This window comes from Saccopteryx bilineata, chromosome 1 (genome assembly GCF_036850765.1).
Source record: "Saccopteryx bilineata isolate mSacBil1 chromosome 1, mSacBil1_pri_phased_curated, whole genome shotgun sequence".
Classification (NCBI taxonomy): Eukaryota; Metazoa; Chordata; class Mammalia; order Chiroptera; family Emballonuridae; genus Saccopteryx; species Saccopteryx bilineata.
This window is the reverse complement of record NC_089490.1, coordinates 53,187,448-53,259,536: the sequence shown is the minus strand read 5'-3', so window position 1 is coordinate 53,259,536 and position 72,089 is coordinate 53,187,448. Positions and strand designations below refer to the sequence as shown.

At 36.9% G+C, this 72,089-nt stretch overlaps 1 protein-coding gene across 1 annotated transcript; it reads left to right on the top strand.

The window, feature by feature from the left end:
- The first annotated feature begins 33,454 nt into the window (after nucleotides 1–33,454).
- ELOVL4 (ELOVL fatty acid elongase 4) lies at nucleotides 33,455–66,904 on the top strand. Its single transcript, XM_066253976.1, has 6 exons — nucleotides 33,455–33,942; nucleotides 55,402–55,589; nucleotides 57,233–57,313; nucleotides 60,191–60,362; nucleotides 61,354–61,481; nucleotides 64,858–66,904. The coding sequence occupies exons 1-6, from the start codon at nucleotides 33,843–33,845 to the stop codon at nucleotides 65,128–65,130; spliced, it is 942 nt and encodes a 313-aa protein (XP_066110073.1). The 5' UTR covers nucleotides 33,455–33,842; the 3' UTR covers nucleotides 65,131–66,904.
- Nucleotides 66,905–72,089: the final 5,185 nt, after the last annotated feature.

The following is a 72,089-nucleotide window of genomic DNA, read 5'->3' as shown; positions in this document are numbered from 1 at the left end:
TCTTTCATTGGTGGTCATTGAGAGGAGCATAGTTCCCATTGAAATACTGATCAGTTTGTTGATTTAAATTTACTTGTTCTTTATTTTAAATATTGTATTTGTCCCGTTTTGTTTTTTTACTTTAAAATAAGATATGTGCAGTGTGCATAGGGATTTGTCCATAGTTTTTTTTATAGTCTGGCCCTCCAACGGTCTGAGGGACAGTGAACTGGCCCACTGTGTAAAAAGTTTGGGGACCCCTGATCTAAAGAATAAAAAATACAATGTCTGCAATTAAAAATACATTGGATAAAACTATCATCAGATTAGATAATGGAGAACTAAAGATCAAAAACTTGAAAACAGTGAAATGAAACACAAAAATAAAAAGACTCACACGAAAAATAAACCAGACATCTATGAGCTACAGGACAACTTAAAGTGGACTAATGTAAATGTAATTGAAATCTTCAAAGGAAAGAAGGAAGATCTGAAATACGTATTTGTAGAAAAACATGGTAAAAAAATTATCCATTTTGGTAAAAGCTGTAAGCCAACAGATTGAAGAAATACCACAAACCCCAAACACAACAAACTTTATAAAAATTTCGCCTAGGTGCATAATTAAATTGCTCAAAACTAGTAATAATGAGAAAAAATCCTAAAAGCACCCAGAGAAAAAAAGACACATTACATAATAAGGAACCATCATAAGGATGACAGCAGAAACAATGTGAGTCTGGAAGCCATGGAGAAATATCTTTAAATTACTTACAGAAAAAAAAAGTTATCAACTTTGTCTTGCACACTTTGTAAAAAGTATCTTTCACTATGAAGGAAAAATAAGTATGGTTTCAGACATACAAAAACACGCCTGACCTGTGGTGGCATAGTGGATGAAGCATTGGCCTGGAGTTCTGGGGTTGTCGATTCGAAACCCTCGGCTTGCCTGCTTGGGGCACATACAACAAGTAACCAGTGAACAACTATGGTGAAACAACTGTGAGATGATGCTTCTCGCTGCCTCCTCTTCTCTCTGTAAAGTCAGTGTATAAAATCGTAAAAAACAACAAAACGGAAAGACTTCATTATAAATAGACTTACACTATAAGAACTCTTACAGAAAGTTCCTCGAACAGAAAATTCTGAATCTACCTAGAAGAGTAAAGAACACCTAAAAGAGTAAAGAACACCATAACTGATTAAAGTAAAAATAATAGTAATAGGGTACTGTCAGACTCATAAAATATACAGAAGTAAAACATATGACAATAATGACACTAAGAGCAGGCAGGGGTAATTGCAAGTTTATGGTTTAAGGTATTTCTACTGTATGTAAAGTGGTATGTTACTTGTGTTAAGTGAAAAATGCATTCTATAACCCTCCATGGTCTATTATTATAGCCACTAGCCATAAGTAGATCTCAGGCACTGGAAATATTACTAGTTGAAAAGCAAATGTACTATCAGTGTAAAATTCACATCAGATTTCAAAAACATAGTATGAAAAATAACATGAAATTTACCATTAATACTTTAATACTATTACAAGTTAAAATAATAATAATTCAGGTATATTAGATTAAATAAATAATTATATAAAAATTAATTTCACCTGCTCCTTTTAACTTCTTTCTAATGTGGCTATTAGAAAAATAATGCATTACATAGTGGCTCACATTTTATATCTTATATCTTAGATAGTGTTGCTATTAACTGTAAGGCAACCCTAAAAAGCAAAATCAAAACTAAACAAACAATAAAGAAAACGAATAAAAACAAAAATTAGGCCCTGGTTGGTTTGCTCAGTGGTAGAGCGTTGGCCTGGTTTGTGGATGTCCCGTGTTTGATTCCTGGCCAGGGCACACAGGAGAAGCACCCATCTGCTTCTCCACCCTTCTCTCTCTTCCTTCTTTCTATTTCTCTCCTCCTTTCCCACAGCCAATGCTCCATTGGAGCAAAGTTGGCCCTGGTGCGAGTATGGCACCATGGCCTCCACCTCAGGCACTAGAATGGCTCTGGTTGCAACAGAGCAATACTCCAGATGGGCAGAGCATCGCCCCCTAGTGGGCATGCCAAGTGGATCCCGGTAGGACCATGTGGGAGTCTGTCTCTCTGCCTTCTTGCTTCTCATTCAGAAAAATACAATATATATATATAGCTAATTATTAAAAAAGAAAAATTAAAATATTCAGTGAATCCAAAATGAAGCAGAAAATTATGGAGGAAAAAAGAACATGAGGAAAACAGAAAAAAAAAAGAAAATAATATTTTTAAATCCAACTATACCAATAAACACATTAATTGTAGCTGATCAAAACATTCCCTGAAAAAGATAGTAATTTTCATATTGAAGAAAGAAAAAGAAATACCAACTATCTGCTGCCTACAAGAAACCCACTTAAATATGAAGACAAATAAAAGTAAAAGGAAATAAAAAGATATATCATGTTAACACTACTAAATGCAGAATGAGAAAGACCAAATTTGTAAGAGATCTATGAAAACAGACTTCAGAGTTTTTGATCATTTAGGTAAATTGTCTTTCATCTTTGATCTAGGAATTTTGGATATTTTTTTAATGTATTCTCAGACATAGATCCAGATTAAAAAGTTGTCAGAAGTAAGTACATCTGCTGGGAATCTAGATGAAATGCTTTAAAGTCCAGTCCCAGATTCTAAGTCACAAGTTTTTAGACAACTGTGAAATTTCTCTCCAATGATCAAGAGTAGTTTTTGACACAGTGGATAGAATGCAAATCTATTAAAACAGACTTAGTTCCAAGGGCCCCAGTAGCTGCCTAAAACCATGAATTATATTGAACCCTATGTATAGGTACAACACTTTTGCCTATACATACAGACTTACGATAAAGTTTAATTTGCAAATTAGGCACAGTAAGAGATTAACAACAGTAACTAATAATAAAATACAACAATTAGAACAATTTAATAAAAGTTATGTGAATGTGGTTTCTCTTTCTCAGTAGTGTACTCACCCTTCTTTTAAAACACGTAATGAGAAGTGAGGTGATGATGTAAGCACTGGGATTCAGTGTTAGGCTACTCTTGACCCGACAATATGGTAGAAGGAGGATCATCTGCTTGGGGTGATCCTGGATCATTGAACTATGACAATGTTGATGGTTCAATGTCTGGAGCAGGTGGAGTCCATGGCTGAACCTTTCCGTGGTCAATAACTGAGGAAATTTAGTATTTTGGGGCCTTGGTTGACTGCGGGTAACTGAAACCGCAGAAAGTGAAACCACTGATAGAGGGGAACTACTGTAGTTAACTGCAGCAGCATCCTCCATCTGTGGGTATATAAACCTACACCTCGCTCCGAAGGGCCCGTGAAAATGCGAGTGTTGTGCAAGTTTTCCCAAGACCTCACCAGCTTGTAGGCACATTCAGAGCCACCTAAACACTACTAAGATTTCAGAACCTGTTGCGCCCTATCTGCGTAATGCTGGTCCTCTGCCTCTGAACTGTTTTCTTTGGCGTTTCGGAGAGTCACAGTGGGCTTCTTACTTGTGATCAGAAACAAATCTAGCCTCAGCGAATATATATATTTCCTCTTGAAGGATCATCACTGCTCTTCCAAACGCGGTTCCTCCAACCATCTCATTTTCCCACAAACTCTGTTGCTGCTTCACTGAGCACAAAGGTCTTTGCTAACTCTGCTGGGTTCTTAAAAGTTCACAGTTTGTAAGCCTTGGTAATATGTAGCAAATTGGGTTTACCTTTCTCTCCTTGATAATTTTCAACCTGAGAAGTAAAAAACAATGCAGTGTGTGTGTGTGTGCCTTCCTGTTTTATAGAGTGCACAGTGAATGCTCTAATTAGGTTTTAGCCTTCACTTTGCTTAGGATCCAGGCATGAATGTATGGGCCTGGGCTTGGAACAAAGCTATCCCCAGAACTTCTTTTCTCCTCTGATGATGACAAAGGATTTGTTACTGGGGAGCTCACTGCACCTCCCTCCTTCCAGGCTCAGAATGAGTTCTCTCCCTGGACACTCTAGCTTCCCTTCAACTTGACTTCTGTCAGACTATCTCATAATTTACCCCAATTGCTTAGTAACCCAAATAGGAGACAAAGTTCAAGTTCTTTCCCAATGTTTTTTCAGGCCCCAGGAAATTAGGCGGGCTTCAGAAATTCTCAGACATGCTTAAACAAGCCTGAACCTGCAGGAATTGCAGCCCAAATTCAAGCTGAAACTTTGATATCTGGATGCACAAGAAAATCTTCAAATGAACTCAGCAGTGACAGACCTTCAAATCACAAAAAGTCATCCCACCTTAGCAATAAAGGCAGCTGGCAGTGACAGAGGCCATGAGGTGGCAGCAAAAACAATAGAAAGGCCACCAAAGGGAGCACAGAAACCAATCACCACACAGCATGTGCTGCCAAGAGCAGGAAGGAATTTGGGCTTTCAATTGTTCTGCTGAAATTTCTCCATGATATTCCTCAAACGGAGGCTACAGGCTACTTGTTAATATATAAGTATATAGACTGGAAGGATATACATAACATTAAAATAGTTTCTATTTTGGATAGTGGAATTGTGCTTTTTCTAAATAAAATTTAGTTTTTATACTTCCTGACTTTATTTTCACAATTAAAAGACAAGAAATAAAAGTGAAGGTTGCCTGTGAGCCTAACCTAAGATCTTCAGCACAGCAACAGCTGTTGTTTAAATCAAGAATTAATCATTAATTCTTTCTAATTTCTTGTTTAGTTTGTGAATGTATACGTTAAAAGCATGACACAGGAATAGCAGCGGTTCAGTTCAGAAATTCAAAAGTACAGGAACCATTATATTTACTTATAATCTACAAATCACTTGAAATCCAAGTCCATGCCCCATTCTTATAGGCTGGTGGGAAATCCAGTAATAATTGGGGTCCTACCTACTGAAGGCTGTACCTTGTGTCTTGAGTATAACTAAGACTTTGGAGGGCCTCAGTCATCAATCATTTGCTTACACTGGTTACTGCTGAAGTGCCAGGATATTTCCAAAGGATCTCCTGCTTTGGTCCACACACAGTAAGGCTTTAGTGTCTATGCTGAAACTATCAGTAAGGCTAATAGTATCCATGTTGAAGGTGAGCCTTCTGAGTGCCCCCTGAAAGAAGCCAGATCCTCTGGGGGTCTTGCCACCTTTTGCCTCCAATACAAGGAAATACTAAGGGACTAATCACCTGCTTGGAATAAATAATCCCCCCCCTGCAAAAAAAATCCATCAACATTAATTTTTAGAGAACTTTTATAACTAAAGCACAAACAGTTAACTTGGTAACACAGATCTGTGACAATAAGCAGTATTCTGAAATTCTAAAATAATTTCTGCAGACTAAATATAAGACATAAAATGGTTAAAGGATCTAACATCTATCTATCTATCTATCTATCTACTATCTATCATCTATCTATCTATCAATCTATCATCTATCTATCATCTTATCTTACCTAAAATTATCTTTTGCCTTGGCTAGATAGCTCAGTTGGTTAGAGCATCATCTCAAAGCACAGAGGTTGCGGGTTTAATCCCCGGTCAGGGTACAGACAGGAATAGACTGATGTTCCTGTCTGTCTCCCTCGCTTGCCTGATCAGGGCACATATGAGAAACAACTATGAGTTGATGCCTTCTGCTCCTTTCCTCCTGCTTTTCTCTCTCTTTCCTCTCTCTCTCTAAAATCAACAAATAATAAAATATTTTTAAAAAATAAAGAAAATTATCTTTTCATTGTGTTTCCCATGAGGGGCCTGAATTAACTTGTTATGTGAATACGTAAAGTAGCTCAAGACCTTTCTTCAGTCAGTTGAGAAAAACATTTTGAACATTATTTTATTATAATACTTTGGGTCCTGAAATTTCTTTCTTATATTATTAAACGGGCATCAGTTAGTGATAGAAGCAATATCCTAACACTTTCACATTGTTCTTTATTTTAAAGCTTCTTTAGGTTCTCACTCACTCAAGAATATGCAGATGTGGTGAGGTGTTCATCTGGGGATAAAGTCACCCACCCACAGCCTCTTTCACAACCACGTGTGTGCATAGGTCTAATGAGAGTTCTGCTTGCACCATGGGCATCCAGGATGGTGACTATGGCACCTGTCAGAAGCTCACTCCCTGCTTTATCTGATAGAGCAAGATTGCACAGGGAGTGTCCAGCAGCCAGACCAGTCCTGTCAGACTGGAACCCACAGATGTCTCAGGGGTGAAGAAGAGCTATGAGATCCCTTTCCTCTAAAATCAGTCTACGTAAAAAGGCTAAGAGACTCAATCCTTTTCAACTCTGTCGATGAATGCAGGAAGGAGAGACAAATGGAAGAAAAAGTGGAATTGGTAAAATGGTAATGTTTATTTTGACAATATAAGTATCCTCTAGAAAACAAGTCATTGGTTTTTTAAAAATGGAAGAAGAGCCCTGGCCAGATGGCTTGGTTGGTTAGAGCATCATCCCCGTACACAAAGGTTGTGAGTTTGGTTCCCGGTCAGGGCACATACAGTGAACAGATGAATGGTTCTGTCTGTTCCTCACCCCCCAAATCAATAAAAAGCTAAAAAAAAGTTTTTTTAAATAAAAGAAATGAAAGAAAAATAGAAACTCCAAGGAAAAAATATAACACTTATATTAGTAAGTGAAATTAACTAGGTTAAAAATGTTTCTCTGGAATAGTACTTTAATATTTAATAGTTGGTGATTTAGAATTCTGAATTGTAGTAATTTGTGAAAGAAATACAAGGGTAGGCAAAAGTAGGTTTACAGTAGTGAGTATATGAGACAATTTATTCTTGTATTATTTATTATTATTTATCATTTCATTTTTTATTTGTATTACAGCTATAAACCCACTTTTGCCTACCCCATGTATATCTTACTATATAATCAATAAACCCGTTTCCAGTATGTTAATAGTAACAGTAGCAATCATTCAAAATTTCCTGAAGGAATATTAAGAGTAAAACAAAAAATGATAAAGTTTTATATTTGTCAGTAACTTTACAATTTTTAAAGTGCTTTCACTGGAGTGGTTTCATTTGCTCCTCATATCAGTTTATGAGATAGGCAGCACTTTTAAAAAAATCATTTTGCAGGTAAGAGATTGAAGTTAACTTGCCTTGGATTAATGTCTGGGAAATAACAACACTAAGACTAGAAACCTATATCTATTTATGTTTCCCAGTTCATTTTTATTCTGGATAGAATGATCACTTATAACTCTATAGTCCTGGTCACCAAATATAGCCATTAATTTCCAGAGTTGAGTGAAGCTTGCTCATGGATAGGTATAATTCCCTGTACTTATCCATATTGGATTGGTATTTTTTGTGTTTATTCCTTTTCTTGTGCTGTTAAAATAATATAAGAATCAGCCTTAATAAACAATTCAGCTCACAACTTTCTTTTGGGTTCTCCAAGAGCCTTAGTTCTCAGTCATAGTTTAGCTGGCAGATGGCTGAGTGTACCATTTGAAATCACCACTTCCACCTACTCCACCCTTTGACCCAGTTTCTGCCAAAAGTTGGCACCATAGCTATTGTATTGCATATGTTGCTGAAGCTTTGAATTTACTGAAGACTGTCTCAGCAATTTTCAACCAGGCTATTTAACTCACTCTGAAAGAGCAGAAATAAAAAGACATATACAGTGCAGGGTGGGACAAAAGTAGGTTTACAGTTGTAAGTATGCAAAATACAGAATTTATACTTGTATTATTATTGTTTATTAATTATTGTATTATTTGCCGTATGAACAACTGTAAACATACTTTTGCCCCACCCTGTATGCAAAGACCTCGTCAGGTTCATTCTCTTCCTTACCCAGTTCCTAGATCCATCCCTTTCCGGCCAGGCCCAGGAGTAAACATGCAGATGGGTTAGGCTGGAGACTCTTCTGGGTCACACGGACCTTGAGAGAGGGGCATAGAAGTGTTGTCAGCTCTGAAGGATCCCCAGCAGCCATGGAAGCTCCACATGTTGATGCTGTTCCACAGAGATTACACTGCCTCACTTTCAACTTTCTGATTATGCTGGGTCCCCTTCATGACTGGAAGTTCCACCCCTAACATTTGATAGCTCCAGGGCAAGAGTATAAATAGAGGCCCAAGTACTATATGTCAAATATTTAAAGGCTATAGTTCAGGCTAACAAGCTGTAAAATGAAATATATCCTCTCCTCCTACTACAACAGTATGTTTATAATAATAAAGTTGAAAGACATATTTAAAACTAAGGCTGTTTGTTACTGAGAGTTGGCAACTTGCCAATATAAAAGGAAAATTTAATTACCACTTTACATTCCAGTTGATGGGCCAGTAATGTTTGAATGAGTAATAACAAACTATATAATTTATAAATTACTTATAAATTGATTCATTCCGTGACTTTATTTTTCTTACTTTTATTAGAGAAGGACCACTTATTACATTGCTCTAGTTAAGATTTTTACATACTTTGTGCTTTATTGACAGCAAAGAGCTAAGGAACTAAAAATTAATTGTAACTGTATTCAAAGAGTACAAAATTTGAATATATTTTCATCAAAAATTAAGATAAATATATTTAAAAAAAGTTATTTTCTTCTAAAATATTCAAACTACATATTAAAGTCAAAATACAAATTCAAATTAATGCAGATGAAATTTTAATAAAAATCATTTAAATAAAATTGAATCTTAAAATTGTTTTGAAAAACAATTAACTCTTATTAGACATTCTAATAAAAATTAAACTTCACAATTTTAGCATTGAATTATGCTAATATAAAGAATAAGTGTCACACTTTATATTTATTATGTCTAGATCAGCAATGCCTAAGAGAAATAGTGCAAGCCACAAACATCACTTCTAATTTTATTACATTAAAAGTTTCTACATTAAAAAAATTAAAAAGTAAATATTTTAAAAATTGTTAAAATATTTTTAATAACACATTTTATTTGATCCAACAGATTAAAATATTGTTTTAACATGTAACCAATATAACAATAATTAATGAGGTCTTTTGCTTTTTTTCCCATACTAAGTCTTCAAAATTTAGTGTGTAGTTACACTTACACTTAATAGCACGTCTCAATTAGAGTAGCTACATTTCATGTGCCCAATAGCTACATGTAGCTAAGGCTACCATATTAAATAATGAGTATTTCTTGGTTGCCATATAGACTGTTACAAATACCACATTAATTAGCACCTTCATAGGAAGACTTTAAAACATTAATTAATTTGTCTTTCTCTGACCTAAGGACTTCTACCACTCCAGTCCTCTGAAGCAGCATCCGTCTCCAGGGTAGGGAGTCGCACAATCCACAAACCTTCATTGGTGCTGGTGCCCTTTGTTTCAAAAGACATAAGACAGGAGGTTTGGAGAACTTCTTAAGTTCTCCACGGGGATTGAATGGGGTTAGGAACAAGAGTGGATGTTTAGATTTATACAATAGATCACTCTGTACAGCGCTAAGCACCAGAGAATGAGCTAACAGAGATCCAGGTGTTTGTTAATAAATTTATTTGTTGGTGCATTTATGAAAATTGGGGCTCTGGGGAGAGGTTGTTCTTGTCTAGTATGATGAAGGTACCGGATAGAGCAGACCTCCACCTAGGCAAGCTTCCCAGGAGCACATCAGAATAGAAAGGGACAGAGACAGGCCCGGGTGCTTAGGACTGTTAATCCTGAGGATCCCACTTGTCTCAGAGAGTTAAGAGTTATTGAAGTATTTGACATGCGGATACTCACTGATATATATTTTCCTCTATTTTATGCTTCTTGAAGCATTGGCTTCACTATCAATATTAAACTTGATGAAAGCAAGAATAGAAGAGAAAAATACCTTTTAACAGATGCATAACAAAGAATGACTCAGATCCAACCTTCCTCTCCAACCACCAAGCTCTCTCTTACACACACATATACAAACAACTCCAGAAGAAAAAGCATTGTATTGCTTTTATGTCTTTGTATTTAAAAATATATGGTATAACATGAACTACAAGTGAAAGTTTGTTACAGTGGTAAGATAGAATGCTCCAATTATAGGAAATTTACAACCTCCTTATAAATAACTGCTCACTCAGGTTCCAGGTCTTGTTTTAGTCTCCGTTGGAACAGAAGCATGTGATTTTAGGTTGAGGAGAAATTAGAGCTAATCAAGGCCTTTGCATTTATGACTCTCATTTCCTCCAACGCTTTCTTCAGAAGTCACTTCACTTGAGAAGCCGCTTTCTTTTCTTTTCTTTTTTTAGTGAAAGTGAAAGAGAGAGAGAGAGCAAAAATGAGAGAGAGAGAGAGAGAGAGAGAGGCAGAGAGAGAGGTGAGAAGCATCAACTCATAGTTGCAGCACTTTAGTTGCTCATTAATTGCTTCTCATATATGTCTTGACTGGGGAGGAGGGGGCGCTTCAGCAGAGCAGAAATCCCTTGCTCAAGCTGGGGACCTTTGCGCTCAAGCCAGCGACCATGGGGTCATATCTATGATCTCATGGTCAAGCTGGCGACCCCGCACTCAAGCCGGAGGAGCCCATGCTCAAGCCAGCGACCTCAGGGTTTTGAATCTCGGTCCTCAGTGTCCCGGGTCAATGCTGTATCCACTGTGCCACCACGGGTCAGGCAGGCCTTTTCTAATTATTGCGTTTTAACTTGAACCACTAGGTACTTCACCCTCACCCAACTCCTGCACTGTCTATTGTGCCTGCCCTGCTTCATTTTTCTCCACAGCATTTTCAACACCTGAAATAGTGTGGATTTTACTTTTTTAGTTTTTCATATTCTCCACTATAATCCTCCACAACAAAGAATTATTGCTCAATTTGTTCACTGATGTATCACAAGACCCTAAAACAGGGCCTAATATAATAGAAACTACTGAGTGACTGTGAATGAGTGAATCAATGAGATTTATTGTTCTGGCACTAGGTAGCAATCATCCTTTATTTTTTCCAACTAGAACTGAAACCAAAAAGCACCTGTGAAAATAGCATAACCCTCTAAAATATTCAGGAACATAATAAAATAAGGCAGTGGAGAGGTAAAACAGAAAGAATATATTGGAATTGTAGTTAGAAATCATTTTCATCTTATCTAAGTCATTTCATTATCAAACTGATTTGGGACAAGTCAATTTACCGCTTTAATATTTTAACATCAGCCAGTTCCATATATATATATTTATATTTATTTATTAAATATATATAAAATTAATAAATATATATTTATTTATTAATTAAATTTATTGGGTAACATTGGTTAATAATTTAAATTTGTATTTTTATAAATTATAATAATATAAATTACAGGTGTGCCACTTTATACGACTATATATATATAATGTATTATATGCTCACCACCAAAAGCCTAGTCTCCTTCCATGACCATATATTTGACCTCCCTTCCCCTCTTGGTCCTTCTCTCACCCTTCTTCCCTTCTGGTAACCGTCATTTTGATGTGTGTATCTATGAGTTTGTTTGTTTTGTTTTTTTATTTTATATCTCACATGAGTGAAATCATATAGTTCTTATCCTTTTCTGTCTGAATTATTTCACTTAGTGTGATACTCTCAAGATTCTCTTATGTGGCCTAGCATGCGGAGGACCCGGGTTCGATTCCCGGCCAGGGCACACAGGAGAAGCGCCCATTTGCTTCTCCACCCCTCCGCCGCGCTTTCCTCTCTGTCTCTCTCTTCCCCTCCCGCAGCCAAGGCTCCATTGGAGCAAAGATGGCCCGGGGTGCTGGGGATGGCTCTGTGGCCTCTGCCTCAGGCGCTAGAGTGGCTCTGGTCGCAACATGGCGACGCCCAGGATGGGCAGAGCATCGCCCCCTGGTGGGCAGAGCGTCGCCCCTGGTGGGCGTGCCGGGCGGATCCCGGTCGGGCGCATGCGGGAGTCTGTCTGACTGTCTCTCTCTGTTTCCAGCTTCAGAAAAAATGAAAAAAAAAAAATAGAAAAAAAAAAAAAGATTCTCTTATGTTATCACAAATAACAATACTTTATCTTTTTGAAGGCTGAATAGTATTCCATTGCATATATGTACCACATCTTTATCCAATCATCTGTCAAAGTACACTTAGCTTGCTTCCATGTTTTGACTATTGTGAATAATACTGCAAGGAACATAGGTGTACATATATCTTTATGAATAAATGTTTTCAAATCTTTCAGGCAGGTAACCAGAAGAGGGATTGCTGGGTAATTTTTCTAGCTCCATTTTTAATTTTTTGAGGCATCTGCATACTGTTTTCCATAGTGACTTCACCAATTTACATTCCCACAAGAAGTGTGTGAGCATTCCCTTTTCTTTACTTCCTTTCCAACACTTGTTATTTCTTACCTTATTAATAATAGACATTCTGGTTGGGTGAGGTGGCATCTCATTGTGGTTTTATTTGCATTTCCCTTATAAATGGTGATTTTGAACATTTTTTCATATATCTGTTGGCTATCTGTATGCCTTCGTTGTAAAAGTGTCTATTCAGGTCCTCCATCCATTTTTTAATCCGGTTGTTCATTTTTTCGTTTGTTTGTTGAGTTATATGAATTCTTCATATATTTTGGATATTAGCCCCTTATCAGGCGTATTGTTTGCAAATATATTCTCTCACGTGGTTGGTTGCCTTTTTGTTTTATTGATGGTTTCTACTGCTGTGTAGAAACTTTTTAGTTTGATATAGTCCCATTCACTTATTTTTGCTTTAGCTTCCCTTGCCACTGATGTCTAGTTCAAAAAAATCTTCTCTGAAACCAAGGTCCGTAAGTTTAGTGCCCATGTTTTCTTCTCTGTATTTTATTCTTTCAGGTCTTATATTCAAGTGTTTACTCCATTCTGAGTTAATTTAACTCCATGGTGTTAAATGACAGTTTAGTTTCATTCTTTTTTCATGTGACTTTCCAGTTTTCTTAACACCATTTATTGAAGAGCTTTTCCTTTCTCCATTAATGTTTTTGGGTCATTTGTTGAAAATTAAGTTATCCATAGATGTATAGGTGTATTTCTGAGCTCTCAATTCTGTTTCATTAGTCTTCATGTCTGTTTTTCTGTCAATATCATACTATTTTGATTATTGAAGCTTTGTTGTGTAGTTTGAAGTTAAGGAGAATGATGGCTTTGGCTTTCTTCCAGTTCTATACTTAAAGATAATATATCTTCCCCTGGCTGGTTTGCTCAGTGGTAGAGCATTGACCTGGCATGTATATGTCCCAAGTTCAATTCCTGGTCGGGCACACAGGAGAAGCAACTATCTGCTTCTCCACCTCTCCCACTCACCTTCTCTTTCTCTTCCCTTCCGCAGCCATGGTTCAATTGGTTCAAGTGCATTGGCCCCGGCACTGAAGATGGTTTTTTGGAGCCTCCACTTCAGGTGCTAAAATAGCTTGATTGCGAACATGGCCCCAGACGGGCAGAGCATGGGCCCCACATGGGGGTTGCCAGGTGGATCTTGTCAGGGCGCATGAGGGAATCTGTTGCTTTATCTCCTCTCCTCTCACTTGAAAAAGAAGAAAATAATAATAATAATATATTTTAAGAAAGACAATGACCATAAGCAAATATATACTGTTTTGCAAAGTTGATATGTTTCAAATTGTCAGAAAGATATTATTTGCAGTTACAATGGTGGAATCTCCTACATATAAAGTTTATGTTTTATCTAATAAAAATATTGGTCATAAGTCCTGTTCGTTTAACTTTTGTAGAAGTCATCAAACCTTAAATTTGAAATAAATTATTTTTTGGTTAAAAACAAGAAACACGTATAACCATCTTTGTATATGTTTTTAAGTACTGGCTTTCACTGCTCTGAGTTTTAAAAATATTAAAATACTCTGCAATTTAAAAACTACTATTAGCATAAATCAATAGTTTTTAAACTTTTTTTAATAGACCACAATTTTGGTTTAACATGATTCATTTAATCATTCTCACTCTCCACATATTCTGAGAATTAAAAAATTTTAATACATACTATTATGTTCATTATTTTAGAATATAGAATTCAACAGTGTTTTTTAGTTAATTAGGAATATTTTAAGGGACTGCTTGCAGACCAAATTCACTTCAGCTACAGCCCCAGCAGCTTACCTCTGGGAAACTCTATGGCTCGCACCTGCTCCAGCTTCAGCTCCAGGTCCCAGTGTAGTTTGCCACTGGGACTATCTGAGGTTTGAGCCCACTCCAGCTACAGCTCCGGGCTCTGGTAAACCTTGGCTCCTCTTGGCCCAGACCTCCCTGTGGCCCACACACAGTTCAGCTGGCTTGCCAAAATCACTCAGCATACACAGTCTACAAAGGAGTACCTTCTACATGAGGTTACTCCTTCAAGACCAAGCGAGGTCGCTGTTTTGCCTTAGTCACAAAAACAGACATAAGAGAGACAGCCAAAATAACAGACAGAAATATATGTTCTAAACCAAAGACCAGTACAAAATCCTGGAAAAAGAACTAATGAAATAGAGGCAAACAATCTATCAGATAAAGAATTCAAAACATGGGTGATGAAGGTTGCTCAATGCTCTCAGTGACAACTTCATAAAAATGGAGATAAGAAACATAATATAACCACTCAGAAATGAAGGATACAATACCTGAAATGAATATATTGGATGGGATCAGCAGCAAATTAGATGAAGCAGAGGATACAATCAGCAATTTGGAAGACAAAGTAGCAGAAAACATCTAACTGGAATGCAAAAAGAAAAAGGAATACAAAAAAATTAGAATAATTTAAAGACTTCTAGAACAACATCAAGAGCAACAATATTTGAATCATGGGGATTCCAGAAGAGAAGAAGAGAGAGAGAAAGAAATAGAAAACTTATTTTAAAAAATAATGACTGAGGCCTGACCTGTGGTGGCTCAGTGGCTAAAGCGTCAACCTGGAATGCTGAGGTCGCAGGTTCAAAACCCTGGGCTTGCCTGGTCAAGGCACATATGAGAGTTGATGCTTCCTGCTCCTCCCCCTGTTCTATCTCTTTCCTCTCTCTCCTCTCCTCTCTCTAAAAGTGAATAAAATATAATAATAATAATAATAATAATAATGGTTGAAAAGTTCCCCAACCTGGTAAAGAAACAGCATCCAGGTCCAGGAAGTGCAGAAAATCCCAAACAAGATGAACTTAAAGAGGTCCACAGCAAGATAAATCATAATTAAAATGCCAAAAGTTAAATCAACAAGGATTTTTTTCACTTCAAGGTTAAAAACAAACAGAAACAAATTAACTTAATATTATACAGACTATTATAATATATGTTTGTTTTATATATTAGTTAAGAATACTTTCATTAACCTGTTGTTTCATATAAGTAACTCAGTTGACCTACAAATGGGAAGGAGAACAAGGAGAGGGAAGTAATCGTCTGGTCCCTGGGTTCATGCATGTGTCTACATTCTATGAGTCTACAGGCTTGGGGCTGGGCTTGGCTGAGAGGTTGAGATGGCTGACCTCTCTTTCCATGTGGCCCTTCATCTCCAAGGAAGCTAACTGCGCTTGTTCATGGAATCATAACAGAGGTCTAAGAATTTGATGAATGGCAAGGCCTGGTCTAAGAGCACGAGTGCATGGATATGGTAAGCACGCTGTGGTGAGTTGGAATGTAAATGCTCCATTAAGTGTTGCTAATCTTTGATTTTTTTTTTCCTAAGTAGCCAAATATCTAGCTACAAAGATATGGATTCTTTTAATGATTATTATTAGTATTCTGACTTGGTGGTAACAGATATTTGTGGCGGTTCAGTAAATTAAACATTTTAGTGATCTAAAGCTGCAATGTACAATCCCTTATCAAGGATCTGTTTGTATCGTGTTGGCTGATGTCTTATTGGCTAAAGCAGATACATGGCTAAGTCCAGAGTCAGTACGAAAGGGGAGCCACAGGGCATGGATACCAGGAGAAATGATTCATGGAGTGTTAATGTGACAATATGCCACAAGATCATTGAAAATTCTAATATGTAACTATTTTAAATAATTATTAAAATGGGAGTGTATTTTGTCAAAGATCATCAAAATCATGCATGGATTTTATTTTACATATTTGGTGTTTGCATTAAATATATTATTTCCATTTATTATCAATATTATTTTATGCTTCATTGAATTCATAGATTTTTAAAAAAAACAGCATTGCTTCTTTTTCTGACATTACTGTTTCTGGATTTTATTAAATGTTAGCTATTAATTTAACAATGTAATCATAGCAATTATATGGTGAGTCAAATGTCTTAGGACTTTTAAATTTTTCTTTAGTAAATAAAGTTAAGCATGTCAAGGGATCAGGGGGAGATTAATAGCTTGTAATTATTTTTATTGATGAAGTCTTAATTTTAAAATACTATGTCCTAAAACAAAAACAAAAAAAACTCTAACTGCATATTCCACACAAAACACAGCAATAGGAAAAATTAAGCTTGAGAGCTATCAGCTTGCAACTCTGGCTCAAAATAAAAGTAAATTCTAAAATTAATAATTTAACATAAGAAGCATAATTTTTGCTCCATGCTAAGTGGTCCAGATAGGTCTTAAGAGAGTTAGAATGTGAATGTTTTCCACCATCTGCCATTTTCAAAATGAAATCCTCAATCTAATTCAGAAAAAAACAGCCATATAGCACTGTTACAGTAATATATAAAACATATTCACTAATGATAAGTGTAAAATCAGTTTAATTTAGTTTTATAGTTGAAAACTTGAATGCAAGTCTTTTAGCCAGGATGATCTTAATTTAATGCTAATTGATAAAATTTGGCTAAATCAGGTCTGTTTTATGATTACCAGTAATCATTTTTTTTTTTTTTTTGTATTTTTCTGAAGCTGGAAACCGGGAGGCAGTCAGACAGACTCCCGCATGTGCCCGACCGGGATCCACCCGGCATGCCCACCAGGGGGCGATGCTCTGCCCATCTTAGGGCGTAGCTCTGCCACAATCAGAGCCCTTCTAGCACCTGAGGCAGAAGCCACAGAGCCATCCTCAGCGCCCGGGCAAACTCTGCTCCAGTGGAGCCCTGGCTGCGGGAGGAAGGAAAGGGGGAGGGGTGGAAAAGCAGATGGGCGCTTCTCTTGTGTGCCCTGGCCAGGAATCGAACCCGGAACTCCTGCACGCCAGGCCGACGCTCTACCACTGAGCCAACCGGCCAGGGCTAAAAATCATGGCTTTTTAACTCATCATTTCTTTTACATTTATTGGTGAGTACACATTAGTGAAAGTTGTGAAAATTCTGTTTTGCTACCTCTGATGTAAGTTACTTCCATTCGTATCTTCTCAGTATATAATCATTTAAAGTCTGTGCTATAGGAAGCACTAAGTTGGAAATATCAAAATACTGGCTATGGTGGCATTAGCTGCTTCTTTTCTTACTTGCAGTTTTATAGGATACATGCCATTCTGCTGCATGAAACTGAGAAGAGATGTTTTAACAGCCATATTCCATCAGGGCACATAAAAGATATTTCAGAATTTATACATTTCAAGCAATCATTGAACAACTAGTTCTAGTTGTTTTGTAGTCATAATGTTTTATTTTTTTATTTTTTACCTACTTATTCTTTTTGACTTTGTTCTTAGTCCTCTTTACTTTTTAGCTCCCACTTCCCTACACAGAAGAAATGTCTGCTCATTTACATCTGTAGTGCTATAAAATTCTAAATAAAATTCTGTTTCAATTATAATGAATAGAGATTTTTATCAATTTTCATCACACACTATAATCTACGATTTCTTAGTCAGTAAATTAGTAAAGCCCAGGGCATTGTAGATAACAACCTTCATGGTGCTTTGGCACATTTATTTTTGCCAAGTGATTATCAGGAAAGCAGTAATTGGTAATTGGACAAGAGATCATATCCTGATGTGCATATGTGTATGTAGGTGCCTGGAGGTTATACCCACCCCCACCCTCAATCCTGCCAAGTTAACAGAACTGAAAGAGATTGTGACACATGCTTTAGTCTATATTTTCTAGATAAACCTACTATATCTGCTTATCCATCCATCCATTTATCCATCTACCCAACATTTGCTCTCTATATGGGACATCTACTCATTTCCAGGCACTGTTCTTAGCACCACGGATACAAAGATGAATAAGGTACAGTTCCTACCCTTAATAACTTTTATTACTGTTTAGGAACAAATCTTCCTCTAAGTCCATTTCTCTCTCAGTTATTACTTCCAACATGTAAGCACCTGTGTGCATTTTTCTTTTCAGTGTCGGTTCAGATCAAAGCTCCTTTTGAGGACGGTTATCCACATCTGTCACTTCTGAGAAGCTGACAACTGCTGTGCAACACCTCTCAAGGGCTCCTTCTAATCCCCCTGGTTAGAGGAACTAGATATTTCCCTCATCTGCTATGACAGGATTGACTGGAAAACATGATACACAGAGAAAAGGGAGAAGTACTTGTCATGAGGGGACAGATAAAAATTCTGAAAATAATTTATATTCTGCTTTCCCAGTATAATGTTAATGCAACATCTAATAGAAGATTACAGAACATAGCTCATTATTCTTTTTAAGAACAATAAAAACACTTTAAAATTTTAAGTTATCTAAATTACATTTACAGTAGCTAAATCTGTACAACCCTTTTCAATTATCTTGGTATTAAGGGAGGATTTTTTTTTCAACATGAAAATTAACTATAGACTGCCTAGAGTGCTATAATTTTTCCCCATGGAATAAAATAGTTAGCAATGTTTACTTCCTTTTTGTACATGCAAAGTAGCTCTTAGATCATTATATACAATTACTTAATTCAATTATTAATGATGAGAGATATATCACAATATCTTTTAAAAAATATTTTCAATTTATAATTGAACTTACCCTCTTTGAAATAAATATATTGGTAATGAACAATTTCAGTGGTAAAATGCCATGCTTTTAAATATACTTCAATATCCATTGTCTTTTCTGACCCACACAACAATTATATGAAGTAGTTAGAGAATGCATTATCTTCATGTATCAGATGAGGAGGGCCATTAAGACACTAGTGACTTGCCAGTGCCTATACCTGTTAGAGCCAGAGATAAAAATAGAAATGAGACTTCCCACTCCTGGTCTGGGATGCTTTCCATTATAACATACTGTCTTTCTAGTTGCTCTTAGAATCTGTGATTTGTTGCAGACATAATGCCAAAGGAAAATCCTATCAATAAAATAAACAACCTGATAATTAGACTCCAGTAAAATGTGCTCAAAGTATGTTTCTTTCTTTTAATCTTATCCTTATTTATCCCAGATCATTAAAAAATACATACATACATATATACATACATATACCATAAATTTACCAAGTGTGAAATTATTTCACAATTTTGTGAATTTTATACTCAACACTAATTCATGTCATCTTTTATTTAGAAATCTTTTGTATTATTGTAGACCAAGATTTTACTAGTAATTTAAGAAATGCTGTTGGATCTGGCCTTGGCCAGTTAGCTCAGTCACTGAAGAGCATTGTTCAGAAACAACAACGTTGCGGATTCGATCCCAGCACACATGGGAAGCAACCAAAGAATGCAAGACCGAGAGGAACAACACATGAATGCTCCCCTTCCCTCTCCCCTGTCTCTCCCGTCCTCTCTCATCTCTCTAAAAAAATCAATGAAAAGTAAGCTCTGGCCGGATAGCTTGGTTGGTTGGAATGTCATCCTGGAACATGAAGGTTGGATTCGCTGGTCAGGGCACTACAGAAGCAGCTTGAAGTTCTTGTCTTTCTTTCTCTCCCTATCTCTATCGTGTGTGTTTGTGTGTGTGTGTGTGTGTGTGTGTGTGTGTGTGTGACAGAGACAGAGTCAGAGAGAGGGATAGATAGGGACAGACAGACAGGAAGGGAGAGAGATGAGAAGCATCAATTCTTCGTTGCACCACCTTAGGTGTTCATTGATTGCTTTCTCATATGTGCCCTGACCATGGGGCTACAGCAGACTGAGTGACCCCTTGCTCAAGCCAGCAACCTTGGGCTCAAGCTGTGAGCTTTGCTCAAACCAGATTAGCCCGCACTCAAGCTGGCAACCTCGGGGTCTCAAACCTGGGTACATGGCATCCCAGTTCAACTCTCTACCCACTGTGCCAATGCCTGGTCAGGCTCCCTGTCTCTATCTTAAAAAGAAAAAAAGAATGTTGCTGGATGTAATTCATTTTTGCAATTAAACACTGGGAGTTTGCTGATCAATTAAGTTAGCTGGCCATATTACTTATAGAATTGATTTAGTTTCTCAGTAAAATTATCTTAGCAGGGCAGAAGGGCATAATATTTCTTTCACTTTCTACTTTGACTTTATAAGCAGGGAGAATTTTATGATCATGTAGGTCTTATTCACTGCCAAATCCCTGCAATTTAACTCTATATGCATTCTAGCCAGGATAACTCTTTCCAATTAACAAAGAAATTTTTCACCAAAGAATGCCTGTTGGCTCCAGATATAAAATTAACTGAAGTCAATTATTAAAAAAAAAAAAAGTTATAAAAGGCAGCTGTGTGGTGGGGAAATCATTCCTGATTTGATTTTCAAACAGTGATGGGGCTGTGTCTGACATACATGGGCCAAAGTTAGGCGATCCTCCTCTTTCCATCGCACTCATTATAATTTTGTCGTAATTTGTCAGCCGTGTTGTTGTTAAGGTTTATATCACCATTATTACTGTATTATTGGGTGCCAGAGGTTGAGGCAGTGAGATTAACTCATTTTCCAGAGTTATGTAGTAAGGAGACATTTGTCATCAATCACCAAACATGATTACACTCATCTTTTTTACTTATCTCTCTACTACTCTATCAATTCTTTGAGAATTATCTCTAAGAGTCAGCTTTGAATAGGAATAAGAATAGCAGCAATCAGCATGTGTTGAGTATTCACACTAGTTCATATGCTGACTTCATTTATGTTTCACAATGTGTTTATGCTGTAGATACTATACCTATTTGACTGTAAGATACATAGTAGTTAAGATCTATTCCTACTATTGAAATTACTGTAAAAGGTTATTACAATTTTTTCACATTTATTTTTTAGAACAGTATGAACTTAAATAAAAGAGAACACAGAGTTCCCATTCACTCAACACTCAGAAAGAAGTATATGTGCAAGCCCTTAATTAAGGAGTGGGCTCCATAATTATTTGGAATTCTTCTGCAAGGGATACTTATCTCTTCTTCCCCATTTATTACTTTAGTCAACTATTTATTTATATAGTATGAATTGATGGGTATTAATTCTACACTTTTGGTTACAATATAAAACTACTTAATTTTTTTGTTCAAAGTATTTCAGCTTTGGGCATTGGACGCTATTCTAGTTAGTTGTCTGCTGTGTCCCCTTACCATACCCACACCAATTTGGTTCTTTTCCCTTTACTTTCTGGTACTAAAAGATGTTCTGGAATCATCTTATATATTTCCTGCACCAGTCCTAGAGCCAGCCAATTTTCCCAACGATCCCTGGTTACTTCATTTAGAGAGTAGTATTAAAACCCAAAATCTAGGTTATGCTCATTGCTTGAGGGGTGTCAATGATTCTAAGCCCTCTCACCTGACAGAGTAAGGATATATTTGTGCATATATTGATCTGTATACACATATCTATAAATATATCAATATGTAATGATCTATATCTATATTAAGCTAAACATGAGTTTATAATGGTGTCTCTAACTCTAATCTGTTACAGTATACTTCCACTCCAACAGTGAGAAACCTGGCTCACTATCCATTTACCTAATTGTTCAATTTCAGTATACACCTATAACAATATCAGAATTGTTGACTTGTACCCCCATGGAAAGCAACTTTATCAATTAGAATACATTGCCTATGTGCAGTTCCTTTGCCTTTAATTTTACAGGGTTTACTCATTTCCAAATTTACTTAGGTCAGCAACTTTTACTCTGGCCCTGTTCAGTGAAGTCATTGCACCTAGTATCACAATTAGATTCTTTTGTAATAGTCTATTCTATCCTAGGATTCTCCACCCTCAAAAATGATTTAAATATTTTTTTCATTTGTTAAGGCTCACTCTCCGCTGTAAAGTTCTATGGGTTGTGAGAAATGCATGGTGTTATTTCTGTATAGGTTTTTTTTTTTTACACAATTTTTACAGAACTATTTGTTGAAAGGACTACTCATTTTCTATTGCCTTTATTTCTTTGTCATAGAGCATTTCACTACATATGTATTTCTGGGCTCTATTTTTTTCCTGTTGTTCTATATGTCTATTCATTACCCAATACCACACTGTCTTTTGAATTCATAAAAACTGTAGATTTAGTTTGTTAATATTTACATAGCATGCTAGGGTATTAATTGATATTATATCAAATGTATTAATCAGGTTAGGAAGAATAGACATCTTAATATTTAGTCTTCCAATCTATGAACATGAATTATCATTTTTCTCCAATCATTCATATCTTTTTTGATGTATTCTATTAGGGTTTTGTAGTTTCCATATATAGATCTTGTTTATAATTTAGATTATAATATAGCTAAGTTAGATATATACCAAAATATTTAATTTGCTTTGATGCCATTGTAAATGATACTGTGTTTTATATTTCAAATTCTAATTGTTCATTACTGGCAACTCAATTGACTCTTGTATATTACCACTTTTTCCTGTGAAATTTTTATATCACTATCAGTTCCTTTTTTGTCTTCTTGCACTGGAAAGGACTTCGAGTAAAATGTGAAATAGGAGTGGTGAAAAAGAATATCCTTGTCTCATTTACCATTTTAGGGAGAAAGTGTCCAGTTTCTCATCTTTATGCATTCTGTTAGCTGTAGGTTGTTTGTAGAGATTCTTTAATGGATTGAGGAAATTCCCTTTATCCCTTGTTTGCTGAGAGTTTTTATGATGGAGAAAAGTGGGATTTGTCAAATGCCTTTTCTGTATCAGTTGATAAAACCAATATGATTTTCCCTTTTTGCTTATTCATGTGATAGATTATACTGATTTTTGAACATTGAATGAGGTTTACATAAATGGGATAAATCTCATTTGGTCATAGTGTCTGGTTACTTTTATATACTGTTGAATTCAATTTGGTGATAGTTTGTTGAAAATTTCTACATCTATGTTTATGAGAGGTTTTGGTCTGTTGTTTTTTTGTTGTTATAAAGCCCTTATCTGGTTTTGGTATTAGGGTAATGGTGGCCTCATAGAATGAGTTAGAAAGTTTTCCCTCTGGTTCCACTTTCTGGAAGAGACTGCAGAGAATTGGTGTCATTTCCTCCTTATATGTTTGATATAATTTACCAATTAAACCATCTAGGACTGGATTCTTTCTCTTTTGGAAGGTTATGAATTAGTGATTCAATTTCTTTAATAGGTATAGCTCTATTCAGATTTTCTATTTCACCTTGTAGGAATTTTGAGGGTTGGGCCTATAAGAAATTGGTCTATTTCATCTGAGTTATCAAATTTGTAGAAATAGACTTGTTCAGAGTTTTTATTTATTATCCTTTTAGTGGTCATGAACTAGTTGTGATGACCATTCTTTCATTTCTGATGTTAATAATTTCTGTCTTCTTTCTTTTTTTTTATTAGTTGGCTTGGCTAAAGGTTTATTGACTTTTTTAATAGATATTTTCAAAGATATGGCTTTCAGCACTTCTCAGCCTTTTAGCTAAGATCAAGTACAGTATCAAAGATGTAGCTTTTAGTTTTGTTGATTTTCTATTGTTTTCAATTTCAATGATTTCTGCTCTAATTTTTGTTTATTTTCTTCTGCTTGTTTTAGACTTATATTGCTCTTCTAGCTCTAGTTTCCTAAGGTAGGATGCTTTTTCTGCATCCTACAAATTATGATGTTATATTTTCATTTCTATCTACTTTAAATTATTTTGAAATTTCTCTTGAGACCTCTTCTTAGACCAAACTTATTTAGAAATATGTGGCTCAATCTCCAAATATTTGAGGTTTTTCCAGTTATCTTTCTGTTATTGATTTTTTGTTTAATTGTATTGTGGTCTGAGGACATACTTTGCATGCTTTCTATTCTTTTAAATTTGTTAAGATGTATTTATGACCCAGAATGTGATCCATTTTCATAAATGCTCTATATGATCTTGGGAAGAATTGTGTATTATACTGTTGTTGGATGGAGAATTTTATGTCAGATCATGTGATCCGTTTTGATAAATGCTCTATATGATCTTGGGAAGAATTGTGTATTATACTGTTGTTGGATGGAGAATTTTATGTCAGATCAGGTTGACTGATAGTATTAAGTCAAATATATATATATATATATATATATATATATATATATATATAATTTTCTGAAGTTGGAAACAGGGAGGCAGTCAGACAGACTCCCGCATGCACCCAACTGGGATCCACCCGGCGTGCCCACCAGGGGGTGATGCTCTGCCCATCTGGGGCGTCGCTCTGTTGCAACCAGAGCCATTCTAGCGCCTGAGGCAGAGGCCACAGAGCCATCCTCAGTTCCCCCGGCCAACTTTGCTCCAATGGAGCCTTGGCTGCGGGAAGGGAAGAGAGAGACAGAGAGGAAGGAGAGGGGGAGGGGTGGAGAAGCAGATGGGTGTTTCTCCTGTGTGCCCTGGCCAGGAATTGAACCCGGGACTCCTGCACACCAGGCTGACGCTCTACCACTGAGCCAACCGGCCAGGGCCAAGTCAACTATATTCTTATTGATTTTCTGCAAGATTAGCTTATCAATTACTGAAAAATTGGTGGTGTGAGTCTCCAACTATAATAATGAAGATTTCAATTTCTCTTTGCAGTTCTACTAGTTTTTGCCTTATGCATTTTGACACTCTGTTAGTAGGTGCATGTATGTTAAAAATGCATTATTTTGTTTATGTTTCTGAATTTGATTTGATAAATTTCAAAAGAATTTTTTTATCCATGTTCATGAGGAATGTTGGACTATAATTTATATTTCTTCATAAGTTCTTGTTAAATTTTGATATCAGAGTTATGCTGATAATATTATGAGTTGGGAAGACTTACCTTCCCCTCTATATTCCAAAAAAACATTGTGTAAATTGGTATTAGTTTTTCCTTAAAAGTTTCAAAGAATTTGGTAATGGTGCTCTGTAGGCCTAGAGCTTTTTGTCGGTACATTTTAAAATTATAAACTTTATTTCTTTCACAGTTTAGGGCTATTTGGTTTTATATTTCTTCTTTATTTGGTTTGGTGTTACATCGTCCAAGGAACTAGCACATTTTATCCAATTTTGCAAATCTTCCATCATAAAGTTGCCCATAATTTTACCTCATTATTTTTTTAACATCTGTAGATCCTGTGAGAGTATCTTTCGCTCATTCTCTAATTTTTTGATCAGCTTAGTTCAGGGTTTATCAATTTTCTTAACCATTTCAAATAATTCACTGTTGGTGATACTGATTTTCTCAATTGATTATTTCTATTTCTTTTTATTTCTGCTCTTAACTTTATTATTTTATTCTGTTTTGATTTTAATTTACTTGTCCCCCAAGTTCTTTAAGTTAGGAGCTTAGAACATTGATTGTAAATCTTTCTCATTTTCTAATAAAGGCATTTTAAGTTATATATTTTTCTTGAAAATCTACATTGGCTTCATCCCACACATTCTTAATATGTTGTGTTTTAATTATTATTCAGTTTGGGATATTTTCAAACTTTGACGAATTACTTTTTTTTATTAAATATTTTATTTTATTGATTTTAGAGAGGAGGGAGTGAGAAGTATGGACTCATAGTTGCTTCACTTTGGGGTTTCATTGCTTGCTTGTTGCTTGTCGTATGTGTTTTGACCTGGCAAACTCAGGGTTTCGAGTCAGCGACCTCAGTGTTCCAAGTTGAGGATCTCTATACACTGTGGCACCACAGGCCAGGCTTGACGTCTTCTTCTTCTTCTCCTTCTCCTTCTCCTTCTCCTTCTCCTTCTCCTTCTCCTTCTCCTTCTCCTTCTTCTTCTTTTCTTCTTCTTCTTCTTCTCCTTCTCCTTCTTCTTCTTCTTCTCCTTCTCCTTCTTCTTCCCTCTTCCTCTTCCTCTTCCTCTTCTTTTTCTTTTTTTAGTGAGAAGAGGGGAGGTAGAAATAGAGTCCCACATGTGTCCAGACTGGGATACACCCAGCAAGCCCACTAGAGGGGATGCTCTGCCCATCTGGGGCCTTTGCTCTGTTGCAAACGGAGCCATATTTTAGTGTCTTAGCATGGTGGGGCGGGCAACTAATTGAGCCATGGTTGCAGTAAGAGAGAAGAGAGAGAGAGAGAGAGAAACAAGAGGGAGAGTGATGGAGAAGCAGATGGGCGCTTCTCCTGTGTGCCCTGACCAGTAATCAAACCCGGGACACCATATGCTGGACGGGAGCATGTGTGAAGGTGTTGGAGTTTTCTAAGAAGAATGCAAACTTTATGAGGTTTTAAATCGAGAAGTACAATGATCTGATATGCAATTCATAAAGAGTACTTATACTTCGGTGTGAGAATAAGCTGTAGAAGGCAAGGAGTAGGTGCAGAGAGACCAGTTAAGAGGTAATTGATATGATTAAGGTGAGGAAGAGTGATGGTGAAGGTTATCTTAATGTGTAGACAGTAAAGCTGAGGAAAGTGGAAGAAGTCAAGATATATTTTACATATAGAATCAATAAGAGCTGGTTATGGATTAGATGTATGTGGTAAGGCAAAAATAAAGTGCCAGTGATACTTTGGCATGTATGGAAATCAAGAATATGAAGGAAGAATAGATGTGGTGGAATAGGTTCTAATATGCTGAGATTCAGATATGTCGAAGTGAATGTCCCAGACAAGCTGTTAAATATATGAGCTTGAAAGAAGCATTTAGCCCTGGCCAGTTGACTCAGTAGTAGAGTGTTAGCCCAGCATGTAGATGTCCTGGGTTCAATTCCAGGTTAGGGCACATAGGAGAAGCAAGCATCTGCTTCTCCACACTCTCTTTCCCTTTTTCTCTCTCTCTCTTCCCTTCCCATAGCCATGGCTGGACTGGTTCAAGCACATCAACCCCTAGCACTGAGGCTGGCTCCGTGGAGCCTCCACCTCAGGTGCTAAAAATAGCTCAGTTGTGAGTATGGCCCCAGATTGGCAGAGTATTGGCCCCAGATGTGGGTTGCCCAGTGGATCCCAGTCTGGGTGCATGCAGGAGTCTGTCTCTCTATCGCCCTTCTTCTCACTTGGAAAAGGAGAAGAAGAAGAAGAAAGTAGTATCTAACTGGAGATATATGTTTGGGAGTTACAAACATATGGCAACCAATATTATGAGAATGGATCAAATAATTTAGGCAGGAAGTATAAGAAAAAGAAGCAACTAAAGCAAACAGAAAGAATTTTAACATCAAAGGCCATGAGGAAAATAAGCTGGTGAAAAAAAATGAGAAAGAGTGGCCAGATACCTAATTGATACTATAGAAGCCAATACTTTCTCTTAGCTGTTGCCTTTTAGTTTTGTCTATGGATTCTTCAGGGTTGAGACTGTTTCTCCAGGGTTTGAGGGGAGTCATTCATTTTTGTGTAGTCATTAATTTCATGGTAGTGTCCCACTCCAGAGCTGCTGGGCCCAAAACATTGCATTTTATTACTAGAAAATTACTTTGAATTCATTCACATATAGCCATTTTCCTTAAGGAAGTAACAAAATATCAGACTGGCTGGTGAAATATGACTTCTGGAATCAGCTAAACGCTGGCTTAAAACCTAGAGTAAGGTTTTTATACTAAGTCCTTGAAATATAGCCAGTTTCTTTTTTTATTAATTTATATTTTTAAAATTTTTATTTAGAAAATTAAATTTAACAGGGTGACATTGATCAATAAGGGTACATAGCTTTCAGGTAAACATTTCTATAGCATTTGAACTGTTGACTATGATGCATACCCTTCACCCAAAGTCAAATCATTTTCCATCCACCTTATATTTTTCACTCTTTACATCCTTCCCCTCACCCCTCCCCCATATCCCCTTCTCCCTGGTAACCACTTTACTTTTATCTATGTACAGGAGTCTCAGTTTTATACTCCACCTATTTGTGAAATTATATAATTCTTAGCTTTTTCTGATTTACTTATTTCACTCAGTATATTATTCTCAAGGTCCATCCATGTTGTAAATGTCACTATGTCATCATTTCTTATGGCTGAGTAGTATTCCATAGTATATATGTACCACATCTTCTTTATCCAATCCTATATCGAGGGACACTTTGGTTGTTTCCATGCCTTGGCCACTGTAAATAGTGGAAATACAGCCAGTTTCTTTTTTTTATCATGGTAAATAAATTTCCTCTTGGGCACTTTTTGTCTTCCATTACAATGAAACCAGACTGACCTTTAGTAACGGGAAGATAAGAAGTAGGGTAAAGAAACCTTCTCCTTAACACATTCTATTTATTATGAGATTTCCTGGTCAAGGTTTACATAACTGGTAAAGACAGAGATGTTATAGAATGTAGTAAATGAAGGGACTGGAAACCCAGACAAATATTTAATTAAGAGAGACAGAAATTTTCTTTCTTTTTTTATTTATTTATTCATTTTAGAGAGGAGAGGGAAAGACAGAGAGAGAGAGAGAGAGAGAGGAGAGACAGAGAGAGAAGGGAGGGAGGAGCTGGAAGCATCAACTCCCATAAGTGCCTTGACCAGGCAAGCCCAGGGTTTCGAACCAGCGACCTCAGCATTTCCAGGTCGACGCTTTATCCACTGTGCCACCACAGGTCAGGCCGAGACAGAAGTTTTCTTGGTGTAACCAAGCCAGGAAAAAGTAGCAGGGATACCACAGTTGGGTACTATTCTCATGAGGCACTTGTAGCATGAAATAATATGTTTACATGGCCTTGAAGTATGGCTATGTGAAGAGAGATTAGATCAATCATGTTGACCTATAACAGAGAAAGACTATAGACTGGTTGTACATACTGGATGACTCCAAAATAAGAATATTCACTGCAAAATATTTGAAGTTGAGACTCTTGGGAAGGGAGTAGAATATGTTCCTGGAAGTGTGGATCAGAACTTCCAGGGGTTATAGTTTGAAAAAGATCATGAGACATTCCGATACATAATTTTGGTGGAGGGGTCAGTGAGCCTAATTTATCCAGCCTCCAATATACCCAATTAAAAATTATTATAATAAATCCAGTAAAAGACTTATAACATACATAGAAGACACTGTTAATAACTTTATTACATAGAACCTCATAAATCAATAAGAAAAATAAACACAACTAATAGGGTACAAAGAATACAAATTGACAAGTTTTCAAAAAGAACAACACTAAGATGACAATAAACATGACAAACTGTTAAGCAACAACAAAATATCAATATTTGCCTATGAGATTGGTAATGATTATAAAGCATAATTAAATTCATTAAGGAGAATGGGGTGTGGGAAAATAAGCATGCTATCATAGACTTTAGTGGTATTGGTAATTGCTACATTTCTGGAGTGTAATCAGGTATCATGTATCAAAATTTTCAATACAATTCCCTGATCCAGAAATTTCCCTTGTAGAAATTTATGCTAAGAAAATAATTAGGCAAGTTCACAAAATTCTGTATACGGGAATATTAATAATCAAATCAATATAACAACTCTAATTAGAAATAATATAAATGTCTCTATATATTATAGTGCCTAAATTATGGTATATCCACGTAATGGAATATTAAGTAGTTAGCATTCTTACATTAAAAAGTGCTCCTGGCCCTGGCCAGTTGGCTCAGTAGCTAAAGTATCAGCCCAGCGTGCAGACATCCAGGGTTCAATCCCCAGTCAAGACATACTTGAGAAACAACCATCTGCTTATCTTCCCATCTCTCTCCCCCTTCTCTCTCTCTTTCTCTCTCATAGCCACTGGCTCGATTGGTTTGAGCATCACCCTGGGGCACTGAGGACAGCTTGGTTGATTTGAACATCACCTCAGAAGGAGGTTGTTAGGTGGATCCTGGTCCGGGCATATATGGGAATTTATCTCCTCCCCTCTGACTTAAAAGAAAAAGTGCTCTTAATCTATTGTTAAGTTTTAAAAATCAGACTATAGAATAGCATTATAATAAATAACCATTTGTATAAAGAAAAAGTTTCTATAAGAATGTACAAATCTGGCCTGACCTGTGGTGGCACAGTGGATAAAGCGTCGACCTGGAACACTGAGGTTGCCGGTTCGAAACCCTGCACTTGCCTGGTCAAGGCACATATGGGAGTTGATGCTTCCTGCTCCTCCCCCTTCTCTCTCTCTAAAAATCAATAAATAAAATATTAAAAAAAAAGTAGCTTTAAAAAAAAAAAAAAGAATGTACAAATCTGAAAATATATTTTCTATTAAGAATGAAAGATGAGATTATAGGGGATTTTCATTTCATTGTATTGTTTGTTATTTTTTCAATACTCATGAATTATCAGAAGAATCTTTATCCATTTACTATAATAAAATAATTGTAAACAAGGTAACATCTCTAAAAATTTAAATAAAAGATGGCTTAAGACAAAGATTGTAATTCCAAATTACTTAAGAACCGAAATTATATCATGGATACTACATATTTTTTTAATCTTTGTAAAGTGTGGAAAGAGTGATATGGGGAATAAAGCAAAAAGACTAGAATTAATAGACAACAATTAATATTATCAATAATTTTTTTCTATTTTCTGTATTATGCATTTAGCATATTTTACTTCTGTAAGATTTAGGGTCTTTCCACAGCTCTTTAAAAACTCAGACTACTTCCTTTCACTCTTAGTTCAACAGATTGCTAGGTTCATTTTTCTTTGAAAGCACATGTTGCTGATATTTGTAACACAGAAAGGTGGAAATGCTAGGAAAAAAATAGATAGTTTGATTTATGTTAATTCTGCATGAGAAGTAAGACCTTAAAAATTTTTTTTTTGCTATTTTATTTATTTATTTTTACAGAGAGAGAGAGAGAGAGTCAGAGAGAGGGATAGATAGGGACAGACAGACAGGAACGGAGAGAGATGAGAAGCATCAATCATCACTTTTTCGTTTTGACACCTTAGTTGTTCATTGATTGCTTTCTCATATGTGCCTTGACCGTGGGCCTTCAGCAGACCGAGTAACCCCTTGCTCGAGCCAGCGACCTTGGGTCCAAGCTGGTGAGCTTTGCTCAAACCAGATGAGCCTGTGCTCAAGCTGGCGAACTCGGGGTCTCAAACCTGGGTCTTCTACATCCCAGTCCGACGCTCTATCCACTGCGCCACCGCCTGGTCAGGCTTTTTTGCTATTTTATATAAAATCATTTTATTATGATCATTTCCTCTCCCTTGGTTTTTATAGATAACTGTATCTTATTTATATTCAACCCACAACAAATAATTCTCTTCTCAAAAGTTTGTAGACACTATGGATGCTTGTGTTTGATTTTGTTTGGTCACACTGTCTTGGTTAGATGGCTGTCACTCCAGATGAGTGGACATGCAGGTCTCCTTCCCTTTGCACAAACTAACCAGTAGGCTTCAGTATCTGCAAACCACCTGTGAAATGAGTGCTAGACTGTTGGTCTCCAGGCTGGGTAATAGGGCTCCAAAGCAGGTAAATTCTAGGGCTTTAGTTCTTAGGTTATGTTTGTATGTCCTATAAATGCTAATAAACATACTTTTCTCTCCCAGGTAGAATGTGGAGATGTGTTTGCCACTTCTGACTTATGTTTGTTGTCACTTCTTTCCGAGGATTTTCTTCTATGTGACAGGTGTCCCTAGTGAATAGTGGGACTTAAATTGGCCCCCACTATAAAAGAGACTGAGGAAATATATGAATTTGTTTGAAGAATTTTATATTTATTATACAAGATGCTGAAGTTTTGTGTGTGTGAGGGAGGGTGATGGCGGAGATGTGTTTTTCATTGAAAAATCCAGGATTTCACAAAATAGGAGTAGTAATCAATTTTCTACATAAAGTTCAAACTAACCTGAACTTTGCTAGATCATCAAAGAACATGATCATTGTACCTTGTCAAAATGATCTTTATCAATTTTCCATATGTATAGACTTGGCTGGACTTTTTTTATGTAGCTACTAGAATCTGATATACATAACTTGGGGTTGAGAAACCATTACTTCAATCTAAAAAACTTTAACCTGATAAAATATTTAATATATTATATTCTATTTGGTTAATTTCAAGATTAGAATACTTAATGAAAACCATGGTTCTGTAAATGATACAATAAATCAGCTACTTTTAATTACCTCTTCACCACCTAAAGTTCTTGCCACTTGTAAGAGTCCTCATTAGGTTCTGAAAAAAGTTTTTTTTAAAAAAATAAGTATTATTTACAGCACTGAGTTAGGTCCTGAATGAGGAACCAAAATTAATTCTTATCCTCTAGGATGTTTCCAATATAAAATAAAGTAAAATAATATATAACCAGGTCAATTGGAAACTAAATCAAATAAATATAAAAGGAAATATTCACATTATTGTAGAGTGTCAAAGAACAGAAGCAGTCACACACTTGACTCAGTGGCCTTTAAATGGAGCATCCTAAACCAACAATTAGATAAAAGGTTAAGCAAAAAGTAGGTGACATGTTTAAATAACAAGTAGGTGAAAAGATTATTGGTGTATTCTCAAAGATCTTGTTTGATGTCAGATATCAAATTATTAACTATGTGTAGTGTATTTTTGCTACTTTTCAGGGTTAGACTATCTTGTTGCCTCCCACCTTCTTACTATATAAATAATTTTTTTAAATAAAAAAATTACTTTTTCCTCTTTTGCCTATTGTCTCCTGAGCAAGTTATTCTTTTAGAGACACCTCATTTCCTGCAGGTCCAAGCTGACTTCTCTAAACTGTAAGGCAGGCCCCTTTTGGTCCTCCCTCTCCTCTGAACTCCTAATGGCCTAATTTAGCACAGTTTTGATTATCCTATGTATATTAAAAGGCTCTACAGGGCACGTGCCAGCATTTATTCAAATTATATTTGACCCTTGAACAACAAGGGCGTTAGGGGCACCGACCATAGCCCCAAATCCTGGTATTAACTCAAGTCGTCTCTCTGAAAACGAAGATTCTTTATCGTATTTACTAGTTAATTAGACCCCAAAGTCCATTCTCCATCACTGTAGCTTTATGAACTTAGGGGGAGAGCTTGGGCATCTCCCTTGTCACGGTGGAAAGCATGTGTTGACAGGTGAAGGAAACAGAACCTAAGGGAAGTCGAAGTGAATGACAGGTAAGGACCAAAGCACCTTCCCAACCTCATTCTTCTCCACAGAATGCCCATTCTTCCCTGTAGTGTTTCCTAATAGTTATCCGAAGCGGATGCAAGGTCACCCGTGGGAAGGCGGCAAACTCCTCCGCCGGGCCTAACGCCGGGGAGGGAGGCGGGGAAGAAGCACTGGGAGGCTTGCGGGGGAAGATGGCAAGGAGGGGCCCCAGGTGTCCTGCTTCCGCGCGACCCGGGAAGGGGAAAGGGACGAGGGGGCGTGGCGAGGCGGCGCGCGCCTGCGCGGACCCGGCTCCCACCGGCCCCCGACAGCAGCATCCCTTCGCAAGAGTCCCCGCGCGCGGGCGGGAGGAGGGACATGCCGGCCCCTCCGCCCCGCACGCGCCCACGTGACGCCAGCCGAGGAGATTGGAGCGGCGGCGGCCGAAGGCGGCAGACAGGTGCAGCGCTCGGCGCTCGCAGCAGGAGCTCCTCCTCCTCCTCCGCCGGCGATCGAGAGCCCTGACGGCCCCGTCTCCGCCGCCCGCCGGTCCCTGCCGCCTCAGCCGCCGCCGCGGCGCCCCGAGCAGGAGGAGAAGACGCAGCTGGGCCGCCGCCGTTAGAGGGGATCCCCGGCTGCCGCTCGCTCCCTCGGCTGTCGTCTGCGAGGTCCACTCACCCGGGGGTCTCCGCTGCTTCCTCCCGCCGCCGCCGGCTCCCGCTGACCGCCGCGATGGGACTCCTGGACTCGGAGCCGGGCAGCGTCCTGAACGCGGTGTCCACGGCGCTCAACGACACGGTGGAGTTCTACCGCTGGACCTGGTCCATCGCAGGTAAAGCTGCGGCTGCCCCATCCTCGCCCGCCGTGCGGGGGACACCCGCTCCCGGCGCCTGTCGGGGTGCTGGGAACCAGAGGAGGTGCCGGGGCGCGGGCACCGCAGCGGGGCGCTGCTTAATCTGATCCGAACGTTAAGGTCTCCCCCTCCCCCGACGCCCGCACGGTTTTCCTTTGCGCCTCCACCATCTCTCATCAGCTTCTCGGATGCAGGAGCTGACAGACCGGACGGAGCCTGTACTGCTGAGAGCTCGTCGCAGGAACAGCCCTACTCTATATTCCCGCATTTCCAGATCTCATCTTACAGTTCTAAATTATGCACAGGATTGGTTTTAACATTTAGTAATATTCCGTATGGAGAGATGGCCTGGGGTTGGGGGGGGGGTGGTGGCTCCACTGGAAGCTGTCATTTTGCTTCTTCGGCCTCCTGGTGGTTTTGACACAACCTACCAACCTAATATTTTGTCTAGCTCATCCATCTATTGTATAATTTGGAAAGAAAAGTAGAAAGCCATTGTTTGGCTCCTTGAGCTTTGAAGAGTTTTAGGTTCCGAGGCCTTTTCAACAGCAAAAAGGTTTGAAGTGATTGTGTATAATCGCTTTGCGCAGTGCAGTGCAGTCCGGGGGAGGAGGCAGCTAAAACACCGGGAAAGAAATATCTTTAGGAAGGGGGTCTCTACAGCAGCACCTAGAGGTTGTCCTGGAAGCTTTCCCCTGTAGTTGTTTTGGTTTGGTTTGTTTGCCAGGACCGTCAATGGTTGATTTACGGAGCTCTTTTACAGAAGCTCTTGAGATGTTATTTTTACATTTCACCATTTATTTTACCCAGTTGTTTCAATTACTTTTGGTTTTAAGGCATTTAAAAGTTTTTAGATAAAAAATTGGGTTAACAGGATTTTAGAAATGATCTTTTAGCCCCTTTGCAGTGTTTCACTGTATCCCAGCAGGGGAGGAAATGAACATTCCACATTATGACTCTGCCTCCCTAGAAACGAAAACTTATTCCTATAGTTCTTGTGTTTGTTGTTAGAGTAAGTGGGATAGTGGTTATAGCATGAATAAAGTACAGTGCACGGGGTGTGGGGAAAATGAGTTGCTGGAACTATTTTTGGGTGAGACATGATTCTTTGACATTGATGTAGCTTTAACTTCTTTAGAAAAGTGTGCTGTTTTTAGAAGCTCTCAAGTTTGACACTGAGAAGTAAGCTACTATTTAACTAGTCATTGCAATTGAAAATGTTTAAAAGACACTTTTCAATGGCATTTTCCTTTTTAAGTCTTTCCTGTGTACTGTTACACTGAGGTTATGCTGTGCTTACAAAGGCTGGGAAAGATGTATCCTTCCCTTCATCCCTGAAGTGATTTTGGTTACTTTAACATTGCATCAGCGTTTCCTATTACACAATTGTGCAGAGCTGAACATCAGACAAGCTCTTTGGCAGATAATTGCACTTTGCATACTTGAGAGTTCAGACATTGTCAAGGTCCTCCAATCTACATATAGAGAGAGCCACACCTAGGAGTTTTCATTCCTTTCTGTCATTCCCTTCCCACTTCTGAGTCTCAGAATTGAGAGCAAAGATAGAATATACTTTTGTATGATGGTTAATTCCCTTCTAATGATGTTTGTGTAAAAGATTACAAATGAAATAGGAAATTTTATGCAGTTGCTTTATGTGAAAGCTTGCTACTCGCTTGTGAAGACATATAAAATTGTGGGCTAAAACTGAGAGGTGAGAGTAGCTACTGGGACACAAGTGACCCCTTAGTAGCAGGTTGAAGCAGAGGTATTCACCCATGGCCTGGCTATCCACTTACGAAACCTGAGACTGCTTCCTTGCTTTCTGTAATAAGCTACCTAGTGTAGGTAGATGGTATTTCTTAACTAACTTAGAGGCTTAGTGGGATAGAGCCTGTTCTGCCTTTCTGCTGTATAAGGAAGAATATTTCTCAGATCCAAGCAGAACAGACCTGAAGCCTATGGTGTGCCATTTCCTTTCACTGCCTCAACTCCCACCCCTTCTTCCATGCTCTCTAGGTACCATTTCTTTGACATGTTAACACTGATCCAACTCCAAGAGGATCTCTTCTCACTATAATTTTATGAAAATCTGGGTGAAGGAGTTTCAGAGTAGAAATCTAGTTTATTAGATGAGACTAAAGAAAAGATGAGTCAGATGTTTGGAAAGAAGGAAATAAAAATGGATGGAGAGAAAGATGGTCTTGAGAAAAAGTGATGACAGTTGTGAAAGGATACAAATCATTCAGGAAGAACAAGAAATGAGTAAGGCTTTGTACCCTTGAGTGCTTTCTGCGGAGACTGTGGGTACATGCTTCTATCTTTCTATTTTATTACTTTATTAAATGTTTCTCTCCTCTGAGGTTTCTACCTAAGTGTCAGTAACCTATATCTACGTTGGACTGCTATAAAAGGAATAGTGACAGATTTGTAGAATATATTTCATGATCCAAAATATTTTTGTCCTAGTGCAGTTTCTGCAAAGATACTATTTTGAGCTATTTTATCAAACGGTAGTATTTAATAAACCATGCTCAAAGCAATGTATAAAACCGGGGCTTTTCAATAGCACATACCTAGCAAATATAGCATATGGCATATAATGTGTCATCACAGGAAATGTTACTTTCACTATGTCATTGACATTTTGTACATTGAATTGAAACTTTGAAAGAGCTGTACTTTTAGAAAAACAAAACCTTTCTTCACTCCCCTATATTATATTTTAAGATATTTTAAACAAGTAAACTAATTTTGGTTTATATTATATAGGAAAGTATATATTGGTGTGAGACTTTGTACCAGAAGATGGTATGAGAGTAGGGAGATAATCTGATATCATTGTGTTTATTTTTTCTTCTATTCTTTTACCTGAGTGTATTAAAATGATTAGTACTGGTATCCTAGACTCAAAGTGAATAATAAAGAGGTGTAAACAGATGAATCTAAATACTAATCTATACATACCCAAAGCATCAACATTATCCATTGTGTTCATTTATTATTTTAATAATATTATTTTTAGTAGTAACTTCTTGTGTAACTGACATTTAGCATAAAAACATCTGGAAAGTTAATAGCCAGCATTCCCACAATATGGTCAAATGTCTCCTGAGCTACCATATTTCTTTTTTGATCTCATGTGTTTTTAAATAGCCATTTTTTTTCGTGTGTATATGGTGAATATATGCACACAAATGTGTATATGTATTTATTGGGGATGGTAGCATTGCTCTCAACATTTTGCTGAAAGATTTGTGTCTACCTGGGAGTTGAAGTTAAAGCATAAAAAAGCCAGCCTTGCTGAGTCCTTAAATTCACTTTGGAGGGGGCAGAGGGGAGAGGGATGAATGGTACATGATGAGGAAGAATGATGCTGAGTTTGGAAGCTAGGCTTTAATAATCATTCGTTCTTTCTCATCCCCATGACTTGCCATGTGCAAGCACTGTACTGAGCTCTGGGAAGAGAATGAGAACACTTGATCATTGCCTCCACGGAGCTTACAAAGTCCAGAGGGTCAAGGCTGTGGTCTGAGGACAGTGTGATCTGTCAGCCAGGCCTAGCTGAGGCGCAGGAAAGGTCAGAATAGTCCTTATTTTTTCATCTCTACTTCTACCTGTACTTCAGTCTTGGGTTGCAACAAGAATATTCAAGCTTTGTTTTAGATATTTCATTATGGGAAGTTGATGGGCATACTCTTGGCGAGTACTTGGACACTGGCAGTGTGCTTAAGGGCACACTGTCATCTGGTTTGCTGAAACTAGGAGCCTGTGGGAGGGAACCTCTAACTCAGCTCCAATAAGCTGGGCTGAAAGCAGGCTTGTCCCAGAGATTGCTAGGCCCCAGGGAAGTATGTGTCTTAAATACTGTGCAGTTTACTTACATTAGTTTTATTATTTATCACAGTTAATGTATACATGTTTGTTTTGTTATTGTCTGAAGTAGGTTTTATTTTGTTTGTTTGTGTTAGTCTGGGAATCCAGTCACCATTTTCAGTGTTTTGCTAGAAAAGGCATTTCAAGTTCTAGACAGCTAATTAAAGACAAGTAAGTGTAACATTACCAGTTCCTAACATGGGATCTCCCGTGGCGAGTGCTTTCCTTGAGGTTTTAGAGTTATCCTTCTCTAATAACCTCCCAGAAGCTTTTAAGAGGTGTACACCTTTAAAGGGTTTTCTGGGGTTTTTTTTGTTTGTTTGTTTGGTTGATTCTTATTTTTTCCTTATCACAATTTAGTTTTTGGTGGCAGACTTCTGGACTTTAATGGTGATGCTCTTGTCCATTTCCCCAATAGGGCATACCAGAAATCCTACCACAGATGGAATTTCCAGAGGGTAAAATAATACAGATGCTAAAACTTGTGTCATGATACAGTTTTATACAGTTAGTTTCTTTGGTGTAGGGAGAAAAGGTTTTAAGAATTTCACAGATAATTATATCAGACAATGCGTTTGTGATTTTAAGGATCACAAAAAAGTTGGTTGTCCTTTTAAAGTTCAATTTGCTCTATTTGTTTCTCAAGTCATATGACATTGCCATTAGTGAATGATTTATTATTATTAACATAAGTATTATTTTGGATTTGAGTTACTTATTATTTGAATCACTTATTGTGAATTAAACATATTAGCACATAGGGAACAGTTGTGTAACAGGATTTGTCTTTTCTCATTTTAGATGGCTCTTTTTTACTTTTTCATTATCAGGACATTTCTTCTTAACAAATCAAAGTGCTATTGTTTTATTTTTCCTTTGAATGAAAATGTATTAGAATATATCTTTAAAAATCATGTAGGTTTAAACTTTAAGAAAAGAGGAAATAGATGGCCTTTCTTTCTTTTTTTTTTTTTTTGTATTTTTCTGAATCTGGTAACGGGGAGAGACAGACTCCCGCATGCGCCCGACCGGGATCCACCCGGCACGCCCACCAGGGGCGATGCTCTGCCCACCAGGGGGCGATGCTCTGCCCCTCCGGGGCGTTGCTCTGCTGCGACCAGAGCCACTCTAGCGCCTGGGGCAGAGGCCAAGGAGCCATCCCCAGCGCCCGGGCCATCTTTGCTCCAATGGAGCCTTGACTGCGGGAGGGGAAGAGAGAGACAGAGAGGAAGGAGGGGGGATGGAGAAGCAAATGGGCGCTTCTCCTATGTGCCCTGGCCGGGAATCGAACCCGGGTCCCCCGCACGCCAGGCCGACGCTCTACCGCTGAGCCAACCAGCCAGGGCCTAGATGGCCTTTCAAAACCAGTTTCCAAATGTCCTTTCTTACCTGGTCAGTATTTCCCTGCCCGCAGCCCTGCAGTTCTAGCCAGCTTGCATAGCTCAGTCTGGAGTAAAATGTTCGCATGTCCCCAGCTGCCCTTTCCCAGTCCACCTGTACAGGTGACTTTCACCAGAACCCAGCAGTTTCTCTCCTGTATTAAGCCTTTCTTATCTGTGGGACCCTGGAACCATAAGTTAGTCACAAATCCAATTGATGTGGACTAATGAAGGAATCAAGTCATTAAATCATTTATTGGCACTTTCAAGTGATACAGATTCAGATGTAGTTCTTCTTCCCTCTTCATAGCCTGTGCAGCATTGTGAAGTGTGTGGAAGTGAGAAGACATCATGGAATAGACATAGAGGACGGAAAGAACACAGGACTGGGACTTAGATAACCTGTGCTTTAGTCCTGGGTCTCCTGCTAATTAGCGTTGAGAGTTTAGGCAAGTCCATTTGCTTTTCCAACCTCTACTTTTTTCATCTGTGAATAGAGAGAGTTGAATTAGGTAATCTCTATGGTCTCACCCAGCTCTAAAATCTGGATATAAAAGTAACTTTTAAAAATTATTTAAATACATAAAGCAATATCAGATAAACATATTTATCAATAATTCAGAAAACTTAGTCTATGCAATAATTATAATATTTTTCAACAAAACATTTGGCAGTGCTACCCAAATAATGAAAGTAACAGTTTCATATTTCATCGTTTTTACTTTCTCTTATATGCTCCATAAGAAACAAGTAAAGGACTAGAAAAACAAAGGGATACAGATATTTAAGCACCTGCTTTGACAGAGCACTGTTATAGCACATAGTACTGCTATAATACCATATCTACTTAATTATCTAGATATTCCTTGAATAAACAAGAATTAAGCATTTTGATAATAGTAGTAGCAATAACATTAAAGAACAAGTTCATTATACATTATATATAATGTATACAACTATGTATTACATTTATTATGAAATATACAACTGCTGAGGATGGCTTGTTACATGCTCTTGGGCAAGTTATTCACAATTCTGTGGGTCTTATATTTCTATCTATACCATGAGTGTTGAAACTACATGATCTCTTAAGGCCACTTTATTGAATCTTTATAGTATCTCCTAAAGCAATGTCTTCTATAGCTTAAACTTAATTTTTATATTTTCCTATAAAAATAAAAATTTTTAACATCATTACAAAAGATTAATTATAGGCGTTTTGTCTTTGAGCATTTCTAATTTATTAAGATACATTTATTTATTTATTTATTTATTCATTTTTAGAGAGGAGAGAGAGAGAGAGAGAGAGAGAGAGACAGAGAGAGAGAGAAAGGGGAGGAGCTGGAAGCATCAACTCCCATATGTGCCTTGACCAGGCAAGCCCAGGGTTTCGAACCGGCGACCTCAGCATTTCCAGGTCGACGCGAGCATTTCTAATTTAAATTTGGAAGTGTGGCTTGAAATTTTTGTAAAATTGACAAAAATATGTAGGTCTTAGAATGTGGGGAAAACAAAAGAAACTAAATGGCTTTGGTGTGATTACATTCCTTAACTAAAAGGTTAATTAAAACAAATCTTTATATATTTTTCTTCATGCAATATTGTCATTCTTAAGCAAATATGTTAATATGGTACTTTATTTCTTTTACATTTTAATTAGAATGTAAGTCTTGCAATGTGAAATGCAAATTCATTAACCCACTGAAGGAATTGGTTACTCACTGGTAGATGTGTTCACATAGACATTTGTGATTTTGAACTGGTGTACTCGAAAGAGTAAGCTTCTCTGTTTGCATTTTTATTTTTCAAATGAAAACTTAGGCACAAGATATCTGTGAAAGAATTCCATATATTTTTAAACACTCCTGTTCATAGAAGCATTATTCATGATAGCCAGGAGGTGAAAGCGACCCAAAAGGCCAGTGATGGATGGATGAATAAGTGAGATGTGGTATATAGCTACAATGGAATATTCAGTTGAAAAGGATTCTGACATGTGCTGCAACATAAATGAACCTTGAGGACATTATATTAAGTGCAATAAACCAGGCACAACAAGACAAATACTGATAATTCCACTTTTATGAGGTCCCAAAGTAGTCAAATCCATAGAAACAAAGACTGAGGATCGCCAGGGGCTGGGGGAGGAGGAGACGGGAGCTGTTTAGTGGATATAGTGTTTCAATTTTGGAAGAAGAAAAACTTCTGGAGATGGTCCAACAACAATGTGAATATACATAACACTATTGAACTAACTATGCACTGAAAAATGGCCAGGGTGGTAAATTTTGAGTGTTTTTGAATCACAGTTAAAAAAAATGAATTTAATAGATTCTGTAATTAATATGAAGCACCTCGAGAAATTATCTTTCTTCAGTGTTCAGTGGTTATATCAGTTGATTCTTTTAATTTTTCAGCTTATGTACAGAAAATGGCTTTATAAATAGCATGTATAGATGTTTCCTTAACAAAAGTCCCAAGGAGCTAGAAAGTAGCAGGTAACAAGGAAGACACCCTTGCCTTTGTATTTTGCTTTCTAATTTTACCAAGAACTTCACAACTCTGGAGGAAAGGCCTGGCAGGCATTATTTTCATATGTGTAAGAGGTCCCTCAGAAGCTAAATAACTTGCAGGTGAACACTATATTGGAAATGGATCTAAACAGGTCGTTTTCTCTCCATATCACACTAGCCACTCAGGAAAGCAGCAATCAGTCCTCTGACCTATGTATCTTCTCTTAACTGCTGTCTCATCTACGTAGTATCACTATTTAGAATACTAAATCTGAGCAAAGTCATAATACCACCAGAGATAGTCTAAGGAAAGACATTTGAAACAAAAGGATTGTAAAGGCTGTTGTATGAGATTGAGTTAAACAGTGATATTTAAATTTATATGTTTATACCACATATATGAATATATAGTATAATTTACATATAAAATATAGAAAATACTATTTACCTTGAGAAGATGAAGTTGACCTCCTATAACAGAGTAGCTAGGACCTTTAAAAAAAGTATATCAAGCCCTGGTCAGATAACTCAGTCAATTTGAGCATCGTCCCAGTACACTGGGGTTTGATCCCCAGTCAGGGCACGTACAGGAACAGATTGATGTTTCTGTCTCTCTCGTCCCTCTCTCTAAAATCAGTAAATAAATTTAAAAAGTACATCAAAATGAACTGTGAAAATGTCAATAATACAGGAAGTAGGAACTATTGTTAATTAGTGAAAACAAATTCAGGATGGATAGTATTTTACCCAGTGGATATTCAGCTTGTAGAACTGTTGTTGGCGAGAGAAAATTTTGGCCATAGTTGCCACTGAGACACACATACACACTCTGATTCTATCTTCAGGGTTTTGGGGTTTTTTTTTTGCTAGAGGGAAACACCTTAAGATTATTGGCAGCACTAATGGGGATGTTTTGACTCTGAACTCCCAGATTAACACAGGGAGGAAGTTTTACGATATTTTTTTCCTGGAAAGCCCAGCAAAATGTGAAAACTGAGTAAGAAGGAAACTACTTACCTGCATTCTATCTTGGCTCCCAGGATATGAGGCATTATTCTTCTGCACCAAATACATATATTATCTATCTATCTATAAAATATTTTCCACCAGACCTCTCTTGTACTACATTTCTCCCCTCCTTGGCATTATTTTCCCTTTGCCTATGAACTGGCTTTTATGACTATGTCATTGGTTTTTATTTTATTTTTTTAAAAATTTATTCATTTTAGAAAGGAGAGAGAGAAGGAGAGGAGAGAGAGACAGAGGGAGAGAAGTGGGGGAGGAGCAGGAAGCATCAACTCCCATATGTGCCTTGACCCAGCAAGCCCAGGGTTTCGAACTGGCGACCTCAGCATTTCCAGGTCGACGCTTTATCCACTGCACCACCACAGGTCAGGCCTACTATGACTATGTCATTTGAAAAAAAAAAAAATTAAGCCTATTGGAGTAGCATTGGTTAACAACATGTAAGTTTTGAGTGTACAATTGTATAATACATCATTTGTGGATTGCATTCTGTGCTCACCACCCCAGTCTAGTCTTTATCCTCCCTCTCCTTTCCCCTCTAGTTCTGTTTTTAAACTATGAGTTTAGATATCTGCACATGGAGAAACTCACTTCTATACATTAAGCTTCTATTATAGGTCCCTATGGACTGTAGATTGCTATAGTATGGATTCTGTACACCTTATCTTATTTAATGTTCATAGAATCCCTATAAGGTAGGTATTATTTAACCATTCTATAATGAAGAGAGAGATTTAAAACTACACAGCTGGAAAGTAATGGAGTTGAGATTAAATCTTCTTCCCATGTGAGTGACCTTGCCATGCAGCAGTACAACCTCCGTATTCATCCAACAAGTACTGTTTTATTCAAAGAAAATAGTGGGTGTTTATTGGATGTTTACTGAGTGCCAGGCACTGTGTCAATATTTTATATATGTTATCACATTTAATTCTTTTCCTTTGACCGAGGTACTACTTTTCCCATTTTTCCAAGTGAGTTACTGATTTGCCCTGCATTATCCACCTAATACTAACTCTTCCAAATTAAACCTCACAGTAATCAGTCTTCACACCTCATCTCTGTTACTGTCTTTTCTCCTTGGCAACCTCTGAACGCATTCTTATTTATTTGTTTTATATGGGATGTTCTTATCACTTCTCTCACTTTCTACCTTCATTGCTTTCTCTGCTCAGCAAACTTTGAACCCCCAAAATTTTTTCTCTGCTTTTTAATTCCACCCTTTATTGTTTTAGGTTCTTTGCTGACTAAGTTTATACAGCTGAGTTACATAAAACATTTTGCCCTCTTGTTCCAACCCTGTGCTGGATGACTCTCACGCCACTGGTTCCCTCCTAGCTTCAGATACCACAGCTTACCCTTGCCTTGCCGGTGAAGGCCTCCATTCCTTCCTGTCTGCCCAACACACTCTGACCTGTTTGTCATCTTGTAACCCAGTTTCTACGTGCTCCACCTCTGCATTCTGCCAGAGCTGCCCTCACGTTCATCCAGGTGCTCTTCTGAGCTCAAACCATCATCCTCTTTCCTGTGCATCTAGGCGGTTAAAGCAGAAACTGCCATTCATCGCTCTGACTCAGTGGAAAACTGATCTGACTCTCATTCACCTGCCACTTTCAGAATCTGACATTTCAGGTCATTTCCTGCCCCAATTTATGGAATTATATGAAGACTTTCTCCTCTACTTCTACTTTTTTCACTTCACTGATACCGAAGCTCTTACTTGGCTTGGAGAATATATTAAGCATCATATTTTCTAGAAAGAGAGCTTATGGTATTATTTAGTTTATTCCTATCATGGAGATAAGATCTCTGTTAAACTCATCTTGGCAACAGTTATCTACATTTTTTATTAAAAAATTCTTTTAACAAAGGTCTGACGTTGCTTATATACTAGGCATTGTTATAGGGATGCATCAAGGAAAAAGGGCCCTCATGACATTTACATTAAATGGAGGAAGACAGACTACCTCCTTATGAAAAAGACTGTAGTTGTTCAGGTGCTTTTAGGCCACTTGTGACACTGAGTAACCATTATTTTTGTGTAGTCAGTAAAGGCAAACAGATTTTTAACAGCATCACTTGCATATTAATGATTAGTAGCGAGGTGTGAAAAAAAATGGAGTTGATTTGCCACTCTTGGTTCTAACTTACTAAATAAGGATGACTAGTTTTAGAGAATGATGTATTGTGTATATATATCTTGAATATGTTCCTGAAGCTACTGAATATCGCTAGTTGGTCGTCAGACTTATATTTTGCTTTTGTTTATGGTGGGTTAAATAGAGGTAGACATTAGAAGAGAAGGAAGTGGCTGGTTTACTCAGGTAGATTCTAGGGAAAATTAATCAAACTTTTATGACTTGATTATGTGTTATATGAAGTAAGCCCACATTTCTGAGCAGACTAGAGGAGTAGTTCTAAGACTTCAGTGTGAAAATTACTGGGGAATCGTTAAAATTCAGATTCTGGCTTATTAGTCTGGGTGAGCCCTGAGATTCTGCTCAGAAGCTTCCAGGAGATGCTTTTCTGCTGGTACACGGGCCACACTTTGCATAGCAAGTACATGCAGTATTTCTACTTTCTTTGATGATCTGTTACTCTTGACTACTATGGATAAAGGAAGAATTTAAAAATGTTCTTCAGCTATTGATTTTAAAATGTATTTAAGAAAACCAAATACTGGCATGGATATTTGTAGAACTTTTAGGTTTTTTTTTTGTGTTTTTTTTTTTGTTTTAATCAGGCAGGGACTGTATATCTTTTAGAACCATGTTGATCAATAACTGTTGCTCATTTTATCTGGATCAAAAGGGTAGTTTTTTAAAAGGACAATTTAGAAATGTCCTGAATGTCTATTCTCACAGTAGCATTAGCCAAAATAATAATAAGAATTTATTTTCTAGATTCTATGTGATCTTCATTCAGTCTGCTAGTCCTCTGCCAGTTGCTTGGTGCATCCACTGTGCAACCTTTATTGCTGTAGAGATAACGGATACAGCTCCTGCCCACCCTGGTGTGGGGTACAGTTAAGCAGACAGTTGATGATATGAAAGGTAAACTACAGTGTGCTTCAAAATATTGGAAATACATATTTAATACTTTTAAATATATATAAAAAGAGCTCCTGTTGGAGGAGCTTCCTACAGAGGGTTCTCAGTTTGAGCTTCAAAGCAACTCTGTGATTTGGCTTATCTTATTACTGCCCCTATTTTGTATAGGGGGAAACTGAGGTTCAGAGCCATCAGGCTCATAGTCATTGGGCTAGAAAATGGCCAGTAGAACTGGAATCCAGGTGTTCTTGCATCAGGTCCTGTTCCATGTTCCCTCTTCTCCAAGTGACTTCCCAGATCCTCACCCAATACAGATTATTTTCTACTGTAATTTGTATCCTTTCTTGTTATTCTAGGAATTTGGATGTTCTAAAAATTAAAAATTTTATTAATTTTTTTTTGGGGGAAGATGATGACTGGCTTAGACTAATGGGGAAGTATGCTGACTGACAGAAAGCCTGAGTACTAAAAAGCTTTAAAAGATATCAACCTTTCAATTAATAAAAAAAGAGGAGATCTATTAGAGATGTTTAAGGAAGGTGCTTTAATATACATAATGATGATTTGTTTGGAAAATTAGTTATATTTATTTGTGTAGGTTTCTAAAGGACTATGGTTACATCAAAACTATTGGATAGATTATAAATATTTTATTATTTGTTACATCTGGTTTACATTTTCTTTAAAATGAGATAGTTGTTTTTTTTTTTAAAAAACTCTCTAATTCAATATTCAGTTTGATTTGCAGTGTATTTGCTCTCCTGAATAAGTTATAAAATGTTCTATCTTCTCAGTTTAAACTCTTCCAGTAAGATCCATTATTGATGTCACTTTAATTTGGTTTAACTCCTCTCTTGGAAGAGAGGAGAATTTAATGGTTGAATTATTGTCAATAATAATGATTATTGCCAACATTTATTGAGCTTTTATTCTGTGTCAGATACTGTACATATAGTATGTCATTCCTCCCAACAACCCCCCTGTTTATCATTCAGAAGGCCAGAGTAAGTACAGTAGTAGTAACTTGCTCAAGGTTTATTCAGTTGGTAAAGGAGAGACGTAGGATTGTCATGCTGGTGGTCTGACTTGAGAGTCGATTTTTAGAACCTAGAGAACTCCTCTAGATCAGAAAGAAAAAGACTAGAAGACATTAAAGGGCTTGTCTTTTAATGGAAGGGGCTCGGATTATTCCTGACATAAAACACATGTCTGTGAGGATTTGGCATGGAGAAGGAACAGACTGCAGCAGAAGGAGTGATTTTGTGGTATCCATGTGTGCTAGGAACTTTAACATTTAATCAGCACACATCAATTCTCTGACAGTATTTTCCGCTTAAAAGAACAGTTGGTTCTCCATCTATAGTGGCTGTTGCCTACCCCGTCATTCTGGAAAAATCTAACTCTCTTGGTGTCTGGAGTGTCAATTTCTCTTTTCCGTCCTTTCTGGCTGCTTTCATGCCATTTATTGCCCCCAGTCTTCCCATAAGTGCTCCTAGGATTCAATCCTTGCTGATTTTATTTTTTCATTCTATGTGCTCTCCACCTTGTGACTTCAGATTCTGCTGTGATTTTCATTGCCAGTCTCCATGTGTCTGCAGCTCTGCAGTCCTCTGCAGCTGAGAGCCTACTGGATACCTCCACCTAGGTGGCCCACAAGTACTTCAGACACAGGATGTTTAAAAATTCACCTGATCATCTCCTTCCATATCTACTTCTCTTCCTTTACACCCTGTCCTGGTTTATGACTTTGCTGTCTATGCCGCCACTCAGGCCAGAAATCTGGATGTAATCCTGAACTTTTCTTTCCCTCTCAGCTCTTATATCCATATCAGTCACCAAGTCTGTAGATATTTATTCCTGTAACTTTCATATCTGCCTATCTTTTCCATCATCAGAGCAGCCCGCTGAATCCAGGTTTCCATCATTTTTTTGTAATATAGTGGTCCCCAAGGCTGACTGGCCTTCAGAATCAAAGAGACACTTTGAAGTAATAGTGTTGGGTCCTACCCACAGAGATTTTGATTTAGTAGATCTGGAGTGGTGCCTAGGAATCTATTTTTTTTTTTAGCAAGCTGATGATTCTTATGTGGGCAGCCTAGCAACAACAGAACTACTGACCCAACTGGTTTCTCCGCCTCTTGACATATCCCCTTTAGTCCATCTCCCAGTGCCTCCACTGTGATTTTTTAAAAGCCAAATGTGATCCTCTATTTTTAACCAATTATGTATCTCCCAATACTTACAGGATAAATCCCAGCCTCTCCAGCATAGTTTGAAAGACTTGCCTAGGTCTTATCTCACCTGTAACTCTTCAGTGATTTCCTGCCATCTTTCTGTGCACATATCCTCGACTTCAGGTCTCCTTAGTTGCTAAAATAAATGTTTTTTGCTTTTGTGCTATTTATACATATGGTTTTCTCTGCAAGAAGACCTCCCTCCCTGTCTGCTTGACAAATTTCTTTTATTCTTCGGGAAACAATCCAAATATTTGCTTTGAAGTTCACCTTGCCTCCATTCTCCTGTCCTAACATTGTTCTTAATATTATGATTTTTCATGTCTGTCTTCTCCTCTAATAGATAATGAATTTTGAGAGCTCAGGGACCGAGTAACCTGCCCCAAATCACTGAGATCAGAAAAGGTGGAGAGTCTGACTTGAAAGTCTGTTCCATTTACCATGCCTTGTGGTTTTAAGATAGAATCGGGTTAGGAAGAAAAGCCTGTTGGTGGGTCATGGACACAAACAGGTGGAAGAGGGTAAACAGGAGATGCATAGTGATAGAAGGACTCCAGACTTCGGATGTTGAGTGCACAATGCAGTGTGTAGATGGTGTATTGTAGACTTGTATACTTGAAACCTATGTAATTTTTATTGACTTATGTAACCCCAATAAATTCAATTAAAAAAACCTATTGGTGTTCAAGGGAAGCCCTACTTTCGATGAATGATTTTTCTTCCCATTTCTAAAATAAAGGTATAATTTACATAGAATAAAATCAACTCTAATTTTCAGTGAATAGTTTGTGAGTTTTGACCTGCATACCGTTGTATAAACATTACATGGCCTTTAATAGAAATAAATTGTATGATTACTGACCCAACTAATGTTTGTAAACAAACCAGTCCCACTTGGCATGAGCTTTATGAAACAGCCAGAATGTTCTAAATGGGAACTTTTTCCAAGAAAAATTTAACCTTAACGGGTCTGGAAGGGTTAAGGTAATGTATCTTGGTAATTCTTTTATTAAAATAAAGACTCTTGCCCCTGAACTTGATTTGCTTTATTTAGTATTTAGTTTTAGGTTTGCTTTATTTTAAAGCTAGGATAGGAAACTCATTACCAAAAACAACAGTTCTTTCTACTTATAGAAAGAAAGACCCAGTAATTAGAATTTCTGAATTTAAGTATAACTTAGCTCCCTAAAACTCTCATTGGTTTTAATTCTATGCTTCAAAAAAAGAATAAATTTAATCGTTCGTCAGGTTCTTTAGAATGTGATGAGATCTCTTTCTTTTTTCCAGGCTAGACATCCTTTGTCCTTTCCCACCACTCTCTGAGCCATGGCTTCCAAAGCATTCACGATCCTAGACCGGGTCTGCTAGGGTGCAGCACTAAGAGAGTGTGAGACTCCATTGGTTTGAGTATCTCTTTTTGTTTCTTTTTTTTAATGTTAAGGGAACTTTTCTTTCTCTTGAATTCTATCTTAAAATATCATTTGTACCTATAATTTAGGAATAAATGGGACACTTTCTTCTTTGTATTGATGACATGGTGACTGAGTGGTATTGGAATAGCTGCCAGGTTGCATGAGAGAGTCTCTTGATCTCTTTGAATTTCATTTTTAAGATAAAGGGATTATTTCTAAATCTAAAATTCTACACCTCTTGTTTAGGTAAAGTTTTACATGCAACATGAAAGACTTACAATTATTAGTAAATAGACTCAAAAATAAGAGCTTAAGTCACCTACCAATAGTATAAAATATAAAAATAAGACAATTTGACAAACAAATCGACTAGAATCAGTTTATATTTCTGCCATATTAATCCCCTTCAAAAATGCTTTTCGATAGAGAATTCCCAAGAATGTTACAGAAAAGCCATTTGAAACGATATTTCTTTTTTTTTTTTTATAATAAATTTTTATTAATGGTAATGGGATGACATTAATAAATCAGGGTACATATATTCAAAGAAAACATGTCTAGGTTATTTTGTCATTAAATTATGTTGCGTACCCCTCGCCCAAAGTCAGATTGTCCTCCGCCACCCTCTATCTAGTTCTCTGTGCCCCTCCCCCTCCTCCTAACTCTCTCCCTCCCTCCCTCCCTCCCATGTCCTCCCTCCCCCCACCCTTGGTAACCACCACACTCTTGTCCATGTCTCTTAGTCTCATTTTTATGTTCCACCAATGTATGGAATCATGTATTTCTTGTTTTTTTCTGATTTACTTATTTCACTCCTTATAATGTTATCAAGATCCCACCATTTTGCTGTAAATGATCTGATGTCATCATTTCTTATGGCTGAGTAGTATTCCATAGTGTATATGTGCCACATCTTCTTTATCCAGTCTTCTATTGAAGGGCTTTTTGGATGTTTCCATGTCTTGGCCACTGTGAACAGTGCTGCAATGAACATGGGGCTACATGTGTCTTCACGTATCAATGTTTCTGAGGTTTTGGGGTATATACCCAGTAGAGGGATTGCTGGGTCATAAGGTAGTTCTATGAAACGATATTTCTTGATGACAGAATTGACTCTAGGGGTGGCCACGAGGGCCAGTATTTTTTAATAGAATTTTTTTCCTAATAAATTCATGGTATAGAATCCCACTCATAACTGTGTAGGACTAGGGTATTGACAACGTACTAGAAATACATTTTCTTTTACTATAATATGCATAATCTACACTTGGATTAAGTGTAACTTGAGTATGGCATTTAATTTATAATTTATCTTTAAAATATGTTATTAAAAAAAAAAAAACTTAGAGAGAAAGATCAGACTTTTGATTACCAAAATTGTAGAATAAGAAAAGGGGGAATTGAAGGAACGTGGTCAAAGATACAAACTTTCAGTTATAAGATACTGAAAGGTAAGTAATAGGGGTGTAGTGTGTAGCATGATGACTGTAGCTGACACTGCTGAATGATATAAAGGAAAGTTAAGAGAGTAAATCCTAACAGTTCTCATCACAAGGAAAAATTTTTCCTTTTTCTTCTTTTTATTGTATCTGTATGAGGAGATGGATGTTAACTGTACTTTCTGTGTTAGTCATTTCACATCATATGTAAATCAAATCATCCTGCTGCATTCCTTAAAGTATACAGTGATGTACACCAGTTATTTCTCAGTACAACTTGGAGGGAGGGAGAGCAGGAAAAAAAATTGGCAAGCAAATGCACGCTTCTTTCTTAGAAAAAAGGCAACATATAAAAAAGTTATGTAAACATTTGGGTTAATGGAAGTTGGGTAATTTATTATTTTAAGGTAATATAAATTATGTAAAGCTTCAATACTCATGATTTCCCTTGACCGTTCTAATCTCTTATATGTTATTTTTGGTTTAATACTTGAGGGGACCTATTAGTAATGGTGAATTTTCATGTTATTGTATGACACTATTGTGACATTCAGTCCTCGTTTTTAGTGGAAAAAGGGACCTATAAAAGAAGCATAGGATATTTGAATGTTGTCTGAAGTACTAAAGGAAATATCAATGCAAGTAAATTCACAAGGATGAGTTAACTGCAAATACAGGGGGAAGTTTAACAGAAATATTATAGAATGGAATTTGTGCTATTGTTCAGATCCCTGACAATGACTACAACTTCAATAGTAACCATTGGAAGTGGAATTTTTAAGAGCTGGAAGGGCTAATTTGAGAAGGATCTGGTGTGAAATGTGGCCTTTTATAGGCTGAGAAAAAAGTTTGTTTAGTGGTCGCAGCATGAATACATGATTTGCATTGTTGGGCAAAGAAGTAAGAGCATTAAAGATATTGAGTCTTGTAGAGCACACATATACTCATTAAATTCTGGGTTAAATGTTGACTTCGGGTTCAAGTAGTATGCCACTGTAGAGGAAGGTCTGGGGAGAGCTGCAGGACAGGGTTGCTGTACTGAAGAAATCTTGAGTATCAGTAAATGTTCAACACAATCAACAGTTCAGATGCTATAGAGATGTTTACCTGAAACCGTGTATTCTTATTGATCAGTGTCACCCATTTAATTTTGAAAGAAAGAAAAAAAGTGTACATTTGGATTTCACTGAAGGGATAGAGAATAAAGGATTAATATGAAAAAAACCCCACTCTTCATTTATTTGTCAAATAAACGTTACACTTTGCAATATAGGAATGAAAGACCTCATGCCTGCCTTCAGGAAGATTACATTTTAAACAAAGGTCCCTGGCCAGGATGATTAGTGCTTGAAGGGAATGGCAGCGTGCAGATGCTCTGGCAGTGCAAACCTGGCCAGGATGATGAGTGCTTGAAGGGAATGGCAGCGTGCAGGTGCTCTGGCAGTGCAAACCTGGCCAGGATGATGAGTGCTTGAAGGGAATGGCAGCGTACAGGTGCTCTGGCAGTGCAAACCTGGCCAGGATGATGAGTGCTTGAGGGAATGGCAGCGTGCAGGTGCTCTGGCAGTGCAAACCTGGCCAGGATGATGAGTGCTTGAGGGAATGGCAGCGTGCAGGTGCTCTGGCAGTGCAAACCTGGCCAGGATGATGAGTGCTTGAGGGAATGGCAGCGTGCAGGTGCTCTGGCAGTGCAAACCTGGCCAGGATGATGAGTGCTTGAGGGAATGGCAGCGTGCAGGTGCTCTGGCAGTGCAAACTGTGCCCCTGCAGTGGAAATTGCCTATTTCTTGATCCAGTTTTCCTCACCTTCAATTCCACTCTCTCTCCTAATTATTTTAAAAAGTAAAATTTTTCAGATGTTAAACAAACAAATAAAAACCCTTAAGGCTTCAACTGGTTTCTTGGAACTCAAAAGGTGGTCCATGAACTATTAGCAGAACATCAGTTAGAGTTTTCTAGAAAATGCAGAATCTTCCTAAACATGGGCTACACCCCAGACCTACTGAGTCAGAACCTGCATTTTAACAGCCCCAACCCCCCAGATGATTCTTTTTCTCATTAAAGTTGGAAAAGCACTAATCTTGTTCACCTCAGTTTTTATAGATGCAGACATTGTGCCCTAAGCACGGTAGCAGAGCAGCATTAAAACCATTTACTGCCTGATCCCTGGTGGCGCTGGTGGATAGAGTCAACCTGGGACGCTGAGGTCCCAGGTTTGAAATCCCAAGCTTGAGTGTGGGATCAAGAGCCCAAATGTCGCTGGCTTGAGCAAGGGGTCACTGGCTTGACCTGAGCCCCCCCCCCCACAAGGCATGTATGAGAAGCAGTCAATAAACAACTAATGTGATGCAACTACAAGTTGATGTTTCTCATCTCTGTCCCTTCCTGTCTCTCTCTCAAGACAAAACTAAACTGTCTACTGATGGAGTCTTGCATGGTTTCTCTGAGAGCTGTTATTTCTTACCTACTCTCTGCTTATCAGATCTTCAGTTTCTTCTCTCTCTGTCTTGGTTCTCTTTTTAAATATTTTTGTTTAATAGAGAATGGTACCCACATGATAGAGAGCAAATTTTTAATTTATTCTTGGTTTCAGGGAAGTTTTTAGACCTATCTCTAATTTTTTTTTAAGTTGCTGCTCAGAACTTTCTTTGAAGTCAGTAGGAATTCTGTTGTGTGGTAAAAGTGAGAAATAATCTGTGGTGTTAGAAATTAGAATTAGGATCTCTTTATAGATGAATTTATCTTCCTTTCTTTGTTATATAGTTTATCCCTTAAAGAAGTCCTTTAGCTCTTTGTATCGAACTCATGGAACACACAGGTTGTGGATAGGAATAGCATACCACAGCAACTCCTTCTTTAGTGGCCTGAAATAGAGCCAGGGCTTTAAGGTTTAGGGGGTTTGACTTAAGTTTTTTTTCTGTGATATAGAGAAATAAAGATCTAAGTAGATCAATACCCCCATGTTTTAAGGGAGACTTTGGCATAGAAAGATATGGTCATAGAAGGGCAATATGACAACATGAAAGAAAAGTGAACAGTCACTGTTAGGACTGTCGTGGCAAAATGCCTTCAAACAAAAAGCCACTCGCTCCCTCCTTGTGAGAGATTTACTCTCTCATTCCTGTCTTTAAGTATTTTTTTATTTTATTTTAACTCTGGAATACGTTTTGGTTTAAGTGATAGAACAGTAAGTTCCATGAATAGGTAAATAGGCTTCCTGTAAACTATGGAATAAAATCAGTTTTCATTTTCTCATATGTATTTTTCTTTCAAGTCACTATTCAATTTTTCTATCAACTCTGATTTTGTAGAAACTCTGGTTACTGTATCACTTTGCGACTGTGATTAAATATTGTTCTACTTTGGTTTCATGTCTTGGATCTTATTTTCTACTAGAACTAGATTATTTTTAAGTCAAGTATTTTGAGACATAATTATCTAATTCAGAGCTATTTTGCATATATAGTTTTAGTAAAATAGATAGTTTAAACAGGGACACTGTAATGAGCAAGTAAATTAAATTTACTTCAGTTAGATTGAGGAACTGACGAAGGTAGCAAATTTTCTTACTGTTTAAAAATATAAAATATTTCTGAAAATAGAACATAGAATTGTTCTGCATTACTAAGAATAAAGTAGACATTAGGTTCACAACCTTTTACAGGCTGTTGAGCATTTAGAAATATAATTTTAATTTCAATATCTTTTTATAATATATTAGAATATTAATTTTGTCAACCCTATATTTTATTTTCATGCTTCTCTTAGAAATGTTTTACTTGTGGCAGAACTATTGTAAAATTGATTCATGGTTGCATATTTAAATATTGAGGACACTATTCATTTTAAATAAAATATGTTACATTTTATATGTATCTATTTACACACATATAAGGTAAATGACTTGTAGCTTTAGAGAAAAGCACATAAATTGGTTATATTCAAGGGTAAAAAATAGAGACTTGTTCTCATGGAAAAAGAAAAATGTCTTGAGTATGATGATTATCATTTAAATAAATTACAGAACTGTAATGATTTCTAAGTTTATTCCCAGAATATAACTGCGCTTCAGGAAATGGCTTTCATTGCCCCACACCTCTTCAGTTTAATAATTCTTTTCTGTTTCAGACATATTTTTAGACATAGGAGGAAGCAGCTTCCAATTGCACTGATAAATTTCATGTGTTTAATATGGAAGACAACTTTCTCCCTTTTTATTTATTTTCTATCTATGAAGTCTTTCATTAACTTTTCATCTCATTCTAAGTTTGTTGTATATTTTAGTGAGCATTATTTCTTGTCTTTGTTTTCTGGGTTCTCTATAAAACATAATGTGTGCCAGATGTGATGAGCTGCTCACAAGAATCAGTCTTGTTTCCTCGGTTTTTATGCTGTGCATTTTTGTTGGGTCAAATTAGGAGAACTAAGTTGAAACATAATTCCTAATAAGTTTATTTTGTGAAACATGTATTGTCTAATGAATTTTATGTTCTTCTGTTCTCTCTGTAGATAAACGCGTGGAAAATTGGCCTCTAATGCAGTCTCCATGGACAACGCTTTGTATAAGTACTCTTTATCTTCTGTTCGTGTGGCTGGGTCCGAAATGGATGAAGGCCCGAGAACCTTTTCAGATGCGCTTAGTGCTCATTATCTATAATTTTGGGATGGTTTTGCTTAATCTTTTTATTTTCAGAGAGGTAGGTTTACTAAATGCACTTTAAAATTCCCCAGGGTTAATGGAAATTTAAAAATTAGAATATGTGAAGCCATCATTGTAACACTGTACCCCAAGATAACTGTTAGTTACTCTAAAACTAAATTTTATATTATTGACATTTTTCATTTTTGGATAACAAAGATATAAAACCTACATAATGATAGGACAGGTGTTTAAAATGAAATTTTTAAGCAGACAGACTGGATTCTAAAATAACCCTTTTGAGCTGTTTTGACATTGGAAGTTAATTAACTTTTCTGAGACCGATTTCCCCTTAAGTTGGGGGAAATACCTACCTTCTAGGGTATCAGAGATAAATGTGAGATAGTTTTTGTATAGTGTTAGCACATGTTAAGCATTCAGCATTTAAATAGTTGCACGTATTTATTTATAATTATTACTCAAAAGCTTTAGGTTTGTAACTGATCAAAATATGCAGATGTAAAATACCTATTTCAAACTAAATATTATTATATAATATCATTGTAGTTTGGATTGGAACTAAAATGAGTTAACTGTTATACAGCTATTACTACTAATTATTGTATTATTTTCTGGGCATCTCAAATTCTCTGTGACATTTTGAAGGGACATCCTAAAGGCTAGATTGACACAGCCATTATTTAACTTGAGAGTGAAAGGAATTCATTTCCCAAAAGACTCCTTATTAGCATTGTGTATGAACCCAGAGAACTGCACTGGTGGTGGTAGGAAAATAAATAGTCCTCTCCTTTTTAAAAAAATCTTTCTTTGACAGCTTAGGCTATAGATTCTCAACTTGTTAAAAAAAAAAACTAATTTATTGGTACTTTTCCCAATTTGTTAGATACAAACCACTCTGGATCAAGAATAGAAATCAGTGCAATTTTTAGATCTGAGTCATGTTCAATCAAAATTTCTCTTAATATTGTGGAATAGATAGAATTGATATCACAGTCTAAAAGTTAGTTACATGTGATTTTTAACTGAGATTTCAGTTTGAGAATAATTTGACAGTAAAGTTTAAATTTTCCAACACATTAAATATTGAATGCCTTTGAAAAAAAATTTTTTTTTTGTATTTTTCTGAAGCTGGAAACGGGGAGAGACAGTCAGACAGACTCCCACATGTGCCCGACCGGGATCCACCCGGCACGCTCACCAGGGGGCGACGCTCTGCCCACCAGGGGGCTATGCTCTGCCCATCCCGGGCATGGCTATGTCGCGACCGGAGCCACTCTAGCTCCTGAGGCAGAGGCCACAGAGCCAATCCCCAGCGCCTGGGCCATCTTTGCTCCAATGGAGCCTCGGCTGCGGGAGGGGAAGAGAGAGACAGAGAGGAAGGAGAGGGGGAGGGGTGGAGAAGCAAATGGGCGCTTCTCCTGTGTGCCCTGGCCGGGAATCGAACCCGGGACTTCTGCACGCCAGGCCGACGCTCTACCACTGAGCCAACCGGCCAGGGTCTGCCTTTGAAAATTTTAAGATAATATTGCTTTTAAAAATAATTTCAGGGGGAGAGGAGGGACACAAAAAAATAAAAAATAGAAAAAAATAATAATTTCAACGATTACATATTGTATTTAGTGTTTTTTAAATGCTGTATCTACTAAAACTTTACTTCGAATATTATTCCCTTTTTTCCAGTTATTCATGGGATCATATAATGCAGGATATAGCTATATTTGCCAGAGTGTGGATTATTCTGATAATGTTAATGAAGTCAGGGTAAGTACATTAAAAATACTCTTAATCAGTCGAAGTAGGTCTAAGTTTATAGTATCTAGTCTGTAAAAGACATACTTTTATATAGTGGTAAAAGTGTACTAGATTGTTTTGAGTCAGTAAAGCTATCTTTTTCTTTTTTAAGTACATGATTAAAAATCTGTTTTCATACCTCCAATGTCTTTCTTTTGGTGGTGCGAGAGTGGATGCGTGTTGGATTACTAGAATGCAATGCTGTAGAAAAAAAAATCATGTTTAGTATAAAAATATTTTTGATTTTGGTTGTGTTTGGTCAAGAATAGAAAATCATAAAGAGACTTAAGTTTTTGTTAAGAAAATCTGAGGTAAAACAAATGTTTTAGGAATTATGAAATGTTTAGTGAATTAAGTATAACACAATTTGTAAAGATATAGACTCAGTTTTTATTATATTTGCAGAAAAATAAACCAATAGTAATAGAATGATATTATATTTTATTTTACAGTCACCTACATTAGTAAAATTATGTACCATTTACTCAAGTGGAAAAAGAATACATTATTAAGTTACTTTATTATTTACTAATAATAATTTACTTATTAGCTAATAATAATTTACTTATTATTTACTAACAATAAAATAATTTGTTTAATACTTATTAAACTGTTCCTGTGTACTGTGATTTATATTAAAAGTTGTATATACATAAAACAAATAAACTTGTTTTATGTTACATGTAATATATGTAGCAATAATATAATATGTAGTAGCTTCCCTTGAAAAAAATAGCTTTGTGGCATTAGGATTAGATAATATAATCAAACTGTTTTAATGTCCGTGTCCTCATTTTTCTATTAAAAGACTTATGTGCCAGTGAAAAAAATCACCTCATTGGTTGTCATATTCGTTTTATACATTCAATATACGTGTACTGAACATCAACCATGTGCAGATAGTGTGAACAGCATTGGGGACAAGGTGAAAAGACAGGAGATAAGAGAACCCTGCCTTTATGCAGGTGACATTCTAATGAAGGGTGGGAGAGGCAAACAGTAGTTATGTAAACAAATGTTCAGCAAGAAAGTAAGATCTGTGATGTGAATGAGAATGTGGGGAGTGCTTTACATAGACTTGTTGTCTAGAAAGAAAATTTCTTTCTGATAAACATCGTCAGAGAACCCCCTCAGTGTATAACTGATTTCTGGGGTCTTGCTTGGTTTGGGAGAGAGGAAAAGGAAAAGGAAAAAGTATTTAACTTGTTTTCTTTTAGGAGTACACTTAAGAGAAGAACCCCTTGGGTGGAACAACATACTAATATTTTTAGGATAAAGGTTTACAAATACTACTCTGGTAATTGTGAATCTACCCTCCTGGCATGCATGAACAGTTTTTTTAAATATATTTTTTATTTAGACAATTAAAGAAATTAGCTATTGTGAGAACTGCAATCCAGGAGGAGAAAGAACCAGAGATTCACAACAGATTGCATTTGACATTTTCCTCTCTCTCTCTCCTCCTCTTAATATTAAATGTAGTAGAATAAATATTTTACTGTTTGTTGTTACGTAGCCAAGAATATCACTTTGCAGTTTGGTGTAGCTACACAGAGTTATCTAATGCAGTTTATAAATGAAAGATAGGAATTATTTATTACTCTTCATAAAATTGTGGTTAATTTAGAGGCCCAGATGAGGTGGGGGAAAATAAAACGTTATCTCTTACCTTCTAGATAAAGTTTACTATGCCAAAATGGTTACTGTATCTTAAAGTACTAACATAATAGTGAATATTACATAGTGTGTCGCTGTGAGTGAACTATTTCAAGCCTATTTTCAACCAATTCTATAATTTTCAACAATATTCTTACTCAGGGGTATTCAGTAAATAATTTTGTACCTGTAAATTCAAACGTTAGTTTCTCTGTGCCCCATACTTTATATCATTTTCTTTTCAAAAGAAAAAAAAAAAGCCCATGATACCATGATATCCAATAGGTGCAGGAGTAAAATGAGGAAGGGATCTGCCAACTCTGAAACATCCAGGCCTGTCTGTGATTGAATCTGCCAAACCCCTGCCACACAAAGCTGTATTCAGTTATGTTCTTTGTTATTTGTACATAGGACACAGACAGAAAATACTTGATGTAAAAAAAATTGAGTTCAGGTTACTAGTATAGTAGAATTCTTGTAAAATATTTTAAAACACATATCCAGAGGTCACCTCTCACTGGATCCCTGGATTCTTAATCTCAGCATGTATAGTAATCTTTCTGTACCATCTGGTGTCTTAATTAGAGCCCAGGAAAAGAAAAGACTTATTCATGTAAGCAGGATTATATTTATGACCTAGGAAATATTCGTTGTTTCTGTTTGTTTACTTCAGTCTATCATTTAAAAAATTTTACTGCCTAACACAAACTACTGTGTTTAGGTACTTTGTTGCATGTGCTAAAATGAGAGAGACAGACACTAACAGAGATGGTTGCTACCCATAAACGTTCTCACATGAATACCTGAGGTGTATGTAGTATAGGCTAAGCATGAGCAATTGAAGTACCTTTACAAAAGAAATACCTCAGTTTTTCTACCAAATTGAAAAACAGCAATGTGAATGTGTTTATAGCTCTGTATTCAGCAGTTTGGTACTACAGGGATCCAGCTATGTAACATGAAAGTTTTCTGTATTGTTGGTACAGAGTCAGTACAGATTTAGGCTCTTGTCTTTCCTGTTTTCCCCCCATAGATAGAGGCCTTGATTTCACAGCTACTTAGGCAAAATGATTTCATTTCTTATATATTTTGTGTAGTGAAAATTACTTAGGTCTCATAATACAATGAGTAGAAAACGGTATGATGATGTCATTCTGGTGTTTTATAACATGCTTTTCTTCCTTTTTGCAGATAGCTGCTGCTCTGTGGTGGTACTTTGTATCTAAAGGAATTGAGTATTTGGACACAGTGTTTTTTATCCTAAGGAAGAAAAACAACCAAGTCTCCTTCCTTCATGTATATCATCACTGTACAATGTTTACATTGTGGTGGATTGGAATTAAGTGGGTCGCAGGAGGACAAGGTGAATATTTTCAGGAACATATCTGCATGTATTAAATTATGTAAACATTTTGGGTGGAAAGTAATGAGGACCTGAGAATTTGAGTTGGTCTATAATGTTACTTGCTTTCATGATCAATTATTTCTGCATTAATTTCATTTTTAAAAAATTTGAGGACAGTAAAGCTTTAGCTTTTTGTCTGACTACTTTAACACCAGAGATGAGCATAAAGTAATTTTAGATGTAGAAAATATTTTGATCGGGAGCAGTTTTGGTTGTTCCGATCCAAAGGAAACAAAGATCTAATTCCTCTGTCTGAAGTCTCCATCTCCAGTTCAAGGCGAGAGCCCAGTCCTGCTTAAAATAGGCCTTAAATCAGCCTGTTGGTTTTTACTCAAAGGAAATTGTATACAGCTTTGTTGATGTTAAAGATCATCTGAATTTACAGCATGGCTAAGATCTGCCTCAAGATTGAATATGATTTCTGTTATTGAGCTGAAAATAGACCATTCCTCTGATGGGGACCCATGGTACAAGTCATTATAGTACCGTTCACCTTGCTACTTTCCATTTAAAATTATTTAGAAGCCTAAGAAATGGGCATTTTTTTATAGATCTGTATATTGGCATATATGAAGGCAATAATGAGGCAATTAGAAATTTACTTAACCCATTATATGTACCATGACTTGTTTCCCAAAAGAATAATAGAATAAAAAGTAATATGGACAATAGTTATATATTAGGGCCTACTTCAACTACTGGAGTATCCCATTTGAAAGCTCACTACCTTCAAGTCCTTTGCATGTGAAGAACATTTTTTATATGTTAAAAACCTGAATCTAAACTTTAAAAATACCTACCATGATCTGAAGAGAAGGCTTTTTCAATAGTAGTATTTTACAACTTTTATTTCTAATCTTTACTCAAGATTAAGAGTTAGAAAATAAAATTAACTCATTTATTTCATATCTAAATGGTTTATTGTCCAATAAAATTTGTTTTTCTGAAGCATTTTTTGGAGCCCAGCTGAATTCTTTTATCCATGTGATTATGTATTCATACTATGGGTTAACTGCATTTGGCCAGTGGATTCAGAAGTATCTTTGGTGGAAAAAATACCTGACCATGTTGCAGCTGGTGAGTGAAATGCTTCTAAAGTTTCTTCTAGTGAAACACTGAAAATGTTTGAGTTTATTAATTGCAAAGTGCTGAGTCATTTGAGACAATTTTCTATTACAAATTCAACTTTATGCTCCAGCTGTGGGAGTTAAGGCTGCTTGTCTCTGAGCAACCTGTTCCTAGACCTGCTGATTATGGCCACTTGCTTTTTAAATGTATTTAAAAGATTAGACTACTCTGTTTTCTCGAAAATAAGACATCCCCCGAAAATAAGACCTAGTGCATTTTTTTTCAAGCTTAGAAATAAAGGCCTCCCCTGAAAATAAGACCTGTGCAGTGGTTGGCAAACTGTGGCTCATGAGCCACATGCGGCTCTTTGGCCCCTTGAGTGTGGCTCTTCCACAAAATACCACGTGCAGGTGCTACCTCGATAAGGAATGTACCTACCTATATAGTTTAAGTTTAAAATATTTGGCTCTCAAAAGAAATTTCAATCGTTGTACTGTTGATATTTGGCTCTGTTGACTAATCAGTTTGCCAACCACTGATCTAATACATCTCTAGGAGCAAAAATTAATATAAGACACTGTCTTAATTTTGGGGGAAACAGGGTAGATTGTTGTACATGGTAAAAGAATCCAAGAAATTCTTGATGGAACTCAGAGTGTGGCTGGTTATGCTGATGTTTGTGATGACATGACTACAGCATATTAATAGATGTTGATTTTTTGTTCAACAATAAATGCGAATTCTTGTTCATGGAAAAATAAGACATCCCCTGAAAATAAGACCTAGTGCATCTTTAGGAACAAAAATTTATATAAGACACTGTCTTATTTTCGGGGAAACACGGTAGCTCTTGTTTAAGGGGAATATTCTTTAAAAATATCTGTGAAGTAAATGAGTAAAGATCTAAGCACATCACAAAGGATTTACATGGACTCATATATAACTAGAAAAATAATACAATTTCTTTCATAGATATTTAAAATTTTTTTACTTAAAATGTTATTATTTCTCTCTTCATCCTGTTTGCTGTTCCATTTTTCAATTCTTGTTAATAAATCCCAAATATTTAGAATGTAAAAGCTGAATCAAAAGCATAGAGCCAAAGAAGGGTTGGGGTAAAGGAAGGGAGAAGGACCATAGAACTCCTTTTAATTCTCCAACATGAAGTTCTTGGAGAACAGAGCTAGGTGTTTTCAATTCCTAGTCACTAAAGCAGACAATTTCCGGCATATATGCCAGGAGGACTTCATAGAGCATCTGGGTGCTTCGGAATAACATGCCGAGCTAGGCACCAGCCCAGCAATCAAACTGGAAATCCAAAACCAACCTGGTAGCTGGTCTTCGAGCCTTGGAATTTATTATAATTTGCTTTAATCATAGCATGTACACAATTTTATCAGTGGAATCACATTTGGAAATACTACCATCTCTGCTTTCAGTTGCTAAACAGCTGGCTAACCAAACAGGAAACACAACTTTTGGGGAATGCTGGGTGTGAAGGATTCATTTGTAACTAGAATGCTACAGGATGCTGCCCTCAGTTTTTGTGTAAGCTGTTTACAGTTTGTGATTCCTCTTAGTAACTAATTAGTAAATGGTCCCAGGAAAATGAAGAGATGACAAAAATCACATGAACTATTGATAGCTATTTTGTTGGAGCCAGCACTTGACTCTCCTGGAACGATGCCACACCCACATACATACCCTTTCTTGGTGAGGTAGATTCTAAGAACCATTGTGAAATCAAAAGTTCTTAAAATTTGGATTTGGCCATGGAAAGTTTTTCATGTGATACAAATTTGAGGTTTACCTGGAATAAATTATTTTAATAATATTTAATATAATAATACTGATCATGTTATCCTTAAAAGAGAAAATCACAATTGTCTGTTCCAAATAGGATAGTAATTTTATGAAGGGTAGCATATGTCCAAGCCAGAAGTTCTTACAACAGTTAATCATGTGGGTCGATCTTGTAAAAACTTAACACTTTTGAACTCCATGAAGTTCATAGTTTTTATTTTGTGAGCCACTTATTTACTGATAGAATCTAAACTGATTTGCCTCTTCTTAATTAAAAGCATCTTAATTTTGGCTTTTCTCCTTTTAAAAACTCTTCAAGTTGAAAGAGATTCTTTTTGTACTTATTCTCAACTAACTACTAAATTTTACCAAAGATCTTAGTTTTTAAAGGGTAGTATTAATTAAATGCCTATAATCTGTCTGCTATTCTGTAAGAAGTTTATTTTTAAAAGAGTATAAACCAGCTTGTTGACAATTTTGTGGAAAGAAATCAGTCTAAAGATGGGAACAGCACCAAGCTGAAGGGACTCCAGTCCTCTCACTTCACTCTCTGAGGCCACTCACACTCCCTCTCACTAGAGAATATTATTCAACATTATCCAACAGCTACTCATTGAGTCTGGACACTGTGTCAAAGGTTCAGGACTCATCATCATAGCAACATAGGGGCCTGCCCTTTGGAGTTCTATACTAGTGTAAAGATGGGTGATCCAGAAGTCATCAAATGCAAAAGACAATTGCAGATAGCTATAATTCTTTTTTTTTTCCCACTCATGGATATTTATTCAAAGAAAAGGAGAACAACAATTCAAAAAGATATATGTACTCCAATTTTTAATACAATATTTGCAATAGCCAAGTATTGGAAGCACACTTAAGTCCATTGGTGGATGAATGAACAAAAAAGGATGCTTACATATATACAATGTAATATAACAAAAGAACTCTTTTTTTTCAATGGTGCTCAGGCATTTTGAGGATGCTGAGCCATATCAGCAATATGAGACAGGTGAGATGGAAACCACCTATCAGGCAGTTTCCCGAAAAAACGCAAATATTGGGTATCTGATCCAACTCTCCTTTACCTAACAAGAATCTAAGTTTGGACGTTTCCCCTGCTCAGTTCCACACTGAGTCCAATAAATCCTTATTTTACTTAATAATGGTCCCAAAGCACAAGAGTAGTGATGCAAGCAATTTGGATTTGCCAAGGAGAAGCCATAAAGGGCTTCATTAAAATTAAAAGGTGAGTACAATACAATAAAATATTTTGAGAGAAAAAGACCCCATTCACAGATAGCTATAATTCTTATGAAAAGGAAAATAAAATCCTGCACAAAATAAAAACCCTGTGGTTATTGGGATTGTGACGGCCAGCTGGGTGGAGGCACTCCAGTCCCAGTCACCAGGAAGTCATACTGAAGAGATGGCATTTGAACAGCTTCCCGAGGGAGAAAGAACCAGGTGTGGGAGACACAGGCCTACTGAATTCACACAGTCTGGCAGAAATTGGGCCTGTCTTAGCTATACAGAAGATTCTGAAGTTGTTTACTATTTACCACACATTGATTCTGTGTTTCAGGTTCAGTTCTTCGTGACCATTGGGCACACCACACTGTCTCTCTACACTGACTGCCCCTTCCCAAAGTGGATGCACTGGGGTCTGATTATCTACGCCATCAGCTTCATCTTCCTCTTCCTCAACTTCTACATTCAGACATACAATGAACCTAAGAAATCAAAACCTGGGAAAACAGCTGTGAATGGTATTTCAGCCAACGGTGTGAACAAATCAGGAAAACTGGTGACAGAAAATGGAAAAAAACATAAAAATGGAAAAGCAAAAGGAGAGTAAATTGAACTGGGCCTTAACTGTTGTTGATAGGGAGGAAGCTCCCATTTCATAAAATTTCAGGGAAAACAGAAGCAAATGAGGGTTTGAGGGTGGGGAGAAAAGGCAAATGTGCTCCTCTGCATCAGTAACCTTTAGATTGAGTCAAGTGTTAAATATGGTACCCAGATGTTTTATTTATGAAGTTTTTATTTTAAACATTTTTTTTATTAGCTTTGATGTTGTCCAAACCAAAGCAATTATTATGTGACTTTGGAGGCTCTCCCTCTGTTCACATGTTTGTCTAATGCATGAGATTTTTCATGTATCTTCTATACAGTCATTCTTCTGTCTGATGATCACAGAAACACAGTTGTTATGAGTTTTTTGGCTAAATTACTAATTACCTGCTGATTAAAATCAGTTACCTTCCATTTTCTGGTTCAAAACTAGAAATTCAGATACTTTAAAATTTGCACATTTGAATTCATTTGCTGACTGGAATGGTCGAATCTCTCCCCCTCTAGTCTGAATGTACCCTTTTGGTTCTAATTAAATTTTTAAAATCTGATGATCTCTGTAGACTTTTAGAGGCTTGATGATGATGGTGTTGGTGAAAATAAGAAAGAATTACAGTAAAATCCTTTCTGGCGACCCAGAGGTCACCGTGACTTGTGGCACAAATCACTGTGGGCAGCAGTTTTTGTGATGAAAAGGCAGCCTTTAATACTTCTGTTACTCTCAGAACTGTATTATGAAAATTAAGATTATTGTCTGATTGGAACATGAAACAACTCATGTCTTTATTAGTAACATCATAAAATAGTGACATTAATGTGCTTTTAGGAGACAGTATGTTGACTTTTATCAGACTTAATGTTTTGATTTGTGGCTGTTAGCGATTTTTCATATGTGGAAATATACCTACCTCTTCTGTTGGAAAGAACATTTAAAATTAAATAAATTTTAATTAAAAAAATCAAGGAGTCCTCTAATGTAAATTTAAATGTTCACTTTCAAATCCACTGGTATTTTTTTTTCTTTTTTTACAAATGACATACACCAAACTTTTCTGTGAAACTATTCTTCTCTTTCAATGTGTTTAATTTTGGGGTGATATTTTCCTGTGACAGAGTTGCAAGATCTAATTTATTAACTAGATATGAAGTATAAACTCATTTTGGTGCAATATTCTTGACTTCTTGGTGCTAAAGATCATTAAATTCAATGCTTGGTTGTTAAAAGGCATTTACTGTTAAGACACAAATTGAGTCAAAGTGGGAGTAGTCAGAACAAGAAAGTTAAATATGCTATTTACAAATGAAGTATTTCATGTGATATAAGTGAACAACTGGAAATTCACTAAGAAAGAGAAGTTGTACAGTGTCTTATTACATAGGTTGGATTGTTAGAGATGTCGCACAGGGATCATTATGGGAAGAGAAAATATGACCAATAAAAAAGCATGAATATTTCTGAGTATCTCAAGATGTCAAAACTGCATGTGCAGGATATATGTTGTTTGTGCAGATCTACTATTTCAGAATATTTGTAAACTGTAAAATATTTATTGTGCATTAAAATCACACACCCCCTTACAAAGGCATGCAGTATGAGAATTACAGAAAATTCGCTAATTGGTCAAAGAGGATTCACTACCTGTGTTTTTGCTGCTCAGTGTGTAATGACTAGAGATTTGTAAATCTTTGTGAACATTCTGTACTGGTTCCCCAGAGCTATTCATTCCCTGCTACCTGATTTCAGCACAATAAATATACTTCTGCTGTGGGAAAAATGATATTTTTTGTTAATCAGTTTATTATATTATAAATTATCTGCTAGATGGGTATTTATTTGATTCAGTTGTTAATAATATGCTAAATTCTGCCAATTTCAAATGCAGAAAAGAAATGAACCTAGAACTTGGGTGTTTACAATTTCTGGTAAAAAAAAATTTTTTTATGGTAGCATAGTTTTCTTTTAAAAATCAGTCACCTGTGGAAGAGCTTTTAGATCCAGACACAAAGCAGAACATTCCCCGCTAAATTAATCTTACATGTCATTTCAAATGGAAGCTCTAACACTTAATTCAGTGCTCTGTGTGTGTGTGTGTGTGTGTGTGCCAGAAAATAAAGTGTAGGAGCTCTTTTTCACATGTTTAAATCATTCAGTTCCCACTATGCCATAAGGTTCTGTATCATGGATGGTTTTAAAATTTGATAAATACAGCTTTTTCTAGTAGCTTTCATAATATCTCTACCATTCTACTAAATGGCCGGCCTCATACCCAAAAATCGGTGAAGGAGGAACACATTTGCTTTTTGCTAAAACTTTGTCACTACAGAAACATTTTCTTAGGTAGAAAACAGGGATTTTATTAAATATTTGCAATGGCGTTTTCCAAAAGAATTGAGGACAGTAGCTCTTTTTTCTGTGTTTCTTTTGACTGGTTTGCTGATGAACACTGACTGGTGACTAATTTCAGGACTAGCATTAATTTAGTCATTCTCTTTTTCTCTCTTTTTACACACTCTCTAGGCTTTCAAAAATATTTTTATATGAATAATTATATTCACAGTTTAGAACATAAAATCTTACTGTGGTTTGTTGTTTATTGGGAATATTTTAATTTCCAGGTTAGTTTCATACGTGCAGCTCAGTTACATGAATAAGAATCAAGAGGTAGAAGTGATTCTTGCTGTCTTATCCTTTTGGTAATAGAACAATTCAGGCATTATGTACTGACTGTTGGTGATGAACTTTGGAATCTCACCCTCATTAAGATGCCACATCACGCTGAGCTGGTCACACTGTCTCCGTGCTTCCCTCACCACAGCCTTCCTCACAGCCAGCGGCATCCGTAGCTGCCCTTACTGAGAAAGAGGTGACTGCAGATGTAGGCGCTCAGTGCAGACGTGGGGTCTTAGACTCAGGGTCCTACCGGCTGCATTGAAGTAGGACTGTAGAGCTGAGAGGCCCGTGATGCTGAGCTCCATAGACAAGAGCCCAGCGTCTGAGCAGGAAGCATAAAACCTGTGTAAATGAGATTGGTCACCTGCCACTCTGCGTGCAAGCCGTTTTGACGAAGTAAAGGACTTTGGAGAACAAGTCCTTAATAGTGTATTTTGGAATTCATGTTTAATCTTAGGTATTTTAGACAGATGATATCTGAACCAGAAGTAGAGTTGTGAAAAGTTGGAGAAATAGACACCGATTCCTTGTTGCAAAACTCTGCAAATCATACAAGTATTAGAAGCTGGTTTTCTTAATATAAAATATAGAGGGAAGGCACAGCTTTTTATTTTGTTATTTTTTAAAGTTTTAAAAATGGTAGGATGGAACAATTCCTTTATTCCTTAAGGGGATTAGAGATCTAAATTAAAAAAATTGATATATGGTAACTAGTACCAGATGAAGACAGAATCTAGAACACATCACTCACTAAAAGAGCACTGTGACTTAGGAGAAGGTGGTCAAAGCTGTCTTTAGATGATTAACAGGAATTCTGGATGGGTAAGGGATGATCTGAATTATCCCTTGAAGTTCCTTTAGACTTAGAGGTCTAAGTTTTGCTACATCCTTTGAGAAATTAAACTTTTTTTTTTTAAAAAGCCCTTATCTTAGGTCTTTTTTCTTTCCTTTTTTTTTTTTTTAACACAAAATCATGTTTACATGTTCACATGTGAACACATTTTCCCTCATACCTTCATTCCTTGGAGATACATCTGGTTTTAAATAGAAATTCAACTACAATTTTATTTTTCCCATTCATATAGGTGAAGTTTTCCCAGGGAATGTGTCCTTAACGTAGTATCTCCTTTGAGAATAAATATAATATATGCTGAAACACATCGCTTGATATCTATCTCCCTAATTATAACTGCTCACAAAAATGGGGTATTTTATCACTTTATGTTCATTTTGAAATAACCCCTCATTTTTGTGAGCCATATATAATAATCTAATGTAGCTAACAGAAGATCATATTATAATTGAACATGCATACAGAGACTAAGTCCAAATTAAAAGCCATTCTAAAACAAAGTCTTGGAAGTTTTAGTAGAGACATTTCTAAAAAGATAAGGTCTTGAGATTACTGGGTATTTCCCAATTTAAATATAAGACTGATTTGAGGGTATTTTATCTGTCCTTATGCATAGTCCATATGCTCTGGCAGTATACTCTGACAGACCCCAGGTATCCCTAAATCCCTCCCCCCCCCCTTTTTTTTAATTTGCAATTTTGGAGAAGCCAGTTAGATTGCTCTTCTCAGTTTAAAATTTTTTTTCTTTGAATTTGCCGTGAGGAAAAAGGAAACTATCCAGCTGAAATTCCTTCTTTGTCATCCCTAATGCATTATATTTAAACTGAGTTTCCCCTCCCTGTGAGGAAGCTATCCTAGGAACCAGTCTTTCAAGATCAGTGATTGTCTAGTTATTTGGTAATGAGAGGGTGGGTAGATTTATGAGTCTTGCATGGTAGGGTAGCATGATGATAGTGACATTCACACCTCACCTTTGAATGTGGCTTGTGTTGTAATTAATCTGGAATCAAATACAATATTTACATTTTAATAAACATGTTATATAGTTAGGGTTTAACAGCTGTATATATACAGTTGGATTTCAAATATTTTGAGTTGATTCTCATAGTGAAAATTTAATAAAGATATTATATGGTCATGAAAGAATAATTGCTTAACAAAGCCATACTTATTCAAAACACTTAAGTGTTCTCATTATGCTTGAGTCATTACTGTCATTATTACATGCTTGTAACAGTGGTGTCTGGTCTTTTTTCCAGAAAGAAAAGGAGTATAGGAGCTTGTGAAACAAAAGATGAATTTAGGGAATCCTCCCTCCCTCCCTCCCTCCCTCCTTCCCTCCTTCCCTCCTTCCCTCCTTCCCTCCTTCCCTCCTTCCCTCCTTCCCTCCTTCCCTCCTTCCCTCCTTCCTTCCTTCCTTCCTTCCTTCCTTCCTTCCTTCCTTCCTTCCTTCCTTCCTTCCTTCCTTCCTTCCTTCCTTCCTTCCTTCCCGAAGGAGAAAGAGATAGGAAGGGAGAGAGATGAGAAGCATCAACTCATAGTTGCAGCACTTTAGTTATTCATGCATGCATTGCTTTCACTTATGTGCCTTGATTGGGGGGCTCCAGCTGAGCCAGTGACCCCTTGCTCAAGCCAGTGACGTTGGGCTTCAAGCCAGTGACCATGGTGTCATGTCTATGATCCCACGCTCAAGCCAGAGACCCCACACTCAAGCTGGTGAGCCTGTGCTCAAGCCAGTGACCTCAGGGTTTCGAACTTGGGTCCTCAGTGTCCCAAGTCAACACCAAGGTGCGCCACCACCAGGTCAGGCAGGGGACACATTTCTAATTAGAGTTGAGATTTGGAGTCACATCCTAGAATCTACCTTAAATGTTAACCTCTTCCAAAAACCATCTTTAGGTTACTGTGCTAGATATTTATTGGTTTGACAAATCTGTTTTTATTTCCATGATACATTCTCTCTCCTTCCATTCCCAGTATTACAGCATCTGGAGAACTAAAAATTACATTTCTCGGATTCTCTCACAAATTTAGGTTTAAAGTGTGAGGCACTTAGGACATTTTGGAAGGCAGAAAGGAGGTGGATGCCATCATTCTACAGTAATATAATTATATAAATGGGCTTTTACAGGTATAAGTGCTGACAATAGCGGAACTACATATTGCAATATCTTGATACCAATTTTTTTTGAATTTTGTGAATGCAGGCAGTGGTAATATTGATAGCAATCATGACAGATGTGGTTCATATGAATTTGAAGTCAAAAGACTAAGGGTGGCTTCTTACTTTGACTCTTCCAAATTACCAATAATCTTATAAGCATCTAATTCTTTGCATTAACGCCCTTTCTATTTGAAATACCTTGATTAATATCTATTTCAGGGAGGGACCCCTACCTAATTAAGTATTGAGCACCAAAAATTTTTTTTTTTTTATAAATTTTTATTAATGTTGATGGGATGACATTAATAATTCAGGGTACATATATTCAAAGAAAACATGTCTAGGTTATCTTGTCATTAAATTATGTTGCATACCCCTCACCCAGAGTCAGATTGTCCTCCGTCACCCTCTGTCTAGTTTTCTCTGTGCCCCTCCCCCTCCCCCTAACTCTCTCCCTCCCTCCCTCCTGTGTCCTCCCTCCCCCCACCCCTGGTAACCACCACTCTCTTGTCCATGTCTCTTAGTCTCGTTTTTATGTTCCACCAATGTATGGAATCATGTAGTTCTTGTTTTTTTCTGATTTACTTATTTCACTCCGTATAATGTTATCAAGATCCCACCATTTTGCTGTAAATGATCTGATGTCATCATTTCTTATGGCTGAGTAGTATTCCATAGTGTATATGTGCCACATCTTCTTTATCCAGTCTTCTATTGAAGGGCTTTTTGGTTGTTTCCTTGTCTTGGCCACTGTGAACAGTGAGCACCAAAATTTAATCAAGAAGTCAACTTCCAAAGACAATAATATGGGATTGGATTGGTTATCTGACCTAATTGAATGATAATTTCATGAGCAGTGGGAAATTGGATACTATATTCCATGTAGCAAATAGTTGAATTTTCACCTACAGTTACCTAGAATGAAATATAGTAGTCCCCCCTATTCGTTAGGGATATGGTCCAAGATCTCCAGTAAATCTGCCTGAAACCATAGGTAGTACTGAACTCTATACATACTATGCTTTTTCCTGTCCATACATACCTATGATAAAGTTTAATTTGTAAATTAGGCACAATAAGAAATTAAGAACAATAGTTAATGATAAAATAGAACAATTGTAACAATTACTGTAATAAAATTTATGTGAATGCTCCTTCCGTCCCTCTTTCCCTTTCTCTCTCTCTCTCTCTCTCCAGCAATTTTTGTATTTTGCTGTCCTATCCTACTCCTGAATCTCTGTGACCATTCCTTACTGGCAATCTGGCAACAAATGG

Excerpts from the sequence above, each read along its gene's own strand:
- ELOVL4 (XM_066253976.1), top strand. The coding sequence starts at position 33,843 with ATGGGACTCCTGGACTCGGAGCCGGGCAGCGTCCTGAACGCGGTGTCC. Across the intron at positions 33,943-55,401 it reads CTGGACCTGGTCCATCGCAG|ATAAACGCGTGGAAAATTGG; the intron begins GTAAAGCTGCGG and ends TTCTCTCTGTAG. Across the intron at positions 61,482-64,857 it reads ACCTGACCATGTTGCAGCTG|GTTCAGTTCTTCGTGACCAT; the intron begins GTGAGTGAAATG and ends TCTGTGTTTCAG.